Source organism: Musca vetustissima, unplaced genomic scaffold, assembly GCF_032173495.1.
Source record: "Musca vetustissima isolate MV318-11 ecotype Yass unplaced genomic scaffold, APGP_CSIRO_Mvet_v1 utg203640, whole genome shotgun sequence".
NCBI classification, from domain to species: Eukaryota; Metazoa; Arthropoda; class Insecta; order Diptera; family Muscidae; genus Musca; species Musca vetustissima.
In genome coordinates this window covers 1-57,061 of record NW_026884582.1, presented here as the reverse complement: position 1 = coordinate 57,061, position 57,061 = coordinate 1, and the positions used below count along the sequence as shown (strand labels likewise).

Here is a 57,061-nt window from a genome sequence, read left to right as displayed (position 1 = left end):
AAGAAAGCATTCAATTCAACAGGGTTGCGGATATTTTTTTTGTTGAAAAAACCGGCCTCAGATGGGCTTGGGATATAAAAGCGGCTGAGGATACAAAAGTTGCTTCTATAGAAAAAATTGCTCAGCCCCAGCTGAGGTGTATTTTTCTATAGAAAAAATTCCTCAGCCCCAGCTGAGGTGTATTTTTCTATAGAAAAAATTCCTCAGCCCCAGCTGAGGTGTATTTTTCTATAGAAAAAATTCCTCAGCCCCAGCTGAGGTGTATTTTTCTATAGAAAAAATTCCTCAGCCCCAGCTTAGGTGTATTTTTCTATAGAAAAAATTCCTCAGCCCCAGCTGAGGTGTATTTTTCTAAAAAAAATTCCTCAGCCCCAGCTGAGGTGTATTTTTCTATAGAAAAAATTCCTCAGCCCCAGCTGAGGTGTATTTTTCTATAGAAAAAATTCCTCAGCCCCAGCTGAGGTGTATTTTTCTATAGAAAAAATTCCTCAGCCCCAGCTGAGGTGTATTTTTCTATAGAAAAAATTCCTCAGCCCCAGCTGAGGTGTATTTTTCTATAGAAAAAATTCCTAAGCCCCAGCTGAGGTGTATTTTTCTATAGAAAAAATTCCTCAGCCCCAGCTGAGGTGTATTTTTCTATAGAAAAAATTCCTCAGCCCCAGCTGAGGTGTATTTTTCTATAGGAAAAATTCCTCAGCCCCAGCTGAGGTGTATTTTTCTATAGAAAAAATTCCTCAGCCCCAGCTGAGGTGTATTTTTCTATAGAAAAAATTCCTCAGCCCCAGCTGAGGTGTATTTTTCTATAGAAAAAATTCCTCAGCCCCAGCTGAGGTGTATTTTTCTATAGAAAAAATTCCTCAGCCCCAGCTGAGGTGTATTTTTCTATAGAAAAAATTCCTCAGCCCCAGCTGAGGTGTATTTTTCTATAGAAAAAATTCCTCAGCCCCAGCTGAGGTGTATTTTTCTATAGAAAAAATTCCTCAGCCCCAGCTGAGGTGTATTTTTCTATAGAAAAAATTCCTCAGCCCCAGCTGAGGTGTATTTTTCTATAGAAAAAATTCCTCAGCCCCAGCTGAGGTGTATTTTTCTATAGAAAAAATTCCTCAGCCCCAGCTGAGGTGTATTTTTCTATAGAAAAAATTCCTCAGCCCCAGCTGAGGTGTATTTTTCTATAGAAAAAATTCCTCAGCCCCAGCTGAGGTGTATTTTTCTATAGAAAAAATTCCTCAGCCCCAGCTGAGGTGTATTTTTCTATAGAAAAAATTCCTCAGCCCAACTGAGGAGTATTTTTCTGTAGAAAAAAATTCCTCAGCACAACTGAGGTGTATTTTTCTATAGAAAAAATTCCTCAGCCCCAGCTGAGGTGTATTTTTCTATAGAAAAAATTCCTCAGCCCCAGCTGAGGTGTATTTTTCTATAGAAAAAATTCCTCAGCCCCAGCTGAGGTGTATTTTTCTATAGAAAAAATTCCTCAGCCCCAGCTGAGGTGTATTTTTCTATAGAAAAAATTCCTCAGCCCCAGCTGAGGTGTATTTTTCTATAGAAAAAATTCCTCAGCCCCAGCTGAGGTGTATTTTTCTATAGAAAAAATTCCTCAGCCCCAGCTGAGGTGTATTTTTCTATAGAAAAAATTCCTCAGCCCCAGCTGAGGTGTATTTTTCTATAGAAAAACTTCCTCAGCCCCAGCTGAGGTGTATTTTTCTATAGAAAAAATTCCTCAGCCCCAGCTGAGGTGTATTTTTCTATAGAAAAAATTCCTCAGCCCCAGCTGAGGTGTATTTTTCTATAGAAAAAATTCCTCAGCCCCAGCTGAGGTGTATTTTTCTATAGAAAAAATTCCTCAGCCCCAGCTGAGGTGTATTTTTCTATAGAAAAAATTCCTCAGCTTCAGCTGAGGTGTATTTTTCTATAGAAAAAATTCCTCAGCCCCAGCTGAGGTGTATTTTTCTATAGAAAAAATTCCTCGGCCCCAGCTGAGGTGTATTTTTCTATAGAAAAAATTCCTCAGCCCCAGCTGAGGTGTATTTTTCTCAGCCCCAGCTGAGGTGTCTTTTTCTATAGAAAAAGACACCTCAGCTGGGGCTGAGAAAAATACACCTCAGCTGGGGCTGAGGAATTTTTTCTATAGAAAAATACACCTCAGCTGGGGCCGAGGAATTTTTTCTATAGAAAAATACACCTCAGCTGGGGCTGAGGAATTTTTTCTATAGAAAAATACACCTCAGCTGAAGCTGAGGAATTTTTTCTATAGAAAAATACACCTCAGCTGGGGCTGAGGAATTTTTTCTATAGAAAAATACACCTCAGCTGGGGCTGAGGAATTTTTTCTATAGAAAAATACACCTCAGCTGGGGCTGAGGAATTTTTTCTATAGAAAAATACACCTCAGCTGGGGCTGAGGAAGTTTTTCTATAGAAAAATACACCTCAGCTGGGGCTGAGGAAGTTTTTCTATAGAAAAATACACCTCAGCTGGGGCTGAGGAATTTTTTCTATAGAAAAATACACCTCAGCTGGGGCTGAGGAATTTTTTCTATAGAAAAATACACCTCAGCTGGGGCTGAGGAATTTTTTCTATAGAAAAATACACCTCAGCTGGGGCTGAGGAATTTTTTCTATAGAAAAATACACCTCAGCTGGGGCTGAGGAATTTTTTCTATAGAAAAATACACCTCAGCTGGGGCTGAGGAATTTTTTCTATAGAAAAATACACCTCAGCTGGGGCTGAGGAATTTTTTCTATAGAAAAATACACCTCAGCTGGGGCTGAGGAATTTTTTCTATAGAAAAATACACCTCAGCTGGGGCTGAGGAATTTTTTCTATAGAAAAATACACCTCAGCTGGGGCTGAGGAATTTTTTCTATAGAAAAATACACCTCAGCTGGGGCTGAGGAATTTTTTCTATAGAAAAATACACCTCAGCTGGGGCTGAGGAATTTTTTCTATAGAAAAATACACCTCAGCTGGGGCTGAGGAATTTTTTCTATAGAAAAATACACCTCAGCTGGGGCTGAGGAATTTTTTCTATAGAAAAATACACCTCAGCTGGGGCTGAGGAATTTTTTCTATAGAAAAATACACCTCAGCTGGGGCTGAGGAATTTTTTCTATAGAAAAATACACCTCAGCTGGGGCTGAGGAATTTTTTCTATAGAAAAATACACCTCAGCTGGGGCTGAGGAATTTTTTCTATAGAAAAATACACCTCAGCTGGGGCTGAGGAATTTTTTCTATAGAAAAATACACCTCAGCTGGGGCTGAGGAATTTTTTCTATAGAAAAATACACCTCAGCTGGGGCTGAGGAATTTTTTCTATAGAAAAATACACCTCAGCTGGGGCTGAGGAATTTTTTCTATAGAAAAATACACCTCAGCTGGGGCTGAGGAATTTTTTCTATAGAAAAATACACCTCAGCTGGGGCTGAGGAATTTTTTCTATAGAAAAATACACCTCAGCTGGGGCTGAGGAATTTTTTCTATAGAAAAATACACCTCAGCTGGGGCTGAGGAATTTTTTCTATAGAAAAATACACCTCAGCTGGGGCTGAGGAATTTTTTCTATAGAAAAATACACCTCAGCTGGGGCTGAGGAATTTTTTCTATAGAAAAATACACCTCAGCTGGGGCTGAGGAATTTTTTCTATAGAAAAATACACCTCAGCTGGGGCTGAGGAATTTTTTCTATAGAAAAATACACCTCAGCTGGGGCTGAGGAATTTTTTCTATAGAAAAATACACCTAAGCTGGGGCTGAGGAATTTTTTCTATAGAAAAATACACCTCAGCTGGGGCTGAGGAATTTTTTCTATAGAAAAATACACCTCAGCTGGGGCTGAGGAATTTTTTCTATAGAAAAATACACCTCAGCTGGGGCTGAGGAATTTTTTCTATAGAAAAATACACCTCAGCTGGGGCTGAGGAATTTTTTCGATAGAAAAATACACCTCAGCTGGGGCTGAGGAATTTTTTCTATAGAAAAATACACCTCAGCTGGGGCTCAGCCTCTTTTATATCCCAAGCCCATCTGAGGCGGTTTTTTTTCAGCAGAAAAAAATATCCGCAACCCTGTTGAATTGAATGCTTTCTTTCGGTTTTCTCTACTTTTGTGGTGATAAAGCAGTTCGCGATGATAATACTGTTTGCACGAAGATCGGTATTGCTAAATGGTTTATCGATCAGATAATAGACGTAGCCAAGACATATACCATTGATACCATATATGTATGACATTGCCATCCAATGAAATTTTTAATTATCATCTTGATTTCGTATACGGTAAAGTGTTAATATTGTAAATGTGTACTTGTATCGACATAAATGGGTTAATATCAACGTAAACAACTTTACATTATAAAATCTGTAGCATAATTTAGGGGATACACATATATTGTATGGTGAAGATGTAAAGAAAAGTAAAATTCCGTAAAAAGCAGATGTCTTTGAAAAGTCAGCGCCAAAAACATTTAAACTTCATTCGGTTTACATATCTCCTTCTTACCTATGCAGACTTCAAAACATTTTCTTATTGCCTTTAATGATTTATATAAAGCTGCTCTTGGGATACTGAAAGTCTCTTCAGAGCTCATCGCCATCTTTTCGAGTCTCTATGTTTCGTATTTGGACTCCACATTGCCTATTCATAACTTTGGAGACCTTCCCGCCGTTGTTCGGACTTCAATAGTCCTCTTTACATACTCGAACTTCTTAGGACCTCCTAAAACGTATATGAGTATCAATAGAATTGTTGTTCCATTTAGAAATTATAGAACCTCTCGAACATATTTGGGCCTATACAAAGTTCGTCTTAGCATTCTCAAACGTCTACAGAGCTCTCCATCACCTGCCCGAACCTCCATGCCTATTTAGACCTCTATAGGGCTCTTTCTTGCATATACATACCTCTGGAAACCTCCTCATCAGTTGTTCGGACCTCTATATAGCTCCTCTTTAAGTATTTAAACCTCTATAGGGACTTCCTCAACACGTAATTGAGAATTTGAGCATCGATTTCTGTGTTCCCATTTAAAAATTATAGAATCCCTCGAACGTATTTGGGCCTATATAAATCTCCTCTTAGCATTCTCAAACTTCTCGAACCTTTATAGACCTCCATATGGCATATTTGGATATCTGTAGAGCTTCTTCTTTCATATTCGTAGGTCTTGATACCTCCTCAGCAGATGTTCGAACCTTCATATAACACATTTTTATTATTCCATTGTATCGACATTCTCAGCATCAGTTTGAAGCTCTGTACAGCTTCCTCTAACCTCTAGGATTTTCCTCAACTAGCATTTGAGCATTTATGGAACTTCTTTCTGCCCATTCGATACCTCTTCGTTATCTCTGCGAACTTCTAGTTCATACTTACTACTTCTAGTTCATACTTACTACTTCTATCTCTAAGAATGTATTCATCACAAGGTCTCTACCCTATAGAACTCTTTGATACCTACATCGAGATTTAATGACCTCCTCATCAGCTGTTCGAAATAATATATTGTTATATAGTAATAATTCAGATCACTAGATGCCTCCACATTACTTCTTTGTAGCTCTACAGAGCTCCTCATTGTCTATGTGGGCCCAAGGAAAGCTCCTCATCACCAATCGAACCTATAGAGCTCCTCATTGCCTATTTGGACCTCTATAAAGTTTTTCGATAACTGGTCAGACATTTAGATACATCCTCGTCACCTCTAACAACCTCTAAATAGCTCGAACTCACCACTTCGCTATCTAAGGACGTCTTATTGATACGTTCGATCCTCTATGGAGTTCTTTATTACATACTAGTAGCTCTGTTCCAACAAAAATATAGTTTCTTCTTACTTAATCACATCTCTAGATACCTACACATTACCTCCTCGTGCTTCGACTGAAATCTCCTAGCCTCAGGATACCTCAAAACCATCGTTTGAAACTCTAAAGAACTCCTCAATAGGAACTTGGATCTCTGTAGAGTTCGTCAATACCTTTTAAGACCATTAGCGATATTCTCACCGCCAGTTCGGACCTCTATACACCTAATCCTACATCTTTTAACCTATACAAAGCTCCTGAATACAATCTTTAACTTAAACTTCTTCAGAGCTCCTCCTTATCTACTTAGAACTGAGAATACTGATCTTCTCATTACCAGTTGAGACCACTACAAAGCCTCTAAATACCCACTCAGACCTCTATCGACCTTCTCATTATTTGTTCGACAATCTACAGAGTTCCTTAATACCAACTTGACCCTATGTAGTGCTACTGCTCAGACTTCCGGCGATTACTTACAAGAACATTACTTGTTAGAACATCTACAAAGCTCCTTAATACCAATTTGGATTTCTGTAGAGTTCCTCCTTACATATTCTGACTTCTAGCGACCTCTTCATCACCAGTTGAGACCTCAACATAGCTCCCAAATACCTACCCTGATCGAATCTTCTAAGGAGCTTCTCATTAACCACTCAGATTTCTAGAGATCTCCTACATGGCTCCTTAATACCAATTTGGACGTCTGTAGAATTCTTCCTTAAACAGTCTGACTTCTAGCGACGACCTTTTCATCACCAATTGAGACCTCAACAGAGCTCCCAAATACCTACCCTGATCGAATCTTCTAAGGAGCTTCTCATTAACCACTCAGATTTCTAGAGATCTCCTCCCAATTTGTTGAACTTCGATAGAGATGAACGTGAGAGCCTTTAAAGCTCTTCGAACTTCTATATCGATTTCCTATCTATGGAGCTCATCATTGCTTACTCAGACCTCTAGAGAACGTAAAATGCTCCCCATTACATACATAAACCTCTACTATGTTTCTCATAACTTTAATAAACCTCATTACATCGCATTTACCCTCTTCGGAACCGAACCTTTTCAGCTCATATCATTTTCCGCTGAAGCATAAACTCTACGGAGAACTTCTGAATGCGAAAAAACTCACATACAAAATTTATTTATAAATTATTGTAACATGCACAAGGCAACAGTTATTCTGTTCTCAGACGCGTTACAACACTAATCGGATAATTGGCTTCGTTCAATTAATGTTCGGCAAATTAATATTATCAACAGCAACAACATCAAAAATTAAACATGTTTTTTGTATTAGCATTGCTGGTGACGATTTCATTTGTAATTTATAAAGAACTCGGACGCTGGAAAATACAACGAAAATTGACTCATACTCCAGGACCCAGGACGTTGCCGATTATTGGCAATGGTCATCAGATGGGAAGTACGCCAAAAGGTAAAATAAAAAAAAAAACAATTTTTGTTAAGTGTTGGAAAAACAAAAGTAAAAACTCCCACGTCTATGAGACACGAACCGAACCTCCCTCTCTGATGTATGGGGTCTATTTTGTTTTGGGAAACTGACCTAATCTAATAAAACAACAAAAATATCTACGATGATGATTTGAAATGTTTGTTGCTGTTTTTTTTCAATAAGACCGAATTAATTATATGGTTATTACATGCAATACAGTGGAGCATGGCTACGATGCATAATTCGGGAATGAAATTTCCGGTGTTTCACGACCTGAATATATTTTTTGTACTCTATAAATCTTCAAAATCTCAAGTGAATTTTTATTTGTGGATCCAGTATAATCACGTTCCACTCTATGACTATAAAAAACAATCATTGCAAAATTACAAAAACAAATATAAAAATAAAACCATAATAAAAAAGTGAATGTTTGTTGAAGTTCCAATGAACTTGTTCTTATCGCATTCGGGGTTGCTGTCGGACAAGATTCGTGATAATTTTTTGTGTGTGTTTAAAATTTCATAATGCATTTGCATATCTATTAAATGGTCGGTGACAAACATTTTTCTTTACGTTGATTTTTATAATGTGGAATGTGGAGGCACGATATCAACTTGAATCTCCATAAAGCTCCTTCTTACCTATTAAGACCTCTAGCGGCCGCCTCATCACCAGTTTATACATCTACATAGCTTCAAAATACCTACTCATACCTCTAGCGAACTCCTCATAACTGCTTTGAACCTCTAAAAAGCTCCTGATACTTACCTCTACAAAGCCTCTTAATACTTACCCTGACCTCTAGCGACATTATTATGAATTCACCGAACCTTCTCAAAGCGCTACAATACTATCTTGGACATCTGTAAAGTTCCGCCATACCTACTCAGAGCTCTAGCGACCCCCTCATCACCATTTGGGACCTCTACAAAACTCCTCAATACCTACTCAGACCTTTTGCGAACTTCTTATCACTTTTTCGAACTTCTACAGAGCTCATCAATACCAACTTGGACCTCTTAGAGCTCCTCCGAACATATTCAGAATAGCTATCTTCTTATTACCAGTTGGGATGTCTACAAAACTTCTCAATACCAAGTTAAACCTCTATAGAGCTCCTCATCTCCTATTAGGACCTCTGTTCAGCTCTCTACCTACTAAAACCTTTAGCGAACTTCTCATCGCCTTATCGAACTTCTACAGAGCTCCTAATATCAACGTTGACCTCTGTAGAGCTTCTTCTTACCTACTAAGACGTCTAGCTGCCCTTCATCACCAGTTAATACCTCAACAATGCTACACAACTCACGCCCTTCATCACCAGTTAATACCTCAACAATGCGAAGTCCTCATAACTGTTTTGAACCTCTACAAAGCTCCTGAATACTAATTTTGACTTCTCCAAGCCTTTTAATACCTACATTGACCTCTAGCGAACTTATCATGAATTGACCGAACCTCCTAAAAGTTCGTCAGTACTATTTCGGAACTCTGTAGAGCTATCCCATACCTACTCAAAACTCCAGCGACCCTTTAATTACCGTTCGAGATCTGTACAAAACTTCTCAATACTAACTCAGACCTCTAGCGTCCTTATTATCACTTCTTCGAACTTCTACAGAGCTCATCAATACCAACATCAACCTCTATAGAGCTCCGTACATATTCAGACCTCTAGCTACCTTATTACTTCCAGTTGGAACCTCAGCATTAACTTGGACCTCTATAGAGCTCCTCAACAGATGTTCGGACCTAAACTGTTACAGCTCATCCATACCAATAAGACCTCTAGCGAACTTTTCATTACTTGTTAGTACTTCTAAAGACCTGTTGGGACCTCTATACATCTCATCTATACCTACTAAGACCTTTAGCGAACTTCTCATCGCTTTATCGAACTTCTACAGAGCTCCCAATATCAACTTTGACCTCTGTAGAGATTCTTCTTACCTACTAAGACGTCTAGCTGCCCTTCATCACCAGTTGATACCTCAACAATGTTCCCCAATACCTACAGATACCTCTAACGAACACCTCATAACTGTTTTGAACCTCTACACAGCTCCTGAATACTAATTTCGACTTCTCCAAGCCTTTTAATGCCTACCTTGACCTGTAGCGAACTTATCATGAATTGACCGAACCCTCTAAAAGTTCGTCAATACTATTTCGGAACTCTGTAGAGCTATCCCATACCTACTCAAAACTCCAGCGACCCTTTAATTACCGTTCGAGATCTGTACAAAACTTCTCAATACTAACTCAGACCTCTAGCGTCCTTATTATCACTTCTTCGCACTTCTACAGAGCTCATCAATACCAACTTGAACCTCTATAGAGCTCCGTACATATTCAGACCTCTAGCTACCTTATTACTTCCAGTTGGAACCTCTGCATTAACTTGGACCTCTATAGAGCTCCTCAACTCATGTTCGGACCTCTATACATCTCATCCATACCAATAAGTTCGCTAGAGAACTTCTCATCACTTGTTAGAACTTCTAAAGACCTTCTCAATAACAATTTGGACCTCGATAGAGCGCCGACGTACCTATTCAGACCAGCTGATTCGAACTTCTACAAAGCCCCCAATAATAACTTGGTCCTCTGGAGAAATCATCCTTACCTACTACCACATCTAGCAAACTTCTCATAGCTTGTTCGAACCTCTACAAAGCCCCTTTATACCATCATCGACCTCCACAAAACTCCTCAATACCTACATAGACCTCTAGTGAATTTCTCATCAGTTGTTCGAACATCTACAGAGCTTCTCAATACTAGCTTGAACCTCTCCAGAGCTCATCCCTACCTACATGGACCTCTAGCGAATCGTTCATCACCAGTTCGGACTTCTGCAAACCTCCTAAATACCTAAATTGACCTTCTCAGCACTTGGTCGGACCTATACAAAGCTCCTGAATACGATCATCGACCCCTGTAAAGCTTCTCATTACCTACTTAGACCTCTAGCGACATTTTCATCCCCACTTGAGACATCTACAGAGCCCCTCCAACCTACTAAGACCTCTATCGACCTTATTAAACATAGCTCCTGAATACCATCATCGACCCCTGTAAAGCTTCTCATTACCTACTTAGACCTCTAGCGACCTTTTCATCCCCACTTGAGACCTCTACAGAGCCCCTCCAACCTACTCAGACATCTATCGACCTTATTATCACTTGTTCGAACTTCTACAAAGACCCTCAATACAATTTTGGACCTCTATATAGCTCATCCTTACTTACTCAGACGTCTAGCAATCCTCTTGTTACCAATTGAAACTTAAACATACCTCCTAAATATCTACTCTGACCTCTCATCATTTGGTCGAACCTCTACAAAGCTCCTCAACATCATCATGGACCTTTATAGACCTCCTCCTTACCTACTCGGACCTCCAGCGAACCTCTTATCACCAGTTGGAACTTCTACAGACCTCCTAAATACCTATTCTGACCTCTGCACACCTTCATTCAATTGTACGAACCTCTACATACTCTGTTCTTTACCGATCTCATCCTTCTCGTCCTCTTTTAATCCTCCAGGAACTCTGAATAATTCTCATTTTTTTCTATTCTACACTCAGATTTATTGAATTTCCTGTTCGATTCGTATTACAAATATGGCAATTTCCGGTTGTGGATTGGTTACTTTCCCAATATTGTGGTTACGGATAACAAGGATATGGAGGTAGGTAAATATTATACATTATAATTATTTATGCAACTAATATAACCTCCCTCATTTCCTCAGTACATCCTCTGCAGCAATAGCCTCATCGACAAATCTGATATGTATGATATATTGAAAATCTGGCTGGGAGAAGGTCTGGTCAATAGCAACGGATCGAAATGGCATAAACGTCGTAAAATGATCACGCCATCATTTCATTTTAAAATTTTACAAGATTTCCATATTACGATGACGGCAAATGCTGGGAAATTTGCCGAAAAGTTGAAAGAAGTTTCGCGAGATGGTGCGGCATTTGATTTTCAAAAATTGGTTCATAATTTGACATTGGATGTTATGTGTGGTAGGTCGGAGGACCCTTCGAAGGTTGATCTAAATTAAAGTGGTATTTTTATTTTCCAGAAACGGCCATGGGTGTACCCATCAATGCTATGGATAATCCGCATTCTGATTTTGTGAAGGCATTGGATTTGTAAGTTTTCGAAAACCTATTCAGACCTTTATAAAGTTCCGGACGTATTATTTGCACGTCAGCAGTATTACATATTATAAACTCGGACCTCTCCAAAGATATTTATCACATATTCGGACGACTATTAATATTATACCCATTTTCGGACCTGTATACCACCACTCATATCTCTATAAACTTCCGCACCATCTGTTCAGACCTCTGTAAGACTGTTGACCTTTGACCTAAACAATTATTTTTTTTCCAGTATTACAGAAATCTGCCTGATGCGAATGTTCAATCCGATTAAGCGTAACATGAACATCTATCAATTCTTTCCGGAATGTAAGAAGTTACACAAGGCTGTGGATGTTTTCAAGGGTTTTACCTACAATGTAAGTAGCCTAATGTTCGAATCTCAATTTCTCAATAGAGCTACGTAGTTTCTAAATACATAGATCTATCTTGAGCTCATCTTTAACTAGACAGACCTTTAGCGGTCTCCACATCACATATTCGGACTTCTGCACAGTCTCTCCTTACCTACACAGACCTCTAGTGGCCTTCTCATCACTTATTTGGTCCTCACCTACCTAGTGACACCCTCATTAACTGATCGAACCTCTATAGAGCTACTCAACACCAATATGGATCTTTATAGAGCTCCTCAATACCTATTTCGACTTCAAATTAACTCTTCATAACCTGTTCGGACATCTTTAAGGCTCCTCATTATACCCTTCACCACACTGTGGTACAGGGTATTATGTCTTTGTGCATATGTTTGTAACAGGCAAAAATAATCGAGATAGACACATGGTTCCTTTTGAGAATATGCATAGAATCACTTTCTAAGTCGATTTATGCATGTCCGTCCGTCCGTCCGTCCGTCTGTCCGTCTGTCCGTCTGTCCGTCTGTCTGTCCATGTTAAATTGTAAACAAAGTACAGGCCGCATTTATTATCCGAATTGGATGAAAATTGGTATAGGTCACTTATTCGGCCCAAGGACGAACCCTATTGAAATTGGGAAAAATCGGTTCAGATTTAGATATAGCTCCCATATATATATATTTAACCGATTTAATGTAAACGATCCCTATATATCTTTCGATTTGCACGAAATTTGGTACAGCCTAATCATTTAGGTCTAGAATGATGTCTGCCAATTTTCGTGAAAATCGGTCCAGATTTAGATATAGCTCCCATATATAGTTTCGTCCGATTTCATGTAAATGGTGCACCAAAATCCCTATATATCCTTCGATTTGCACCAAATTTGGCATAACGTACTGAATTGAGCCTAGAATTATGTCTGCCAAGTTTCGTGAAAATCGGTCCAGATTTATATATAGCTCCCATATATATTTTCGTCCGATTTCATGTAAATGGTGCACCAAAGTCCCTATATATCCTTCGATTTGCACCAAATTTGGCATAACGTACTGAATTGAGCCTAGAATTATGTTTGCCAAGTTTCGTGAAAATCGGTCCAGATTTATATATAGCTCCCATATATAGTTTCGTCCGATTTCATGTAACTGGTGCACCAAAGTCGCTATATACCTTTCGATTTCCACGAAATTTGGCATAACGTACTGAGTTGAGCCTAGAGTCATGTCTGCCAAGTTTTGAGAAAATCGGTTCAGATTTAGATATACCTCCCATATATAGTTTCGTCCGATTTAATGTAAATGGTGCCCCAAAGTCCCTATATATTTTTCGATTTGCACGAAATTTGGCATAACCTACTGAATTAAGCCTAGAGTTATATCTGCCAAGTTTCGAGAAAATCGGTCCAGATTTCTATATAGCTCCCATATATAGTTTCGTCCGATTTCATGTAACTGGTGCACCAAAGTCGCTATATACCTTTCGATTTGCACGAAATTTGGCATAACGTACTGAGTTGAGCCTAGAGTCATGTCTGCCAAGTTTTGAGAAAATCGGTTCAGATTTAGATATACCTCCCATATATAGTTTCGTCCGATTTAATGTAAATGGTGCACCAAAGTCCCTATATATCCTTCGATATGCAAGAGATTTAGCATAACGTACTGAATTAAGCATAGAGTGATGTCTGCCAAGTTTCAAGAAAATCGGTCCAGATTTATATATAGCTCCCATATATAGTTTCGTCCGACTTCATGTAAATGGTGCACCAAAGTCCCTATATATCCTTCGATTTGCAAGAGATTTGCCATAACGTACTGAAATGAGCCTAGAGTGATATCTGCCAAGTTTCGAGAAAATCGGTCCAGATTTCTATATAGCTCCCATATATAGTTTCGTCCGATTTCATGTAAATGGTGCACCAAAGTCGCTATATACCTTTCGATTTGCACGAAATGTGGCATAACGTACTGAATTGAGCCTAGAGTTATGTCTGTTTTTTTCGTGAAAATCGGTCCAGATTTATATATAGCTCCCTTTTATTATAGATTGATTTTAAGTAATTGACGCACCAAGGAACCAATAGGCTGATAGGAACAAAACTTTCTGAAATTAGAACAACCTATCCTGTGAACAACCTAACGCTTAATATTTGGATAGAGCTTCCATATATATTTTCCCCCGGTTTCAAGTAAATTGGGCATCAAACTCCTCATGTTAGTCAGATTGACATCAAATTTTGCACAACTTACAAAATTTAGCATAGAATTACGTAGTTGCGTTTTCTAGAAGTACAGACATAGCCCAACGGATGACCTATTTATATTTGTTTGAAGTCGATTTACATACTTTATGGATATATCTAGGTAGATTCACATTTAAATAAATATCAACTATTTTAGTTCATCCAATTTGATTTTAATGGTCCTGTTGAATACACCCAAAGTGGTGAAGGGTATCATAAAGTCGGCCCCGTCCGACTTTACTACTTTCCTTACTGGTTTTTTATTTGGGATACCTATGGTTCCTCATTACCTCTTACCAACAACCAGCAACCCTCTCATCAGCTATCTGATCCTCTGTTCGGGAATATTAAAAATTCCATCGCTTCTTCGCACCTCTAGTGGGCGCTTCATCATCTGTTCTGAAAGCCTCTACAGAGCTCCTCCTTACCTACTCAGACCTCTAGTGACTTACTAATCAGCTGTTCGAACTTCAGCAGAACTCCTCCATACTAACTAAGGCTCCAAAGAAACTCTTCATTTCCCTTTTGGACTCTTCATCATTGCGTATTTGGAAAATTAAAAGTTCCGCTTTATGTACTCAAAACAGCTAGCGACCTCCTCCTTGCCTACTCAGGCCTCTGGAGGACTCATCATCGCCAGTTCGGACCATTTGAAAGCTCCTTCTTACTCATTCAGACTTCAAGGGAACTCTTCCTGAAATATAAGTAGTTTCGCCTTACCTAGTCAGACCTGGTGCGATCTCCTCATCGTCTATTCAAATCTCTAGAAGACTTTTCAATACCTACAAGGATCACTTGTTCGGACCTCTATACAGCTCATCAATATGTGTTCTGTCCTCTATAGAGCTTTATAAAGCACCTCAGTACCTACAATGGTTTCAAGCTAGTTCCGCATCACCTGTTCGGACCTATAGTAACCTTTTCCTCACCTGTTCTGACCCTTACTGGGCTCCTTCTTACCTATTCAGACCCCTATATATATTCTATTGGCCTCCTCATCGCCTGTTCGGACCTCTATAGGGCTTCTCAATACCTGTTATGGTCTCTAAAGATCTCGTCAATACCTTCTTGGACCTCTGTAGGTATCCTCATGACTTGTTCGAACCTTTATAACAGCCCTTCAATATGCCTATTAAGACCTCTATTGGCCTCCTCCTCGCCTGTTCGTACATTTATAGAGTTTTTCAATATATGTTCTGGTCTATAAAGATCTCGTTATAATAAGCTGTTTGAAGCTCTACAGAGCTCGTCAAGTTTTTCGTTCCCTAAAAAATCAACGTTTATGATTATACACTGCACTCAGTTCCCATATCCTTATTATTCGATTCCAGATTATCGAAAAACGCATGCAAATGCGTTTGGGGCAAAATCTCCCCGACAGCTCAACAGAATCTCATGATGTATTTACAAAACATCGACATGCCTTTTTAGATACGATGCTCTCGGCCAACATTGATGGACGTCCATTGACCCCTGAAGAGATCTACGAAGAGGTTTCCACATTTATGTTTGCGGTAACTATAAGGGCCAATATTTTTATGAAATTGTAATAAATAATTTTTATTTTTTAGGGTCAAGATACCACCAGTTCCGCCTTGACTTTTGCCGTATTTCTTCTTTCCCGCCACCCTGACGTGCAAAAGAAAGTTTTCGAAGAACAAAAACGAATTATGTTTGATGACTTACAGCGTGATGCTACTTTTCAGGAGCTGAGCGAAATGAAATATATGGATATGGTACTAAAGGAGACCCTGAGGATTTATCCCAGTGTGCCACTGGTGGCCCGTGCTGTACAGGAGGATATTACCATGAGTAAGTTTGAGATTAAAAAATATTAAAAATTAGTTCATTCATAATTGAGGTCTAGAGAATTATAATTTCTCTCCCTCTCTCTCTTGAAAACTCTCAATTGAGAATTTTTCCGATGAAAGAACATTTGAAATAATCTCCTCTCTAATAATCCTCTCCTCTCTCTTCTCTTCTATTTCAGACGGCAAATTCGTACCCAAAGGCACCACTTTACTTCTCTTCCTCATGTCATTGGGCTACAATGAACGTAACTTCCCCGATCCCTATCGCTTTGATCCAGAGCGTTTCAACAGCCTTCATGAACGTGCCAGTGGCTACAATCCCTTTGAGAGTGTGCCCTTCAGTGCTGGTCCACGAAATTGTGTGGGCCAGAAATATGCAATTTTGGAATTTAAAACCGTGCTCTCGAAAATTGTTCGGCAATTTGAAATGCTGCCTGCAATGGATGAATTGGTATCGCAGGATGGTTATGTTTCGACCTATTTTGGACCCCATAAGAAATTGGGGAGCGGGAGAGCATCTCAATATGAACCGATATTGTCAACCGTTTTAACCCTTAAATCTGCAAATGGGGTTTATATACGTTTAAAGGAGAGAAAATAAAATGAATAAACATAATTAAATTCGGAAGTTTTTTATTCAATTAATTTTAGAAATATTTTTCAAAAATATTCAACAGATTTCCATCCTAATAGACGTCGCATTTTTGAAGGACCATTAACATGAAATTAAATATGTCATTCTGCAACCTAAATTTTGGTCAGATATACAGTTGCTTCTAACAATGGGACACAATTATGTAAATAAATTTAAAGCAAAATATTGAAATGTATAAATCCAAATCCAAATAAATATAAATCCAAATTTCGTGCAAATCGATGGACATATAGGGACTTTGGTGCACCATTTACATGAAATCGGACGAAAATATATAGCTCCCATATATACTTTCTTCCGAAAAAATCTGAGCGGATTTTCACGAAATTTAACACATATCTTTCTAGACTTTATTCAGTACGCTGTGCCAAATTTCGTGGAAATCCAGGGATATATAGGGACTTTGGTGCACAATTTACATAAAATCGGACGAAAATATATATGGGGGCTATATCTAAATCTGAACCGATTTTCACGAAATTTAACACATATCGTTCTAGACTTAATTCAGTGCGATGTGCCAAATTTCCGGCAAATCGAAAGATTTTTAGGGACTTTGGTGCACCATTTACCTTAAATCGGACGAAACTTTATATGGGAGATATATCTAAAAATGATCCGATTTTCACGAAATTGAACACACATCATTATGAACCTAATTGAATACCCTTTGCCAAATTTCGTTCAAATCGAAAGATATATAGGGACTTTGGTGGACCATTTACAGAAAATCGGCCGAAAATATATACGGGAGCTATAGCTAAATGTGAACCGATTTTCACGAAACTTAACACACATCATTCTAGGCTCAATTCAGTACGCTGTGCCATATTTCGTGCAAATCGAAAGATATATAGGGATTTGGTACACTATTTACATAAAATCGGACGAAAATATATATAGGAGCTATATCTAAATCTGAGCCGATTTTCACGAAATTTAACACACATCTTTCCAGACATAATTCAGAACGCTATGCCAAATTTCATGCAAATCGAAGGATATATAGTGACTTTGGTGCATCATTAACCTTAAATCGGACGAAAATATATATGGGAGCTATATCAAAATCTGAACCGATATTCACGAAATTTAACACACATCTTTCTAGACCCAATTCATTACGTTATGTCATATTTCGTGCAAATCGAAAGATATATAGGGACTTTGGTGCCACATTTATCTTAAATCGGACGAAACTCTATATGGGAGCTATATCTAAATCTGAACCGATTTTTACGAAACTTAACACACATCATTCTAGGCTCAATTCAGTACGCTGAGCCATATTTCGTGCAAATCGAAAGATCTTTAGGGACTTTGGTGCACCATTTACGTTAAATCGGACGAAAATATACATGGGAGCTACATGTAAATCTGAACCGATTTTCACGAAACTTAGCACACATCATTCTGGACCTAATTCAATACCCTTTGCCAAATTTCGTGCAAATCGAAAGATATTTAGGGACTTTGGTGCACCATTTACTTTAAATCGGACGAAAATATATATGGGAGCTATATCGAAATCGGATCCTATTTTGATGAAACTAAACACACATCATTCTAGGCTCAATTCAGTACACTATGCAAATTTTGGTGGAAATCGAATGATATATAAGTATTTTGGTGCACCATTTCCTTAAATCGGACGAAACTATATATGGGAGCTATATCTAAAAATGAACCGATTTTCACGAAACTTAACACACATCATTATAGGCTTAATTCAGTACGCTGTGCCAAATTTCGTGAAAATCGTGCAAAGACATTTAGGGACTTTGGTGCACCTTATATCGGATGAAAATATATATGGGAGCTATATCTAAATCTGAACCAATTTTTCCCAATTTCGATAGGGTTCGACCTTGGGCCAAATGAATGAGCTGTGCCAAATTTCATCCAATTCGAATAATAAATGCGACCTGTACTTTGTTTAAAATTTAACATGGACGGACGGGCAGACGGACGGACATGCATAAATCGACTTAGAAAGTGATTATATGCATATTCTCAAAAGGAACTATGGGTCTATCTCGTTTCTTTTTGCCTGTAACAAATATATGCACAAAGACATAATAACCTGTACTACAGTGTGGTGAAGGGTATACAAATCCACGCCTTGGATGGCTACTTAAAAAAATATTTTTAAAACATCCTCTTCCCTATGATTTCATTATTGAACCCTTTATAGAAATTGCGACCCTCGTATATACAAATTCGAACATTGTTTTGCAAAATTCAAAACAATAACATTTGTTTTTTTGTTTCAGATAGTCAACTCCAAAGATGTTCAATGTTCAGTGCAACTCTCCCTCTTTCTCTCTTACGATCGCTCATTCATTTTCATTGCCTCTCTCTCTCTCTCTCTCTCTCTGTATGAAAGTGGCACTCGCCTTATCATTTCAGAAACAAGTTCATTTAAAAATTGACAGAATGTAACAATTTTATTGTATAATATTTGTTAAACAATTTGAAACGAGAATTAATAGAACGTCAAGTACGCTGCCGCAAGCAGCTCACGGAATAATAAAAAGTGTTTTTTTTTTCTAAATAAAAATATTTCAATCAAATATTGAAAATGTTCCTGTTGCTGATATTAATATCGTTCCTTTTACTGGTTGTCTATAAGGAATTTAAATATTCTGGAGTTCGTAAACAAATCGCCCACACCAAGGGTCCACCAATGTTGCCCTTTATCGGCAATGCTCATCAGTTGGGAAAATCTCCAATAGGTAATTAGAAAAAAATCGAAATTAAAAAAATAAATTTTAAATTTGGAGTAGTCCATACACTGAAGGTTTTGGGCTCATCCATGGCCCTTTGGGCTAGGTTCTCGTTAATGAAAAAAATAAATTGAAATATCTGAGATCCCATTTTTAAGAGAACAACAACAATAACAAATATTTTTTTGTTGTGTAAGGTCACGACATCCCTTGTTTGTATTTAAAAACTTAACAATAACAAAAATAATTATTTTTTAATGGAGATTAGTTTAATCTGTTTACAGGGTTTAAAGGGCACTGAGCATAGCTCCGCTAATGGACTATTTTTTTCAAGTAGATGTCATCGCTAATTAATATTTAATTAAGAGATTTGTAAATGCGATTTATTTTAATCAATATTAAAATCTCTAGCGTCAATTCAAAAACTTTCATTATTTTTAATATTTTCACATATTTTCAGAACACTTTTGTTAGAGGTGAACCACAACAACAGCAAATACATAACGGCTAATCTATGACAAGATTATAACTGTAAACATCTATAATTGGATGTTTATAAAAAAAGTTGACTTGACCGATAATTAGAAGGCACGCGAATTAACTGAGGCTAGAATATTGAAATAGAATATGAGAATTATTTTATTTTAAAAAAAATTTTTGCCAGCAGTAGCTAACTTAGGCGTGGATTTTTTAAAAATATTTTTTCAAGTAGCTAACTTGGGCGTGGATTTTTATTCCCTTCACCATACTGTGATACAGGTTATTATGTATTTGTGCATATGTTTGTAACAGGCAAAAAGAATCGAAATGGACCCATGGTTCCTTTTGAGAATATGCATAGAATCACTTTTATACATGTCCGTCCGCCGGTCCATGTTAAATTGTAAACAAAGAACAGGTCGCATTTTTGATTCGAATTGGATGAAATTTGGCACAGCTCATTTATTTGACCCAACGGCGAAACCTATTGAAATTAGGAAAAATCGGTTCAGATTTAGATATAGCTCCCATATATACTTTCGTCCGATTTAATGTAAATGGTGTACCAAAGTCCCTATATATTCTTCGATTTGCACGAAATTTGGCACTGCGTACTGAATTAAGCCTAGAATGATGTTTGATAAGTTTCGTGAAAATCGGTTCAGATTTCGATATAGCTCCCACATACATTTTCGTCCGATTTAACCGATTCCACCAAAGACCCTACGATTGGCATGAAATTTGGCATAGCCTACTGAATTAAGTCTACAACGATGTGTGTTAAATTTCGTGAAAATCGGTTCAGATTTAGATATAGCTCCCATATATATATTCGTCCGATTTAAGGTAAATGGTGCACCAATATCCACATATATCTTTCGATTTGCACGAAATTTGGCACAGGCTACCGAATTAGGTCCAGAATGATGTGTGCTAAGTTTCGTGAAAATCGGTTCAGATTAGATATATGTATATATATATATATATCCGATTATATTTAAATGGTGCACCAAAGTCCCTATATACCATTTGATCTGCACAAAATTTGGCATAGCGTACTGAATTGGATCTAGAATGATGTTTGCAACGTTTCGTGAAAATCGGTTAAGATTTAGATATAGGTGGCATATATATTTTCGTCCGATTTAATGTAAATAGTGCATCAAAGTCCCTATATATCTTTCGATTTGCACGAAATTTGGCATAGAGTACTGAATTAAGCCTAGAATGATGTGTGTTAAGTTTCGTGAAAATCGGTTAAGATTTAGATATAGCTGGCATATATATTTCCATCCGATTATATGTAAATAGTGCACCAAAGCCCCTTTATGTCCTTCGATTTGCTCGAAATTTTACATAGCGTAATGAATCGAGTCCAGAATGATGTGTGCAAAGTTTCGCGAAAATCGGTTCAGATTTAGACATAGCTCCCATATATATTTTCGTCCGATTTTAGGTAAATAGTGCACCAAAGTCCCTTTATATCCTTCGATTTGCACGAAATTTGGCATAGCGTACTGAATTGAGTTTAGAACAATGTGTGTTAAATTTCGTGAAAATCGGTAAAGATATCGATGTAGCTCCCATATATATTTTCATCCGATTTAAAGGAAATGGTACACCAAAGTCCCTATATACCATTCGATCTGCACGAAATTTGGCATATCGCACTGAATTGAATCTAGAATGATGTTTGCAAAGTATCGTGGAAATCGGTCCAGATTTCGATATAGCTCCCATATATATTTTCATCCGATTCTATGTAAATGGGTTACCAAAGTCCCTATATATCTTTCGATTTGCACGAAATTTCACACAGCGTACTGTATTCAGCCTAGAATGATGTGTGTTATGTTTCGTGAAAATCGGTTAAGATTTAGATATAGCTGGCATATATATTTTCGTCCGATTTAATGTAAATGGTGCACCTAAGTCGCTATATATCCTTCGATTTACACTAAATTTGCCACAGCGTAATGAATTAGGTCTAGACTGATGTGTGTTAAATTTCGTGAAAATCGGTTCAGATTTAGATATAGCTCCCATATATATTTTCCTCCGATTTAAGGTAAATAGTGCACCAAAGTCCCTATATATCTTTCAATATGCACGAAATTTGGCATAGTATACTGAAATAAGTCTGTAGCGATATGTGTTATGTTTCGTGAAAATCGGTTCAGATATCGATATAGCTCCCATATATATTTTCATCCGATTTAAAGGAAATGGTGCACCAAAGTCCCTATATACCATTCGATCTGCACGATCTATTTGGCATAGCGTACTGAATTGAATCTAGAATGGTGTTTGCAAAGTTTCGTGAAAATCGGTTCAGATTTAGATATAGCTCCCATATATATTTTCGTCCGATTTTAGGTAAATGGTGCACTAAAGACCCTATAAATTCTCCGATTTGCATTCAATTTGGCATAGAGTTCTAAAATGGGTCAAAAATGGTGTGAGTTTCGTGAAAATCGGTTCAGATTTAGATATAGCTCCCATATATAGTTTTGTCCGATTTGCATGAAATTTTGTAAGGATACATATGACATATTTTCGACCCAGTCCGACTTTACTACTTTTCTTGGTTTAAAACTATTTTTCCAAGTAGTCACCAAATCGTGGATTTCTTAAAAATATTTTTCAATAGGCTTCCTTTCTGTTCCGCTGTGAGTACCTATATTTGAATATGACGCACTTAGATATAGAATAGCTGAAGCCAGGTCAGAACCTGTTTCTTGTTTTTGTATAATGCATTTAATTATATTTATTATTAAATTATATTTGTTTAAACATTTTAAGTATGACAGGTATTTTTAATGGGAACACTAACACGTGTCTTCAAATATGGGATGGGTCGTCGAACCTAGAAGAGAACAAATTTAGTATTTCTAATTATTATTTCTAATAGATAAATATTTTTATTTATATATATTAATATTTTTAAACTATTGCTTTATGATATTTTTTCTAGCTACCGTCCATTTCATGTTTGAAAATTTTTATAAATATGGTAATTTTCGGGCCTGGATTGGTTACTATCTATATCTCATTATATCGGAACCGGAAGATGTGGAGGTGAGTTACCGTCCCTTCCCAATAAAAATAATAAATAATATTCCTCCAAAAAATGTTCTTCCCTCTTTAGTACGTCTTAGCCAGCACCGATTTAATTGGCAAATCCGATGTCTACGACATGATGCACCCCTGGCTTGGTGATGGCCTGCTGACGAGCAAAGGCAGCAAATGGCATAAACATCGTAAAATGATCACTCCATCATTTCATTTTAAAATTTTACAAGATTTCCATGAGGTTATGAATACGAATTCCAGTAAATTTATTGAAAAGCTGAGAGAGGTGTCTCAGGGTGATAACATATTCGATTTTCAGGGAATGGTCAACTATTTGACATTGGATGTTATTTGTGGTAAGGGGAAAGATGTTATTATTATAAAAAAATTAAAAAAAAATCATACTTGTTTCGGTTTCAGATACCGCCATGGGTGTTAACATCAATGCCATGGATAATCCCCATACCGAATTTGCCAAGGCTGTGGAATTGTAAGTCTGGTTGATATACAAAGGAATTAATTATCAAAAATATTTTTAATTTATTTTTCTAGTATTTGTTTGAACATAAACATGCGGGCTTTTAATCCATTGAAGCGGAAACATGCCACCTATCAGTTCTTCCCCGACTTCAAGGAGTACTGCAGGGCCCTGAAGGTTTTAAAGGAATTTACATATGATGTGAGTAGAAAATATTTTTAAAAAATCCACGCCTTTGGTAGCTACTTGAAAAAAAACCAGTAAGGAAAGTAGTAAAGTCGGACTGGCCCGACTATATGATGCCCTTCACCACTTTGGGCATATTCTAAATATGTATCCTAACAGACGTAGCTTGTTATTATTATAGACGTAATTCAGTATGTTATGCTAAATTTCGTGCAAATCGAAAGATATATAGGGTCTTTAGTGGACTATTTACCTAAAATCGGGCGAAACTATATATGGGACCTCTATCTAAATCTGAACCGATTTTCACGAAACTTTGCACACATCATTCTAGACTTAATTCAGTACGCTATGCCAAATTTCGTGCAAATCGAAAGATATATGGGGACTTTAGTGGACTATTTACCTAAAATCGGGCGAAACTATATATGGGAGCTCTATCTAAATCTGAACCGATTTTCACGAAACTTTGCACACATCATTCTAGACTTAATTCAGTACTCTATGCCAAATTTCGTGCAAATCGAAAGATATATAAGAACTTTGGTGCACCATTTACATGAAATCGGACGAAACTATATATGGGAGCTATATCTAAATCTGAAGCGATTTTCACGAAACTTGGCAGACATCATTCTAGGCTTAATTCAGTATGTTATGCCAAATTTCGTGGAAATCGAATGATATATAGGGACTTTGGTGCACCATTTACCTTAAATCGGACGAAACTATATATGGGAGCTATATCTAAATCTGAACCGATTTTCACGAAACTTGCCAGGCATCACTCTAGGCTCAATTCAGTACGTTATACCAAATTTCGTGCAAATCGACAGATATATAGGGACTTTGGTGCACCATTTACCTTAAATCGGACGAATATATATACGGGAGCTATATCTAAATCTGAACCGATTTTCACGAAACTTTGCACACATCATTCTAGACTTAATTTAGTACGCTATGCCAAATTTCGTGCAAATCGAAAGATATATAGGGACTTTAGTGGACTATTTACCTAAAATCGGGTGAAACTATATATGGGAGCTCTATCTAAATCTGAACCGATTTTCACGAAACTTTGCACACATCATTCTAGACTTAATTCAGTACGCTATGCCAAATTTCGTGCAAATCGGAAGATATATAAGAACTTTGGTGCACCATTTACATGAAATCGGACGAAACTATATATGGGAGCTATATCTAAATCTGAACCGATTTTCAGGAAACTTAACACACATCATTCTAGGCTTAATTCAGTATGTTATGCCAAATTTCGTGCAAATCGAAAGATATATAGGGACTTTGGGGCACCATTTACATGAAATCGGACGAAACTATATATGGGAGCTATATCTAAATCTGGACCGATTTTCACGAAACTTGCCAGGCATCACTCTAGGCTCTATTCAGTACGTTATACCAAATTTCGTGCAGATCGACAGATATATAGGGTCTTTGGTGCACCATTTACCTTAAATTGGACGAAAAAATATATGGGAGCTATATCTAAATCTGAACCGATTTTTTCCCAATTTCAATAGGGGTCGTCCTTGGTCCAAATAAGTGAGCTATGCCAAATTTCATCCAAATCGGATTATAAATGCGACCTGTACTTTGTTTACAATTTAACACCAACAGGCGGACAGACGGACCACGGACATGCATAAATCGACTCAGAAAGTGATTCTATGCATATTCTCAAAAGGAACTATGGGTCTATCTCGTTTCCTTTTCCCTGTTACAAACATATGCACAAAGACATAATACCCTGTACCACAGTGTGTTGAAGGGTATAAAAACAATTATAACCAGTGAGCGGAGTAGTATAGTCGGACGGGACCGACCATACGATACCCTACCGGATTTTTATTCCGAGTTTTCGGTCCACTTCATCCCAAAATTAATATCTAACCATCACCGAAGATTATGGGCGTTGTCCTTGACCAAAGCTGGAGCCTCGCCAATGTTGAACCCTTGAAAAAATATTAAAATTTTTTTCTTTTTTAGGTTATCCAAAAACGCATGGATCTCCGTAAGCGAGAGGAAGAAGAAGCTGTCAAACGTAAAATAAGCACTGACAAATTTGATGGGGATTTCAAAAAACCCAAAATGGCATTCTTGGATACTTTGCTTTCCTCCACGGTTGATGGTCGTCCCCTGACCATACAAGAGGTTTACGAAGAAGTCTCCACATTTATGTTCGAAGGACATGATACAACAACCTCGGCTTTGTCGTTTATAACATATCTTCTCTCTCGGCATCTAGGAGTACAAAGAAAAGTCTACGAGGAGCAGCGGGCAATAATGGGCGAAGATATGAAACGTAATGCCACCTTCCAGGAGATAAATGATATGAAATACTTAGATATGGTTATCAAGGAGTCCCTGCGTCTATATCCCAGTGTACCCATTGTGGGTAGACTTACCGATAAGGAATATAATATGAGTGGGTATTTTCAATCTTTTTTTAAAGGATTTTTTCATTAATGGCATTTTTATTTTTCCACCTCTAGATGGCAAAATCATACCCCCTGATACCTCAACCATGGTCTTCATTATGGCCTTGGGTTATAATGAGAAAACCTTTCCCGATCCCTATCGTTTTGATCCGGAACGTTTCTCCACCGCCAAGTATAATGATGACAAACATAATCCCTTCGATTATGTGCCGTTCAGCGCCGGGCCACGTAATTGCATTGGTCAAAAATTTGCTCTTCTAGAAATAAAGACGGCCATATCAAAAATCGTCCGACATTTTGAAATTTTACCAGCCCTGGATGAGTTGGAATCGAAGGATGGTTATGTGAGCAATTATCTTGGTCCGAATAGGGAAAAACGGCCGCAGCTACATAAATATGAACCACGATTGGCAATGGTCATAACATTGAAATCGGATAATGGTATTATGCTGAGAATGAGAGAGAGAGGAAATGAGAAATAAGTTAAGTTGTTGTTATTGTATATATATATATATATTTTTAAATTTAAATAAAAAATGTTTAAGAGAAATATTTTTTTGATTTTTTTAAAGAATGGTTAAATATTTTTTTCAATTAGATACTTTTGGCGTGGATTTTTATACCCTTCGCCACACTGTGGCAAGAGGAAAGGAGATAGACACATGGTTCCGTCAGTGGATGTTAAATTGTAAACAAAGTACAGATCGCATTTATGATCCGATTTGGATGAAATTTGGCACAGCTAACTTATTTGGCTCAAGGACGAACCCTATTGAAATTGGGAAAAATCGGTTCAGATTTAGATATAGCTCCCGTATATAGTTTCGTTCGATTTATGGTAAATGGGGTACCAAGGTCCCTATATATCTTTCGATTTGCACGAAATTTGACATACCATAATAAATTAGGTCTAGAATGATGTGTGTCAAGTTTCCTGAAAATTGGTCCAGATTTAGATATAGCTCCTATATACTTTCGTCCGATTTTATGTAAATGATGCATCAAAGTGCCTATTTATCTTTCGATTTGAAATTTGGCATATAGTTCTGAATTAGGTCCAGAATGATGTGTGCAAGTGGTTGCGTGAAAATCGGTTCAGATTTAGATATAGTTCCTATATATATTTACGTCCGACTTAAAGGTAAAAGGTGCTCCAAAGTCCCTATGTGTCTTTCGATTTGCACGAAATTTGGCACAGCGTAATGAATTAGGTCTAGAATGATGTGCGTTAAGTTTCGTAAAAATCGGTTCAGATTAAGATATAGCTCCTATATATATTTTCGTCTGATTTAAGATAAATGGGGCACTAAAGTTCTTACATATCTTTCAATTTGCACTAAATTTGGCACAGCGTACTAAATTAAGTCTTGAAGGATGCCTGTTAAATTCTGTGAAAATCGGTTCAGATTTAGATATAGCTCCCATATATATTTTCGCCCGATTGAAGGTAAATGGGGCACCAAAGTCCCTATATATCTTTTGATTCGCACGAAATTTGGCACAGAGTACTGAATGACGTCCAGAATGACGTGTGTTAAGTTTCGAGAAAATCGGTTCTGATTTGGATATAGCTCCCATATATATTTTCGTCCGATTTGAGGTAAACGGTGCACCAAAGACCAATATATCTTTCGATTTACAGGAAATTTGGCATAGCGTAATGAATTGAGTATAGAATGATGTATGTTAAATTTCGTAAAAGTCCAGATTTAGTCCAGATTTAGATATAGCTCCCATATATATATATATATATATATATATTTTCGTCCGAATTAATGTAAAGGGTGCTCCAAAGCCCCTATATATCTTTCGATTTGCACGACATTTTGCGTAGAACACTGAATTGTGTCTAGAATGATGTGTGTAAAATTTCGAGAAAATCGGTTCAGATTTAGATATAACTCCTATATATATTTACGTCCGATTTAATGTAAATGGTGCACCAAAGTCCCTATATATACTTCGATGTGCACGACATTTGGCAAGGGTACTGAATTGAGGCTAAAATGATGTGTTTCAAGTTTCGTAAAAATCGGGTAAGATTTAGATATATCTCCTATATATATTTACGTCCGATTTAAGGTAAATAGGGCACCAAAGTCCCTATATATTATTCGATTTACACGAAATTTGGGATAGCGTGTTAAATTAAGTCTAGAAAGATGTGGGTTAAATTTCGTGAAAATCGTTGAGATTTAGATATAGCTCCCATATATATTTTCGTCCGATTTTATGTAAATGGTGCACTAAAGTCCCTATATATCCTTCGATTTGCACGAAATTTGGCATAGCGTACTGAACTAGGTCCAAAATAATATGTGCTAAGTTTTGAGAAAATCGGTTCAGATTTAGATATAGCTCCCATATATAGTTTTGTCCGATTTTATGTAAATGGTGCTCCAAAGTCCCTATGTATCTTTCGATTTGCACGAAATTTGGCATAGCGTACTGAATTAGGTCCAGAATGACGTGTGTTAAATTTCGAGGAAATCGGTTCAGATATTGATATAGCTCCCATATATATTTCGGTCCGATTTAATGTAAATAGTGCATCAAAGTCCCTATATATCATTCGATTTGTACAATATTTGGCATAGCGTACTGAATTAAGTCTAGAAAGATGTGTGTCAAATTTCGAGAAAATCGGTTCAGATTTAGATATTGCTCCTATATATATTTACGTCCGATTTAAAGGTAAATGGGGCACCAAAGTTCCTATATACCTTTCGATTTGCACGAAATTTGGCATAGGGTACTGAATTAGGGCCAGCATGATGTGTGCAAAGGTTGCGTGAAAATCGGTTCAGGTTCAGATATAGCTCCCATATATATTCGACCGATTTAATGTAAATGGTGCTCCAATGCCCCTATATATCTTTCGATTAGCACGAAATTTTGCGTAGTATATTGAAATGTGTCTAGAATGATGTGTGTCAAATTTCGAGAAAGTCGGTTCAGATTTAGATATAGCTCCTATATATTTACGTCCGATTTAAGGTAAATGGGTCACCAAAGTTTTTCGATTTACACGAAATTTGGGATAACGTGTTAAATTAAGTCTAGAAAGATGTGGGTTAAATTTCGTGAAAATCGGTTTAAATTTAGATATAGCTACCATATATATTTTCGTCCGATCTTGAATTATGTGTGCCAAGTTTCGTTAAAATCGGTTCAGATTTAGATATAGCTCCCACATATATTTTCCTCCGATTTATGGTAAATGGTGCATCAAAATCCCTATATATCTTTCGATATGAGCGAAATTTTGCATGGTGTACTCAATTGAGAATAGAATGTCGTGTGCCAAATTTCGTGAAAATCCGTTCAGATTTAGCTCCTATATATATATATATATATATATATATGTCAATGTTCCTTCGAAAAGGCGACGTCTGTTAGGATACATATGTAGAATATACCCAAAGTGTTGAAGGGTATCATATAGTCGGCCCAGTCCGACTGGTTTCGCAATATTTTTTTAAGTAGCTAAAATAGCCAACGATTTGATACCGACCATTTTGGTCAAAAAAGGTATACAAAAATATGGTAACTCTATTTGTTCCACTCTCTTTTCGCCACACACACAGAAGTCTCTTAAATGCAATCAAATATCATTTCCTTGATTCCAGTATAAATGTCTTCAGTAATTTCAAACTGAAGTTCATTAGTCTTGAGAGTGTTAAAGCGTAACGATCGTGACACGGTGACTGACAGCTCCGAGTGAGCATAGCAACAATAAAAACCCAAATAAATAGAATTCGAAATCTTTCTTTTCAAATAGATATTCAAAAAACACAAACATGTTTTTGTTGTTACTATTAGTATTATTGCCATTTTTGTGGATTGTGTATAAAGAACAATTCTATGCACGAAAACGCGAACAAATTTCCCATACTGGGGGTCCAAAGATGTTGCCCTTAATAGGAAATGCACATCAGTTGGGGAAAACACCGCACGGTAATGCAATTACAACTACAACAAAAACAACAACTGCAACTTACAATTGCTGATGTGAATTTCAATAATTATAGCTATTGTGAATTAATGATGATGCTTCGAAATTAGAACATGTGGTGTGGTGAACCGGATATTCGGGTTTCGACAAATTTACAATATTTCGAAAAGATAAAAAGTGGTACTTCTATATAAAAATTATTTATATGAAAAAATCAAATATTTTTTGTTTGGAACCGGTTTTTATTTTTTGTTAACCGGTTATTTGGTTTTGGAACTTTGAAAATGTGTGATTATTTGTCAATTTAAAGGTATTCTAATTCGTGAAAGAGTACACACCAACATCATAAAGTGGTTGTTAGGTTATAAAATCAACTGTTTCAAGTGTATTGAACCGATTATTCGGCTCATGATGTAAAAATAAAATGATTTTGATTTTAATTTACCAGATTTTATATCACAGTTTTTTTGTAATATTAATGTTATCATTACAATGATCTCTATAGCCAATTTTGGCGTAGAATTTGTCATTTGTGAACCGGGTTTTGGTAATAATTGGAACCGGATTTTCGGTTTTTATATTATAAACAATTTTAAAGACCTAAAAATAGATTTTTTATGTTTCAGAATGAAGCTTCATAAATATTTACTAAATTTTTCTTTGTAAATGATCCGGGTTCGATGTAAAACTGTAACCGGTTTCTATATTTTTAAGATATATTTGCATATTATATGGAAAAATATTAATATTGTCAATAAAATTTTCTTTATAGTCCATTTCGATGTAAAATTTTTCATTTGGGAACCGGTTTTTTGTACTATTCGGAACCGGGTTTTCGGTTTTTATATTACAAAAATGTTTAAAGGGATTACAAATTGAATTATTATGAGTCAATTGAATTATTATGTGAACCGGGTTTTGGTAATAATTGGAACCGGATTTTCGGTTTTTATATTATAAACAATTTTAAAAACCTAAAAATAGATTTTTTATGTTTCAGAATGAAGCTTCATAAATATTTACTAAATTTTTCTTTGTAAATGATTCGGGTTCGATGTAAAACTGTAACCGGTTTCTATATTTTTAAGATATATTTGCATATTATATGGAAAAATATTAATATTGTCAATAAAATTTTCTTTATAGTCCATTTCGATGTAAAATTTTTCATTTGGGAACCGGTTTTTTGTACTATTCGGAACCGGGTTTTCGGTTTTTATATTACAAAAATGTTTAAAGGGATTACAAATTGAATTATTATGAGTCAGAATGAAGTTTTATAAATATTTACTATATTTTTCTTTGAAAATTAACCGGGTTTGTTGTAAAACTGGAACCGGTTTCATTCTCTTTTAGACATATTTTATTATATTATATGAAAAATTATTCATATTATCATTCCAGTGGTCTTTATAGTCAATTTTGGCGAAGACTTTGTGATTTTGGAATCCGGATTACGTAATAATCGGAACCGGATTTTAGGTTTTTCAATACAAAAATTTGTTTAAAGCATAATAATTGATTTTTTTATGTGTCAGAATGAAGTGAAATAAATATTTATTATATTTTTCTTTGAAAATTAACCGGTTTTACGTCGAAAACTGAAACCGGTTTCTTCAGTTATTTTAAATTTTATAAATTATAGTTATTTAAAATCATTACAATTTCACTTATAAAAGTTTTGCAACAAATTTTTATTAAAATTGAACTAGGATTTCTTTAAAATTAAATCGGGTTTGTCTGAAAATCAAACCGGTTTTTTAATAATTATTAATTTTATTAAATATTCCTTAATAAAAATCTATGCCAATTAATTTATAATATTTTTTCAACGGATTTTTATTAATATAAAACGATATTTTCTATAAATTGGAACCGGATTTGTGTGATAATCAAACGGTTTTTTATTAATTGCAATGTCAAAAGGAGATCTTTGTTGAAAATTTTTAATAAATGATTTAAAAGAAATTTAACATGTATTTTATTTTTGACAATTTTTTATAAAAAAATATTATTAAATTGGAACTGGGATTTCTTTAAAATAGAATCGGTTTTGTGTGAAAATACAATCGGTTTTTCAGTTTTTTTTTCAGTTTTCATTAAATACAATTTAATAAAAATCTATATAAAATCATTTATAATATTTTTACAACGGATTATTGATATAAAATTGTGTGTTTCAATAAATTGGAGCCGGGTTTTGTGTTAAAATCTAACGGTTTTTATTAATTTTAATTTCAATAAGTGATTTTCTTTTTGAAAATTTTTAATAATAGATTAAAAATATTTTAAATGATTTTCGATTAATATTTTTTTGCAATATGGAACCGGTTTTTAAAAAAACTCAAACCGGTTTTTTGCAAACAAATGAACCGGATTTTAATTTTTTAGTTTTTAAAAATTTTTGTTAGCCAAATATAAATCGTTTTTGAAAATTTTTAATAATCGATTAAAAATATTTTAAATTACTTGTGATTAAATTTTTTTTTCAATATGGAACCGGTTTTTAAAAAAAAAACTCGAACCGGTTTTTTGTAAAAATATGAACCGGTTTTTTTATTTTTTACAAATTTTCTTTGGCCAAATCTAAAACGTTTTGGAATAAAATGTTAAAAAATTGTATTGCCAAATTTATGCGTTTTGCGTGCGGTAGCTGGTTAGCAATGGGGTTTCGTTGGAATTGAGCTCTGTGTCTCACTGGCATCGCATTACAATTTTTATTGTTTTGCCTTTTCTCTCCCTCTCTCTTTCTCTTGTTAGTTCATTAATGTTTACTAATGTCAATGTTTGAAATCATTTCTTTTTGTTGTGATTTTGTTTATAGCATTGTGTCGATCTGAATGCAATGTCCATTTCGAAAAACCGGTTTACTAGTTATTGTCTCAGTGCTTCTTCTTATGCATTAAACAAAAAAAAAAAAAAAAAACAAATCGTATTTTTGTGTTGTTGTGATTTTGGTTTTCTTTACCATTTCCTACAATGTCAATAAAATTTTTTTCGATTCGGTTTTGAAACAGTCTACTTCTGGAGAACAGAAATAGCTATTCATTGATAATCATAATTTAAGTACCAATTGCTTCGGGTTAAATAATATTCTAGATAAGATTATTTGTATAAAAAATTATTGAAATTAATGTATTATACACTGAAAGAAATTGGGGTCATATTTTAGCGGATTGAAAAAAATATTTTTAAAAAAATCCACCCAAGTCGGCTTTTTAAAATTTTTTTTTAAATCCACGCCTATGTTGGCTGCTTGAAAAAAATATTTTTTTAAAAATAATTAAGAATTGATTTCTATTTACTAAAAAAATAATATTTTTTTAATTTATTTTTGCAGATATTTTAAATTTTTTATTCGATAATTGTTACAAAAATAATTTTCAGAATTTTCGTGTATGGATTGGTTATTATCTGAATATTTTCGTAACAGAACCGCAAGATGTTGAGGTGGGTCGCAAAATTTAAATTAATACCCAATAATATAATATTTCCAACCTCTTCCCTTTTTCAGTTCATTTTGTCCAGCACCAGCCTGATTAAAAAATCCGATATCTATGAAATGACCTATGACTGGTTGGGCGATGGCTTGCTAACCGGTACCGGCCAGAAATGGCATAAAAATCGTAAAATCATAACACCGGCATTTCATTTTAAAATTTTGCAAGATTTCCATGATGTTATGAATAAAAATTCCAATTAATTCGTGGAGAAGCTGCGAGAGGCCAGCAAAGGGGATGCGATATTTGATTTTCAAAATATGGTCAATTATTTTACATTGGATGTTATTTGCGGTGTGGTTGGAAATATTTTTTTTCGAATTGGGGAAAATAAAAATAATGAAAAATGATTCATGTTTCAGATACTGCCATGGGTGTCTCCATAAATGCCATGGACAATCCGCATACGGAATTTGCCAAGGCTGTGGAATAGTGAGTAGGATTTTTTCAAATAATTTTTTTTGGGAAATTTTTAAAAAATATATATTTTTTTGTAGTAATGTGCCAACATCAACATGCGAGCCTTTCATCCTCTGAAACGTAGCAAGCTGACATATCAGTTCTTTCCGGAATACAAGGATTACTGCAAAGCCATAAAGACCTTAAAGGATTTTACATTTGATGTGAGTAAATATTTTTTTAAGTAATTAAAAATATTTTTAAAACAATTCAGTACGCTATGCCAAATTTCGAGAAAATTGACGGAAATGTTGAGGCTTTGGTGCACCATTTACATAGTATCGGACGAAAAAATATATGGGAGCTACATCGAAATCTGAACCGATCTTCACGAAATTTAACACACATCATTCTAGACTTAATTCAGTATGCTAGGCCAAATTTCGTGTAAATCGAATGATATATAGGGACATTGGTGCACTATTAACATAGAATCGGACGAAAATATATATGGGAGCTATATCTAAATCTGAACCGATTTCTACGAAATTTTACACGCATCATTCTAGACTTAATTTAGTACGTGAAGCCGAATTTCGTGCAAATCGAATGATATATAGGGACTTTGGTGCACTATTTACCTAAAATCGGACGAAAATATATATGGGAGCTATATCAAAATCTGACCCAATTTTCTCGAAACTTGGCACACATAATTCTAGCCTCAATTCAGTACGCTATGTCAAATTTCGTCCAAATCGAATGATATATAGGGACATTGGTGCACTATTTACCTATAATCGGACGAAAATATATATGGGAGCTATATCTAAATCTTAACCGATCTTCACAAAATTTAACACACATCATTCTAGCCTCAATTCAGTACACTATGCAAAATTTCGTGCAAATCGAAAGATATATAGGGTCTTTGGTACACCATTTACCATATATCGGACGAAAATATCTATGGGAGCTATATCTAAATTTGAACCGATTTTCCCGGAACTTATCACTCATAAATTCGGACTAAATTCAGTATGCTATGCCAAATTTCGTGCAAATCGAAAGATATATAGGGGCTTTGGTGCACTATTTACCTAAAATCGGACGAAAATATAGATGGGAGCAATATTTAAATCTGAACCGATTTTCCAGAAACTTAGCACTCATCATTTCAGACTCAATTCAGTACGCTATGACAAATTTCGTGCAAACCGAAAGATATATAGGGACTTTGGTGCACTATTTACCTAAAATCGGACGAAATTATATATGGGAGCTATATCTAAATTTGAACCGATTTTCCCGAAACTTACCAATCATAATTTAGGACTCCATTCAGTACGCTATGCCAAATTTCGTGCAAATCGAAGGAGATATAGGGACTTTGGTGCACTATTTACATACAATCGGAGGAAAATATATATGGGAGCTATATCTAAATCTGAACCGATTTCTACGAAATTTTACACACATCATTCTAGACTTAATTCAGTACGTGAAGCCGAATTTCGTGCAAATCGAAGAATATAAAGGGTCTTTGGTGCACCATTTACATAAAATCGGACAAAACTATATATGGGAGCTATATCTAAATCTGAACCGATTGTCACGAAACTTTGCATACATCATTCTGGACCTCATGCGAAACTCTATGCCAAATTTCATGCAAATCGAAAGATATATAGAGACTTTGGACAAATAGGGTTCGTCGTTGGGCCAAATAAGTGAGCTGTGCCAATATTCATCCAATTCGGATCATAATTACGAGCTGTACTTTGTTTACTATTTAACATGGACAGACAGACAGACATGCATAAATCGATTTAAAAAGTGATTCTATGCATATTCTCAAAAGGAACTATGGGTCCATCTCGTTTCCTTTTGCCTGTTACAAACATACGCACAAAGACATAATACCCTGTACCACAGTGTGGTGAAGGGTACAAAAACCACTCTTCGATTGTACCCCCCGAAAAAATATTAAAAAATCCATGCCAATGATTCCTTTTCGTTTTTCCCCTTTCAGGTCATTGAGAAGCGTGTCAAGCTCCATAAAGAACAAGAGTTCAACAAACTCAACGAAAATACCGCCGATGAATTCAACAAACCCAAGAGAGCCTTTTTGGATACCCTGCTCTCAGCCACGGTGGATAATAGACCCTTAACCACCCAAGAGCTATACGAAGAGGTGTCCACATTTATTTTTGCGGTAACTCCCAAAAAATCCCTATTGAAGAAAAAGTTTAATATTTGATTTATTTTAGGGTCACGACACCACCTCATCGGCCATATCTTTTGCCGTGTATCTTCTGTCACGCCATCTAGAGGTTCAAAGAAAAGTCTACGAAGAACAGCAGCGCATAATGGGAGAGAATCTCAAACGCAATGCCACATTTCAAGAAATTGCCGATATGAAATATTTAGATATGGTTCTGAGAGAGACGCTACGGTTATATCCCAGTGTGCCGGTTGTTGGTAGGCACACGGAAAAGGAGTATAATATGAGTAAGGAATTTTTTGAGGAAAAAATTAAGAGAAAAATTAATAATTCTTCATCTTCCATAGATGGCAAGCTCATACCCGAGGATACTTCGCTAAATATTTTCATTATGTCTTTGGGTTATAACGAGAAGACCTTCCCAGATCCCTATCGTTTTGATCCCGAAAGATTTGCCGCCGCTGTAGAGACTCACAAACCCTTTGAATTGGTACCCTTTAGTGCAGGGCTACGTAATTGTATTGGACAAAAATTTGCATTGCTCGAAGTAAAGACAGCTGTTTCGAAAATTGTTCGCAACTTTGAGATCTTGCCACCCTTGGATGAGTTAGCATCCCAAGATGGTTATGTTAGTAATTGGCTTGGTCCCCAGCGGGAACAGAGACCGAAATTACACAAATATGAACCAAAACTAGAAATGGTATTAACTTTGAAATCGGAAAATGGTATTTTGATACGATTGAGGGAAAGAAATTAGATTTATGGTGTTTGTGGCGTTACTAGAAATAAGTAAATTTGATTTATTTACGACAAAACTAAGAAATGAAACAAAATTTTGTAATTCTAATTATCCATCCCTGAAATAATATAACATAGGTGGTGGTCCGGGCTAAAAGATCTTAAGGTAAGTATTCCCTTGCAGTTTCAACAGTTATAATAACCAATGTTAAAGTATAAATTCATACACCCTAAAAGTATGCAACATATTGAGAAGAAACATGTATTTGCAAGATAACAGGGCGACTCAAAAAAATATTTAAAAGTGCATATTTGTAGTAAAGCCCAGCAAGAAATAAAAAATATATATATTTTAATAACATGGGAGCTTTATCTAAAATTGAACCGATATTCATGAAACTTACCACACAACACTCTAGGCTTAATGCAGTACGCTGTGCCAAATTTCGTGCAAATCGAAAGATATTTAGGGTCTTTGGTGCACCATTTACCTTAAATCGGATGAAAATATATATGGGAGCTATATCTAAATCTGAACCGATTCTCACGAAACTTAACACACATCATTCAAGGCTTAATTCAGTACGCTGTGCCAAATTTCGTGCAAACCGAAAGGTATATAGGGACTTTGGTGCAACACACATTTACCTAAAATTTCGTGTAAATCGAAAAAATATATATGGGAGCATATATATATATATATATAATCTATTTTTACGAAATTTAACACACATCATTCTAGGCTTAATTCTGTACGCTGTGCCAAATTTCGTAAAAATCGAAAGATATTTAGGGACTTTGGTGCACCATTTCCCTTAAATCGGATGAAAATATATATGGGCGCTATATCTAAATCTGAACCGATATTCACGAAACTTAGTACACGTCATTCTAGGCTTAATTCAGTAAGCTTTGTCAAATTTCGTGGAAATCGAAATATATTTAGGGACTTTGGAGCACCATTTACCATAAATCGTACGAAAATATATATGGGAGCTATATCTGAACCAATTTTTTTTAAAGTCCAGGTTGGAAAAAACATTTTTGTAGGTATTAAAGGGATTTCTTATTTATTTTTTTATAATATTAAACATATTTTTTTATATTTATATATTTTAGATTTCTTTAGTTATTTTGAAGAACCTTTAGCTCGGATTTCCAGAAATTTCTAAAACATTTCAGACTTTCACCAAAACTGTACCCACACCAGCTTCGGCCTTAAATTGACTGGGATTGATGACTTGTCTGTGAGAAACAAAAATAATAATAATAATTTTCCCCACCTTCTCCCACAAAAGCGCATTCCAACTTACCCATCAACATTGCTGGACTGAATCGAAGCGGTAATAACTTCAGCCTTCGAACCCATTTGGAAATATTGATTAATATCAATTGTTTGATCAGTTTTACCCAAATTCAAAACGACAACATATAGATCACTACCCTCCTTCTGACGCGAATAAATGACAATATCATCGCCAATGGCTTCGATATTTAATTCGCCATCCTGGAATGAGGGTTCTTTGCGTAATTTTGTCAATTTCTTAAAGATTTGCAAGTGGGATTGAGGAGCACGCAGTTGGGCCAAGGCATTGACGGTCACATAAGTATCGGAGACGGGTAGCCAGGTATGGTCGCCGCTGGTGAAACCTAAGGGGAAATGAGTGTAGGAAAAGAGGGGAAAAGTAGAATAATATTTAAAAAAAAAATCGGGCCTATTGTAGGAGCTTGAAAAATATTTAAAAAATCCCCGCCCATTAATTCCTTTTTCATGACTTACCTGCCATATTTGAGGCATCCCATTGATAGGGAGTACGAGCCGGATCTCTGGACAAACCATAGTAGGTCTGAGGATTGCCATTACAAGCCTGGGGATCCACAGAATCTTCCCAGCTAATATACACATCGGTCATGGCCAATTCTTCACCCTGAAAACAATCGAAAATAATTTTTAAATATTTTTAAAATTTCCCCCAACACCTCGGATTCTTCTCTTACTTACATTATAGGTCACAGCATTTCCAGGCAATGTCTGCAAGAGAATATTAAACAAATCCGCCCTATTAACACCCAACCTGGAGGCCACGCGTTTATTATCATGATTACCCAGCACCCAATTGGCACGAACATCCTTTGGCATGGCAGCCATCCATTTCTTGATATGCTCCACCATAACTCCAGCCGTCGTGGAATTGGAAACATTTGATAAGAAATCGAAATTAAATGGAATATGGGAACCATTCCTCTTGCCATCACCATAGAAACGTAAAATATTTTCGAAGCTGGTATAGGCCTCTGTCATTAGGATCCTGGTATCACCACCGTGCTCTTTTTTGAATTCATCGACAACAGCGCGCCATTGATAGGCCATATCGAAAGTTTCTGGACGATCCTGTGTATAAACATGTTTATAATGGCAATTATCTTCGGGATCGGGACAATCATTGTTATCGGCCAATTCTTCATCCGGGTAATTGTTGTCCGGACCCATTTCAACTTCAAACAAAAATGGCACTGCATCAATACGGAAGCCAGCCACACCCTTGGCCAACCAAAAACGTAGAACATTTTTCATTTCCTCCACCACTTTGGGATTGCGATAATTCAGATCGGGTTGTTTAATGGCGAATTGATGGAGATAATATTGTTGGCGTTTTTCACTCCATTGCCAGGCACTGTAGCGGAAAATACTCCTCCAGTTATTGGGTGGTTCGCGTTCTCCCGTTGTGGCATTCACCTTGCCATTATGCCATATATAGAAGTCACGATATTCTGGATCATTATTTTCCGATTTTATGAACCATTCATTTTCATCACTGGAGTGATTGGGTACGAAATCGAGAATAATTTTAATACCAACTTCTTTGGCTTTGCGTATCATATTTTCAAAATCTTCCATGGTACCATATTCCGGGTGGACTTGATAGAAATCGGAAATGTCATAACCAAAATCAGCCATGGGCGATTTGAATATGGGTGAAAGCCAGGTGGCAGTGAAACCCAAATCTTTGAGGTATTGTAGTTTTTCGGTGACACCTTGAGAAAAAGATTTCCTTCATAAAATTAAAAATTCCTCCTCTCTCCTCTCCACACCCTCCTACTTACCATTTAAATCACCAATACCATCACCATCGCTGTCACGAAATGATCGCGGATAGATTTGATAGAAATTGCCATTCTCCCACCAATCCTTGGCCAGTGTGGACGCCACCACCAATGTCAGCCCCAATAGTACTGCTGACAATCTCATTTTATTCCGCAAAATTGAATTATTAAACTAAAATCGAATATTTCATTTGCCTCCGAACCGAACACAACTGAAGTTCCCCTGATTCGTACAGTTGCTTTTATAATCAAAACAATGGTTCTGATTCAAAACTTTTGTGTTTAGATTTTTTTGTTTTTCATATCGAGTCTATTTTCCCTTCGAAATGATTGCTCACAGGTTTTTTATCGCCAACAAATCACAATTGTTTTGTCAACAAATGCATCACCGTTTTTGTTGTTGTTGTTGTGTGTGAGTTTTGGTATTAGTTGCTTTTCCCACTTCTGGAAAATTGTCATCGAAAATCTAATGCTCGAAATGATTACCTGTCGTGTGAAGAGTTGAAGAGAACTTCAAATGGAATAGGAAGGAGGGTATACAAATCGTAGGAAGCTAGGCTTGAAAAAAAAAAATTGAAAAATCCACACCTATGTTTCCACCTTGAAAAAAATATATGTTTAAATCAGTGAGCGGAGCAGTATAGTCGGACGGTGCCGACCATACGATACCCTACACAACAACCACGGAACTCTAACTTTCTGCTGATGTTTATTCCGAGCCTGGGCAATATTTCTAATATTTGCACCCTCATGCCGATTAGAGGTCAACAGCACCTCTTCCTTACACTGACATATTTTACTAATATTGAGTACAACCAGTGAGCGGAGCAGTATAGTCGGACGGTGCCGACCATACGATACCCTACACAACTACCACGGAACTCTAACTTTCTGCTGATGTTTATTCCGAGCCTGGGCAATATTTCTAATATTTACACCCTCTTGCCGATTAGAGGTCAACAGCACCTCTTCCTTACACTGATATATTTTACTTATATTCAGTACAACAAGTGAGCGGAGCAGTATAGTCGGACGGGGCCGACCATACGATAGCCTACACAACTACCACGGAACTCTAACTTTCTGCTGATGTTTATTCCGAGCCTGGGCAATATTTCTTTTGTCGATTCGAGGCCAACAGCGCCTCTTCCTTACACTGACATATATTACTAATATTCAGTACAACCACTCGGCCCACTCCATCCCATCTGATTATCACGGCCGTCTTCTACACCATAACTGAAACCTCACGAAAAATTGCAAAGCGACCAGCGCTATATTTCCGATATCTAGTGTGTAAATATTTAAGTGTAGCTCCCACATCCGAGTACAAACGACAATATAATTGGTATCAATATAATTGGTATCAGGTCAACTACTCCTCCTATCAACCTCTCGGGCCTATGTCCTTCAGGAGTAAATATATACGCCATAGAATAAAAATTTTGTAATTTTTCACACAAAAGTCTGGGTCCAATTGACCCGCTAAATATTGACAGATCTTTATCAAAACAGGCATGCTTATTCTTTGGCCCGATCCCCTTCTCTATGTAAAATTTCGCGATGTTTGGGGCATAATTGAGGCCTCAGGAGCGACCAGAAAAACCGACAAAAAATAAGTATTTGGTCCATTTCATCCCCTAAATATAAACCGATCTTTACTCAAAAAATAGGGGTCTTTATCCTGCATGCAAAATTTCGTGAAGATTGGCCTGTATTGTGTTTACAAATGTAAATGGACAGACGGACGGACGAACGGACACACATGTCTAAATCGGCTCAGCTAGTCGAGATATGATGATCGGTATACTTAAAGGTGGGTCTAGGACCAATATTTCGCGGCGTTACAAACGCTTGGGGCTGCACAAAGCTATAATACCCTGACAACATAGTTGTGTAGGCTATAAAAATCCACACCTATTTTGGCTGCTTACAAAATATTTTTAAAAAATCCATCTGCTTAAAAAATTTTTAACGTTGGGCGCCATTTTTAAATGTAACCATTTCTCTAAATTTTGAAGATTGGTCCATAAATGTGGCCTGTATCGTGTTTACAAATTATAATGGACAGACGGACGGACGAACGGACACACATGTCTAGATCGACTCAGCTAGTCGAGATATGACGATCGGTATACTTAAAGGTGGGCCTGGGACCAATATTTCGCGGCGTTACAAACGCTTGGGGCTGCACAAAGCTATAATACCCTGACAACATAGTTGTGTAGGCTATAAAAATCCACACCTATTTTGGCTGCTTACAAAATATTTTTAAAAAATCCATCTGCTTAAAAAATTTTTAACGTTGGGCGCCATTTTTAAATTTAGCCATTTCTCTGAATTGTTGTGTAGTGTATAAAATCCACGCCTATTTTGGCTGCTTACAAAATATTTTTTTAAAAAAATCCATCTGCTTAAAAAATATTTAACGTTGGGCGCCATTTTTAAATTTAGCCATTTCTCTGAATTTTTGTTGCCTATCTCGTTAAATTTTTTACATTTCAACAATTATCACAGCACTTTAGTCGAGTATGATTAATTATCGAATTGTTTTAGTTGTTGTTGCTTTTTCAAATATTAGTTTTTGAATTGAATATTTAACTCTTCTCCAACGCGTCAGATATCATAGTTGAGGCTATGCACTTGAATCGGGCAACGATTCAAGTGGCGATTGGTTATCAGTAATGGAGGAAATATTGTCATAGGTTTTGAACAATATTTACGGATGGTAAGGACCTGTGCTATGGATCGTCGAGGGGGAAGGGGGGGTTCGAAAATCTATTTTTTTCAATATGGACCACCAGGAACCTCTCTAAGGATGTTAAAAAATTTTCGTATTTTTTTCGTTTCAATATTTTGATTTATTTACAGGTTTTAAATATTTTTCAGTTCCCAAATTTTATTATTTTTCTATAATTATTTTTTTCAAATTTTTTAAACCTTACAGTTTTTGTTCGCGTCAGATATCATAGTTGAGGCTATGCACTTGAATCGGGCAACGAGTCAAGTGGCGATTGGTTATCAATAATGGAGGAAATATTGTCATAGGTTTTTAACAATATTTACGGATGGTAAGGACCTGTGTTCTAGATCATCGAGGGGGAAGGGGGGGTTCGAAAATCTATTTTTTTCAATATGGACCACCAGGAACCTCTCTAAGGATGTTAAAAAATTTTCGTATTTTTTTCGTTTCAATATTTTGATTTATTTACAGGTTTTAAATATTTTTCAGTTCCCAAATTTTATTATTTTTCTACAATTATTTTTTTTTAAATTTTTTAAACCTTACATTTTTTGTTCGGATTTTTTTAAACTTTCACCAAAACTGTGCCCACCTCAGCTTCGGCCACAAATTGGCTAGGATTTATGACTTGCCTGTAAGGATACAAATAAAAAGCAAGAGGGAACATGAATAAAAACCAAATTTCTGAAGATTGTACTACCCCTTCTACACCCCTACTTACCCATCGACATTTTTCGATTGCACCGAAGTGGTAATAATTTCCGCCTTATCACCCAGCTGATAATATTGATTGAGATTTAGGGTTTGATCCTGTTTACTCAAATTCAAAACGATTACATATAAATCACTGCCGGCCTTCTGGCGAGAATAGACGATAATATCATTGGCAATGGCTTGGATATTGAGTTCTCCATCCTGCAGAGAGGGTTCCTTGCGTAGCTTTAGCAATTTTTTAAAGATTTGTAAATGGGATTGCGGGGCACGCAATTGGGCCAAGGCATTAACGGTCACATAGTTATCAGCCACCGGGAGCCAGGTGTGATCACCAGTGGTGAAACCTAGAAGGGGGTGAGAAAGGAGGGGACTTAATTAAATTTCCAAAAAAGGGGATTTAAAAAAATAATTTTCTGAGGTCCCAGGATTGTCAGGATTTTTTAAAAATGTTTTTCTAAAGTCCCAACATTTTCCAGAATATTTTAAAAATATTTTTGAGGGCGTGGATTTTTAACAAAAAAATATTGTTCTAAGATTTTGCTCACCTGCCAAATTGGAGGCATCCCACTGATATGGAGTACGTGCGGGATCTCTGGACAAGCCATAGTAGGTCTGGGGATTACCATTACAGGCCTGGGGATCCACGGAATCTTCCCAGCTAATAAACACATCGGTCATTACCAATTCTTCACCCTATAAAAACGATTAAAATTTTTTAATATTTTATCTGCTATGAGTTCCCACATTTCCCTCAATATCTTACATTATAGGTAACAGCATTCCCGGGCAATGTCTGTAACAAAATATTAAACAAATCCGCTCTATTCACACCCAATCTTGAGGCCAAACGTTTATTATCATGATTACCCAGCACCCAATTGGCATAGACATCCTTAGGCATGGCATTCAACCATTTCGTGATATGGCCCACAATATCCGCAGCCGAGGTATCATTCAAAACATTTGTCAAGAAGTCAAAATTGAATGGGACATGCGAACCATTCCTTTTGCCATCACCATAAAAACGTAAAATATTCTCGAAGCTGGTATAAGCCTCTGTCAACAGGATCCTTGTATCGCCACCATGTTCCTTTTTAAATTCATCGGCCAAGGCACGCCATTGATAGGCCATATCAAAGGTTTCCGGTTGATCATTGGTGTAGATATGTTGCAAATGGCAATAATCATCTTTATCGGGACAGGAGGCAACATTTTCTATTACCGGTTCATCGGGATAATTATTATTGGCATCCAATTCTTTTTCGAACAAAAATGGTACAGCATCAATACGGAAACCGGCAATACCCTTGCCCAACCAGTAACGCATAACATTTTTCATCTCCGCCACCACTTTGGGATTGCGATAATTCAAATCGGGTTGTTTAATCGCGAATTGATGGAGATAATATTGCTGACGTTTGTCGCTCCATTGCCAGGCACTATAACGGAAGGCACTTAACCAATTGCTGGGTGGTTCACGTTCTCCCGTTGTGGCATTCACTTTGCCATCATGCCAAACATAGAAGTCACGATATTCCGGGTCATTATTTTCCGATTTTATGAACCATTCATTTTCATCACTCGAATGATTGGGTACGAAATCGAGAATAATTTTAATACCAACTTCTTTGGCTTTGCGTATCATATTTTCAAAATCTTCCATGGTACCATATTCCGGATGGACTTGATAGAAATCGGAAATGTCATAACCAAAATCAGCCATGGGTGATTTGAATATGGGTGAAAGCCAGGCGGCAGTGAAGCCGATGTCCTTGAGATATTGAAGTTTTTCGGTGACACCTGGAAGAGGAGGGGAATTAAAAAAGAACTTCCAATCTTCAGGATATTGGCTGAAGTTTATCTCTTTCGGGTCTTTTTTAGGTCCTTGCTTTTTCATTTATTTTTTCTATTACAATTTTTGCTACCTTTTCACTTGACCTACCATTTAAATCACCAATGCCATCACCGTCACTATCACGAAATGATCGAGGATATATTTGATAGAAATTGCCATTCTCCCACCAATCCTTGGACCACACTGAACCGGTTAGTGTGGTGGCAATCAACACCACTACAAACACAAGGATTTTCATAGCAATTTTTTTAATTAAATTATTTTATTTTTATTTTTTAGAACTCATCAATAGGAGCGGAGGATATTTTCACGACCCGTTACCGTCACAAACTTTGTGATGTATGAAAAAATTCACCTGCTTTTATAATAAAATATTGTTTGAATATTTTTTTATTTTATTTTTTAATTAAATTTTTGTTTAACACAAATTACAATTGTTTAACAAATAATAAAACCAAATTTAATTAACTGGAACTCTTGTGCATTTTTAGAGAATTTTATAAGATTTGAAGTGCTTAAAAAATGGGTGTAATTTTTTTATGGCACATCTGGGGGCTTGTCAAGCTTTGTAGCAACTAAAATAGAAAATTTTTTTAGTTGTTAGGGCAGCAGATCTGGAGATAGATCTGAATTCGCAAAATTCCGACAATTTATAAATAAAAAACCAGTGAGCGGAGCAGTAAAGTCCAACGGGGCCGACCATACTACACAACTACGACTTAGTTCTAACTTTCTAAGGAAATTTTTCTGAGCCTGGGAAATATTTCGTGACATTTGCACCCACTTGCCCGATAAGAGGTCAACAGCACATCTTTCATACACTGACATATTTTCCGAATATTACTAATATTCAGTACAGCCCTTCTTATTACTTGTCCAGATTGACTTCAGCGTGGGTTGTATGGTCACGATCGGCTTATATCTGTGGCCTATAGATCGATTCGAAAAATCACAAAAAAATTAAATTTTCGGTCCAATTCATCCCAAAATTGTTAAGTGATCATCTCCGAAAATTATAGCCGTTGACCTTGACCATACCTGGATCCTCATGGACAATTTCAAAGCGATGAGCGCTATATTTTCGCCCTTTAGTGTGGTAATGGGTTACTAAATAATATATGAATACGTAAGCACCTGTAAATATTTAAGTGTAACTCCCACATCCGAGAACATACGACAATATAATTGGTATCAATTTAAAGGTCAGCCACTCCTCTTGGATATACTATCAAATTCTCGGGTCTATGTCCTTCAGGAGTAAACATATACACCATAGAATATAAATTTTGTCATGTTTCACACAAAAGTCAGGGTCCATTTGACTTGCTGACCGATCTTTATCAAAACAGGCATGCTTATTCTTTGGCTCGATCCCCTTCTCCATGTAAAAATTCGTGATGTTTGGACCATAATTTCGGCCTCTGGAGCGACCAGAAAAACGGACAAAAATTAAGTTTTTGGTCCATTTCATCCCCTAAATATTAACCGATCTTTACCAAAAACAATAGGGGTCTTCATTGGCCAGAACCCATTCTATATGCAAAATTTCGTGAAGATTGGTCCATAACTGTGGCCTGTATCATGTTTACAAATTATAATGGACAGACGGACGGACGGACGGACACACATGTCTAGATCGACTCACCTAGTCGAGATATGACGATCGGTATACTTAAAGGTGGGTCTAGGAGCAATATTTCTCGGCTTGGGGCTGCACAAACTTATAATAACCTGACAACATAGTTGTGTAGGGTATAAAAATCCACGCCGATATCGACTGCTTAAAATAACGTTTTTTCAAAACTCAAAATTAATTTTCAGTAATTGAAAAACTTTTTTCAAAGATTCATTTCAAAAAAATCCAAAAAAAAAATCAATGCTAACCTATGACAACACTTACTCTCTGATAAGAGAGTATCACAGCCGGCTTACATGACATTTGCTGCGTAACCTCTTTGTGATTCATGTTGACGTCGTCCAGAGTAAATATGCGGAACTCTCAAGTACCAAAAAGTATACATGTAAATACTTCACTATTGATAAACATTTATTAATTGATAATTAGGAGGGGTTTATTTTACTCTTCTGGAAATTATCAGGAAACCAAAATAAATAAAAAATAATAAAAAAGTGTGACGAAGTACTGGCCATTAAAGGAAATTTTCGAAAAAGTTCAAATACTAAATATTTCAAAATTTTTATTGGGAGATTTAATGAGAGAAGTATAACAACCCTTAATATGGGTACTGTTGGGCGCCACTTGGAAACATTTTTTGTGAGATTAGTGAATATCATTTCTTTCAATAAAAAAGGGCGAAAATGCTATATATATGTAATGTGGCGCCCAACATAATTAATTCCAAAACATTACAAATAAAAACTGTGAATAAATATTCCCGTACAGCTTCAGAAATAATTTAGAGACCAGTCCTTCAGCTTGTCTATAAAAGACTTCCACATCACCAACTCGAATATAAAACCTGCTGGTCTTCGGCTCGTATATAGATACTCCCTGATTTTCAGCTCGTCTATAGAGACTCCCTGGCCTTCAGCTCGTCTATAGAGACTCCCTGGCCTTCAGCTCGTCTATAGAGACTCCCTGGCCTTCAGCTCGTCTATAAAGCCTCTCTGGCCTTCAGCTCGTCTATAGAGACTCCCTGGCCTTCAGCTCGTCTATAAAGACTCCCTGGCCTTCAGCTCGTCTATAGAGACTCCCTGGCCTTCAGCTCGTCTATAGAGACTCCCTGGCCTTCAGCTCGTCTATAGAGACTCCCTGGCCTTCAGCTCGTCTATAGAGACTCCCTGGCCTTCAGTTCGTCTATGGAGACTCCCTGGCCTTCAGCTCGTCTATAGAGACTCCCTGGCCTTCAGCACGTCTATAGAGACTCCCTGGCCTTCAGCTCGTCTATAGAGACTCCCCGGCCTTCAGCACGTCTATAAAGCCTCTATGGGCTTCAGCTCGGTTCTCTTACCTTCAGCTCATTTATAGAGACTCCCTGGCCTTCAGCTCATCTATAGAGACTCCCTGGCCTTCAGCTCGTCTATAGAGACTCCCTGGCCTTCAGCTCGTCTATAGAGACTCCCTGGCCTTCAGCTCGTCTATAGAGACTCCCTGGCCTTCAGCTCGTCTATAGAGACTCCCTGGCCTTCAGCTCATCTATAGAGACTCCCTGGCCCTTAGCTCGTCTATAGAGACTCCCTGGCCTTCAGCTCGTCTATAGAGACTCCCTGGCCTTCAGCTCGTCTATAGAGCTCCCTGGCCTTTAGCACGTCTATAAAGCCTCTCTGGCCTTCAGCTCGGTTCTCTTACCTTCAGCCCAGCTTACAGAGACTCCCTGACCTTTACCTCGTTTATAGAAACTCGTCCATTGTTACTCTATATTTTTTCCAGATCTCCAGATATCTGTTTCTATCTTTGACGTAATTATTTCAGAACTTTCAATTTCCAAGAAATGAAAATTGTTTTTCCACTTGTCAACAATGTAAAGATCGTGAAAAAGTAAATATTTTATCACCCAGGTGATCATAATATTGGTACAGATGGTTTTGCTATAGTCAAGTGGCGCCAGCAGATTATCTGTAGGCATATAAATATCCCAGAGATCAGCTAAATGCTAAGCAGTGTCAATTACCATTAATTGGGAAAACGAACTGTGTGTGAGGAAAATGTGGAAATTTTTAACATTGTTTGTGGTGGGACTATCCCTAAGGGTCTCCGCTCGTGACTGGTGGGAAAATGGCAATTTCTATCAGGTATATCCAAGATCCTTCCGGGATAGTAATGGTGATGGTGTGGGTGATTTGAATGGTAACAGGACCAAGGATTGCGAGGGATGTCTGGAAAATAATAATTTTTCATTTTCGATTTACAGGTGTGGCCCAAAAAATTGAATATCTCCGCGACTTGGGCATGGATGGTGTTTGGCTTTCGCCCATTATGAAATCGCCCATGGCTGACTTTGGTTATGATATTTCCGATTACTATCAGGTCCAAGGGGAATATGGTTCCTTAGATGATTTGTTGCGTTTGATTGAGAAGGCTCACAGTGTGGGTTTGAAATTGATTTTGGATTTTGTACCCAATCACACCAGCGATGAACATGAATGGTTCCAGAAGTCGGTGGCCAATGATTCCTATTATCGTGACTTCTATGTATGGCATGATGGTAAAATTAATCCTGAAACTGGTAAACGTGAACCACCCAGTAATTGGTTGTCGCAATTCAAATATTCCGCCTGGGAATGGAATGACCAACGTCAACAGTATTATCTCCATCAGTTCGGTGTGAAACAACCCGATTTGAATTATCGCAACCCCAACGTAGTGGCTGCCATGAAAGATGTCTTGAATTTCTGGATGGATCATGGTATTGATGGTTTCCGTATTGATGCGGTGCCTTTCCTATTCGAAAGTGAAATTGACCCATCAACTGGTACCTATCCTGATGAACCGGTGGTTGCTGATACCTCCTCCTGTCCCGATCCCAATGATTGGTGCCATTTACAGCATCCTCATACTAACTCCTTGCCGGAATGTATTGATATGGTCTATCAATGGCGTCAGGTGATTGATATCTGGAAATTAGAACACAATTCCACCACGAAGATTTTGTTGACCGAAGCCTATACCAGTTTTGAGAATCTCATGAAAATGTATGGCGATGGCCAGAGAAATGGTTCCCATGTCCCATTCAATTTTGAAATGTTGGCTGCCTTGAATAAGGACAGCACTGCGGAGGATTATCGCTACTATGTTAAACATTGGGTGGACAATATGCCCGATGATGTCTATGCCAATTGGGTATTGGGTAATCATGATAATCGCCGAGTGGCTTCCCGATTTGGACCACAACGTAAGGATTTGTTAAATATTTTCTTGCAGACATTGCCGGGTATTTCGGTGACCTATAATGTAAGTAGAAACCAGGCAACTACCTATAAGAATTCCTAATTCATGTCTTTCCCCTCTCTTCCCACAAAAAGGGTGACGAATATGGTGCCGAAGATGTTGAATATTCCTGGGAAGATACCGTCGATCCCCAGGGCTGCAATGCCGATCCAGAAACCTATCAGAAATATACTCGTGATCCCGTACGTGCCCCCTTCCGTTGGGATTCCTCTGCCAATGCTGGCTTCAGTCGTGCCGCCAAGACTTGGCTACCCGTGGGTGAGGGTTATGAAAATAACAATGTCCAGGCTCAATTGGATGCCGATAATAGTCATTTGAAAATCTTCCTGCGAGTAAATAAATTGCGTCGTGAGGAGCCAGCCTTTAGTGGACACAGTGTAGATCCCGTCGTCGTAGATAATGTATTGATTTATGAAAGGTAAGGAGAGTTAGGAAATTTACATCGAATAGAATTTACTAAAAAATCGACTTTTTTCAGAAATCCCCCTTCCCGCAATGATGACTCCTTTTTGGTTGTCCTAAATATTGGTGATGTTGATGTGCCATTGAATTTGAGTGAATTTTCTAAAAAGGTTGGCCAGCAGGTTGAGGTCTCGGTTAGCTCTTTGCAATCGGGCCTAGAACCAGGGTAAGTTGGAGTATGCAGATTTTTTATTTTTTTCTTTAAATTATTCTTTTTTTCTTTTAAATTTAGACAAGTTGTTGACAGTGAAAATTTCGTTGCCCAGGCCTATGTGGGCTATGTCTTACGCTTGATCTAAAATATCCAAAAAAAAAAAAAAAAAAAAATCATTCAATATTTTGTATACAAACATTTCTAACCCCAAATAAATACATTTTCATGTAGTTACCCAGCAAACATTTTGATCGACTGTTTTAATGAAACTTGTTAAAAATATATTTTCCGAATTCCATATTAGCTTTACAGCAATATAAGGGCAGGGGTTTCTATAGACGACTTGATGGAGAGGGAGTCTCTAAAGACGGGTTGAGGTTGAGAGAGCCTCTGTAGATGAGCTAAATACCAGGCAGCATCTATAGACCAGATGGTCTCTATATATGGCCTGAAGGCCAGAGAATCTGTAGGCAAGCGGAAGGGCTGATCTGAACGCTAGGGAATCTCTACATACGTGTTAGCGGCCAGAAAGCCTCAATCGACGAGCTGAAGACCTTGGAGTCTCTATAGACGAAATGTCATAGAGTTCTGGTGGACGAGCTGAAGGCCACGAAGTCTCTATCGACGAGCTGAAGGCCACGAAGTCTCTATCGACGAGCTGAAGGTCAGGGAGTTTTTTTATAGATGACGTGAAGGCCAGACAAACTGAAGGCCATAGAGCCTATATAGAGTATCTATAGGAGAGTTGAAGGCCAGGGAGACAAGATGAAAACCAGAGTGCCTCTAAAGACGAGCTGAAGACCTTAACGACGATGGAGTAAAGGCCAGGATTTTATAAAACTATTTTTCGAAGTTGGAACCTTAGCCGAGGAGTTTTTCAAAAGATTGTTTAGGTTTGATACTTTGGCATGGATTTTTTTAAGGTGAAACCATAGACGTGGATTTTAAATAAATTTTTAGGAAGAAACCTAGGCGTGGTCTTTTCACTGAGGTCACTGAGTTTTTTTATAGACGACATTAAGGCCAGCGAGGCTCTACAGACAAACTGAAGGCCATAGAGCCTATATAGAGTATCTGTAGGCGAGTTGAAGGTCAGGGAGTCTCTACAGACAAGATGAAAACCAGAGTGCCTCTAAAGACGAGCTGAAGACCTAGGAGTCTCTATAGACGAGCTAAAGTCCAGGAAGTCTCTACAGATGGACTAAAGGCCAGGATTTTTTAAAACTATTTTTCGAAGTTGGAACCTTAGCCGAGGAGTTTTTGAAAACATTTTTTAGGTTTAATACTTAGGCATGGATTTTTTAATGTGAAACCATAGACGTGGATTTTAAATATATTTTTTAGGAAGAAACCTTAGGCGTGGACTTTTTAAAAATATATTTTAGAGTCTTTATCAAGTCGTTAATTTGTAGCTTTGTGCAGCCCCAAGAGTTTATAACGCCGCGAAATATTGATCCTAGACCCACCTTTAAATATACCGATCGTCATATCTCGACTAGCTGAGTCGATCGATGTGTGTCCGTTCGTCCGTCTGCCCATTATAATTTGTAAACAATTATGGATCAATCTTCACGAAAATTTTCATGTAGGATGGCTTCAGGCTAATGAAGACCCCTATTGGGTTGGTAAAGATCGGTTAATATGAAATGGACCAAAAACTTAATTTTTGTCGGTTTTTCTGGTCGCTACAGAGGCCGCAATTATTGCCAAACATCGCGATTTTTTCATGGAGAAGGGGGTCGGGCCAAAAAATAAGCATGCCTGTTTTGATAAAGATCGGTCAATATTTAGCGGGTCAAATGGACCCTGACTTTTGTGTGAAAAATTACAAAATTTGTATTATATAGCATATACATTTACCTGTAGAGGACGAGGCCCGAGATGTTGATAATATATACAAGAAGAGTGGTTGGCCTTTAAGGGGACCCCCCCATTCTCGGGGTCAAAATTTTTGTTGATATAATTCGAATCTACACTAATTAAAGAATGTCTCACAAAATTTCAAGTGAAAATCTCAATAACTCTTGAAGATATAGCCGATTTATTGTGCCAGCATCAAGTGACGGCTGAAGGGCTTCTCAAACTTTAAACGCGTTTTTCTCTAAACATTTTTTGCGAATGGCGGGCACGATAACTCAAAAACTAATAATCCAATCGGTTCCAAATTTTGCAACGTTTCTCTGGGAGTGTATAGCTCTCGTATGAACTAGGATAAAGCCAATCGGTGAAGATCTTCCTTATTTTTTAACTTGGTTTTTGGTCAAAAATCTGCGATTTTCCAAAAATATTTTTCAAAGGTCCGTCATTTTGTTAATTTTAGAGCGAAGTCAATAATCCTAGTTCATACGAGAGCCAGAAATGCACTCTTTCTAACACCGTTGGAATTTTCGGATTCCGATGTTCCAGTGAGGAGTTATCATGCCCGCCATCAAAAATAAGGACTTTTCATTAATTACAAAAAACAATAACAACAATTTTTTGTAAATTATTTTTCTTCTCTTTTAAATCTTCAATTATATATGTGCAAAGTTACAAACCTTAACAAGCATTGGTACTGATTTACCAGCCCATTGAAAATCTTGAAAAATTAAAATCGAGAATGGGTGGGGTTCCCTTAAATTGATACCAATTATATTGTCGTATGTACTCGGATGTGAGAGTTACACTTAAATATTTATAGGTGCTTATGTATTCAGATATTATTTAGTAAATCATTACCACTCTAGAGTACGGAAATATAGCGCTGATCGCATAGACATTTTGCATAAGGTTCCAGTTATGGTCAAGGACAACGCCAATAATTTTCGGTGATGATCACATAAAAAATTTGGGATGAAGTGGACCGAAAGCTAAATTTTTTGTGTTTTTCGATTACCATCACAATACAAGCCACGGCGAAGGGAATCTGGACAAGTAATTAGAAGGGCTGTACTGAATATTGGGAATATTCGTATATGTCTGTGTGAGGAAGTGGCGCTGTTGATCTCTAATCGTTCTAGAGAGTGTAAATATCACGAAATATTGCCCAGGTTCGAAATAAACCTAAGAAGAAAGTTAGAGTTCCGTGGTGGTTGTATAGGGTATCGCATGGTCGGCCTCTTCCGACCGCTCCGCTCACTGGGTTTAATATTTTGTTGTCATGAGGAAATCTTCTATATAACCTCAAATATTGACTTGTTTATTGGAGTTGAAACCTTGTTAACATTTGTTTTGAAAGAATTTTCAAAACATCTACAATTGTTTCTCAACGCAATCATAGTAACTCAAGTTCAATTGAAGTTTATCTTTTTTTATATAAAATAAATATTTACAATAAATTGAAAACATTGAAATCATTCATTTGATAGGTGTTGATCACTGGGTAAACTCATGGTAAATATTTGCAAGTGGTCAATAGACAATGTATTTTAAATTGATGTACGTAATTTGTACTTATATATTTTCAATTTTATAACCATAACATTTGAGCAGGTGTTTTATTCAGGAGAACATAAAGTGATGTTTAGAGCTTGACAACAGCTTAGAAATATGAAAGTATGGATTCAAAAAATATTGTTATTTAGTCCGCGCCTTGATATATACCTCAAAAAATATTTTTATTAAATCCGCACCTTGATGTAGACCTTAAAAATATTTCTAATAAATCCGCGTCTTGATTTTGACCGCAAAAAATATTTTTTATTGAAACCGCGCCTTAATATGGACCCTAAAAATAAATAAAAAAATCTGCGCCTTGATGTACACCTCAAAATTTATTTTTATTAAATCCGCACCTTGATGTAGGCCTTAGAAATATTTCAAAAAACCCACGACTTGATGTAGGTCTTAAAAAACAAAAAAAAAAAAAACAGTAAGGAAAGTAGTAAAGTCGGACGGGGCCGACTATATGATACCCTTCACCACTATGAGTATATTAAACAGGGCTAATAACATGAAATTGGATGAAATAAAATATGTGATATTTATCTAAATGTGAATCGACTTAGATCTATCCATAAACATGTCATTCGTTTGTTACAATGGGACAAAAGTATGTAAATCGACTTCAAAAAATATCAATAGGTCATCCGTTGGGCTATGTCTGTACTTCTAGAAAACGCAACTACGTAATTCTATGCTCAATTTTGTGCAAAATTTGATGCCAATCTGACTAACATGAGGAATTTGATGCCCAATTTACTTAAAATCGGGTGAAAATATATATGGAAGCTATATCCAAATATGAACCGATTTCAACGAAACTAATCACAGGTTAGGTTACACTAATTTCAGTAAGTTTTGTTCCTATCAGCCATATATTGGTCCCTTGGTGCGTCAATTTCTTAAAATCAATCTATAATATATGGAAGCTCTATCTAAATGTCAACCGATTTTCACAAAAACTTGGCACACATCATTCTGTACTAAATTCAGTACGCCAAATTTCGTGCAAATCGAAAGATATATGTGGACTTTGGTGCACCATTTACATGAAATCGGACGAAACTATATATGGGAGCTATATCTAAATCTGGACCGATTTTCACGAAACTTGCCAGACATCATTCTAGACCCAAATGATTAGGCTGTACCAAATTTCGTGCAAATCGAAAGATATATAGGGACTTTGTGGCACCATTTACATTAAATCGGACGAAACTATATATGGGAGCTATATCTAAATCAGGACCGATTTTCATGAAACTTGGCAGATATCATTTTAGGCTCAATTCAGTACGTTATGCACAATTTCGGGCAAATCGAAAGATATATAGGGACTTTGGGGCACCATTTACATTAAATCGGACGAAACTATATATGGGAGCTATATCTAAATCTGGACCGATTTTCACGAAACTTGCCAGACATCATTCTAGATCCAAATGATTAGGCTGTACCAAATTTCGTGCAAATCGAAAGATATATAGGAACTTTGGGGCACCATTTACATAAAATCGGACGAAACTATATATAGGAGCTATATCTAAATCGGAGCCGATTTTCTCGAAACTTGGCAGACATCACTCTAGGCTTAATTCAGTACGTTATGCAGAATTTCGTGCAAATCAAAAGATATATAGGGACTTTGGGGCACCATTTACATGAAATCGGACGAAACTATATATGGGAGCTATATCTAAATCTGGACCGATTTTCACGAAACTTGGCAGATATCATTCTAGGCCTAATTGATTAGCCTGTACTAAATTGCGTGCAAATCGAAAGATATATAGGGACCGTTTCCATTAAATCGGGCGAAAATATATATGGGAGCTATATCTAAATCTGAACCGATTTTTCCCAATTTCAATAGGGTTCGTCCTTGGGCCAAACAAATGAACTGTGCCAATTTTCATCCATATCGGATCATAAATGCGACCTGTACTTTGCTCACAAAAATACATGGACAGACAGACATACGGACAGACGGACGGACGGACATGCATAAATCGACTTAAAAAGTGATTCTATGCATATTCTCAAAAGGAACCATGGGTCTATTTCGTTTCCTTTTGCCTGTTACAAACATATGCACAAAGACATAATACCCTGTACCACAGTGTGGTGAAGGGTATAAAAAACTATTTATTTTGTGAAATCCTGAAGGTGCTCTGGTCCATTTTTTTCGCAGTGTATATCCCAATTTGAAATAATGTTTATCTTAAAAGCAAAAAATAATATCGAGAACCTAACCAAATGGCTATTTTGATTATAGTTCCATAAAGATTACATTCCCCCTATTAACCCAATACAGCATAGTTCTGGTCTATCTCGAACCCTCATTATCACCTACAATTAAAGTGGTAATCAATTTCAAATTATAACAAAAAAATCCGATAAAGAATTTTCATTTCGAAAATCGAACGATTTCACCCTGAAGCCAGTTGTTCACATTATCGAATCGCCAATGTCAGATTTTGGTTATGATATTTCGAATTTTACTCGTATGATTCCATTTTTGGTACTTTGGAAGATTTTGATGCCATGATCGCCAAGGCCAAACAGTTGGGAGTGAAAATTATTTTGGATTTTGTACCGAATCATTCCAGCGATGAATGTGAATGGTTTCAAAAATCCATAAGAAGGGAGGTGGGGTTTGAGGATTTCTATGTGTGGGATGATGGTAAGGTGGATCCGGAGGATAACTCGAAGCGACTGCCGCCAAGTAATTGGGTAAGTTAACGCATCTCTCTCTCTCTCTCTCTCTTCAAAGTAATAATTTAAAATTTTAAAAATTATCATTTTTTAGATTTCCGTTTTTGGTGGCTCCCAATGGACCTGGAATGCCGAACGCCAGCAATTCTATTTGCATCAATTCCAGGATAAACAACCCGATTTGAATTTTTCCAATCCTTTGGTGAGACAACACATGTTGGGTGTATTGGAATATTGGTTGGATCGTG

General features: G+C 36.8%; 6 protein-coding genes across 6 annotated transcripts; 4 read left to right on the top strand and 2 right to left on the bottom strand.

Annotated features, from left to right (window-relative positions):
- The first annotated feature begins 7,087 nt into the window (after nucleotides 1-7,087).
- LOC133331591 (probable cytochrome P450 4e1) lies at nucleotides 7,088-16,459 on the top strand. Its single transcript, XM_061539975.1, has 8 exons — nucleotides 7,088-7,241; nucleotides 10,856-10,959; nucleotides 11,023-11,302; nucleotides 11,362-11,431; nucleotides 11,679-11,805; nucleotides 15,379-15,561; nucleotides 15,619-15,859; nucleotides 16,038-16,459. The coding sequence occupies exons 1-8, from the start codon at nucleotides 7,088-7,090 to the stop codon at nucleotides 16,457-16,459; spliced, it is 1,581 nt and encodes a 526-aa protein (XP_061395959.1).
- A 6,248-nt stretch (nucleotides 16,460-22,707) lies between these two features.
- LOC133331590 (cytochrome P450 4e2-like) lies at nucleotides 22,708-36,755 on the top strand. Its single transcript, XM_061539974.1, is given in 14 exon segments — nucleotides 22,708-22,797; nucleotides 22,868-23,147; nucleotides 23,212-23,281; nucleotides 23,344-23,470; nucleotides 25,469-25,907; nucleotides 25,975-26,368; nucleotides 29,702-29,877; nucleotides 33,216-33,325; nucleotides 33,390-33,669; nucleotides 33,738-33,799; nucleotides 33,873-33,998; nucleotides 35,807-35,989; nucleotides 36,045-36,285; nucleotides 36,346-36,755. Coding segments are annotated over 14 exon segments (2,988 nt in total).
- Nucleotides 36,756-37,914: 1,159 nt separating this feature from the next.
- LOC133331588 (maltase A1) lies at nucleotides 37,915-39,986 on the bottom strand. Its single transcript, XM_061539972.1, has 5 exons — nucleotides 39,842-39,986; nucleotides 38,739-39,772; nucleotides 38,517-38,664; nucleotides 38,050-38,386; nucleotides 37,915-37,981 (listed from the first exon to the last, which is right to left on the bottom strand). Exons 1-5 carry the CDS (start codon nucleotides 39,984-39,986, stop codon nucleotides 37,915-37,917), a joined length of 1,731 nt encoding a protein of 576 aa, XP_061395956.1.
- Nucleotides 39,987-43,126: 3,140 nt separating this feature from the next.
- Nucleotides 43,127-45,349, bottom strand: LOC133331589 (maltase A1-like). Its single transcript, XM_061539973.1, has 5 exons — nucleotides 45,241-45,349; nucleotides 44,062-45,098; nucleotides 43,844-43,991; nucleotides 43,306-43,642; nucleotides 43,127-43,216 (listed from the first exon to the last, which is right to left on the bottom strand). The coding sequence occupies exons 2-5, from the start codon at nucleotides 45,019-45,021 to the stop codon at nucleotides 43,150-43,152; spliced, it is 1,512 nt and encodes a 503-aa protein (XP_061395957.1). The 5' UTR covers nucleotides 45,022-45,098; nucleotides 45,241-45,349; the 3' UTR covers nucleotides 43,127-43,149.
- Nucleotides 45,350-48,820: 3,471 nt separating this feature from the next.
- Nucleotides 48,821-50,847, top strand: LOC133331592 (maltase A1-like). The gene is made up of 5 exons (XM_061539976.1): nucleotides 48,821-48,961; nucleotides 49,026-50,065; nucleotides 50,137-50,480; nucleotides 50,541-50,690; nucleotides 50,757-50,847. The coding sequence occupies exons 2-5, from the start codon at nucleotides 49,064-49,066 to the stop codon at nucleotides 50,821-50,823; spliced, it is 1,563 nt and encodes a 520-aa protein (XP_061395960.1). The 5' UTR covers nucleotides 48,821-48,961; nucleotides 49,026-49,063; the 3' UTR covers nucleotides 50,824-50,847.
- Nucleotides 50,848-56,564: 5,717 nt separating this feature from the next.
- On the top strand, nucleotides 56,565-57,057 carry LOC133331587 (maltase A2-like; the record flags this gene model as incomplete). The annotated part of the gene is made up of 2 exons (XM_061539971.1): nucleotides 56,565-56,831; nucleotides 56,908-57,057. Coding segments are annotated over exons 1-2 (339 nt in total), but the record flags the coding sequence as incomplete, so codon positions are not given.
- Nucleotides 57,058-57,061: the final 4 nt, after the last annotated feature.

Excerpts from the sequence above, each read along its gene's own strand:
- LOC133331591 (XM_061539975.1), top strand. The coding sequence starts at position 7,088 with ATGTTTTTTGTATTAGCATTGCTGGTGACGATTTCATTTGTAATTTAT. Across the intron at positions 11,432-11,678 it reads TTTGTGAAGGCATTGGATTT|TATTACAGAAATCTGCCTGA; the intron begins GTAAGTTTTCGA and ends TTTTTTTTCCAG. Across the intron at positions 11,806-15,378 it reads TCAAGGGTTTTACCTACAAT|ATTATCGAAAAACGCATGCA; the intron begins GTAAGTAGCCTA and ends ATTCGATTCCAG.
- LOC133331589 (XM_061539973.1), bottom strand. The coding sequence starts at position 45,021 with ATGGCTGATTTTGGTTATGACATTTCCGATTTCTATCAAGTCCATCCG. Across the intron at positions 43,992-44,061 it reads GGAATGCTGTTACCTATAAT|GGTGAAGAATTGGTAATGAC; the intron begins GTAAGATATTGA and ends TCGTTTTTATAG. Across the intron at positions 43,217-43,305 it reads CAATCGAAAAATGTCGATGG|GCAAGTCATAAATCCTAGCC; the intron begins GTAAGTAGGGGT and ends GTATCCTTACAG.
- LOC133331588 (XM_061539972.1), bottom strand. The coding sequence starts at position 39,986 with ATGAGATTGTCAGCAGTACTATTGGGGCTGACATTGGTGGTGGCGTCC. Across the intron at positions 38,665-38,738 it reads GAAATGCTGTGACCTATAAT|GGTGAAGAATTGGCCATGAC; the intron begins GTAAGTAAGAGA and ends GATTGTTTTCAG. Across the intron at positions 37,982-38,049 it reads CAGTCCAGCAATGTTGATGG|ACAAGTCATCAATCCCAGTC; the intron begins GTAAGTTGGAAT and ends TGTTTCTCACAG.
- LOC133331592 (XM_061539976.1), top strand. The coding sequence starts at position 49,064 with ATGGATGGTGTTTGGCTTTCGCCCATTATGAAATCGCCCATGGCTGAC. Across the intron at positions 50,481-50,540 it reads AATGTATTGATTTATGAAAG|AAATCCCCCTTCCCGCAATG; the intron begins GTAAGGAGAGTT and ends GACTTTTTTCAG. Across the intron at positions 50,691-50,756 it reads CAATCGGGCCTAGAACCAGG|ACAAGTTGTTGACAGTGAAA; the intron begins GTAAGTTGGAGT and ends TTTTAAATTTAG.